Here is a 72,089-nt window from a genome sequence, read left to right as displayed (position 1 = left end):
AAACTATTCACTGTTTTCTCATAAAAATTGTTCACTGTTTTCTCCATAAACTATTTTTAGCATTCTGTATAAAATTATTTTCTGTTCAGCATTATTTAAAAAATTGTTCACTGTTTTTTCTGCATAAATTATTCACTGTTCAAAATCTTTGAACAGTGAAGCCAAAGCCCAAAAAGCCATATAAAAAGCCTTAACCAAAATAAATAGAAACAAATTCACATGCTTAGCTTTTTTTTTTTTTTTTTGAATAAATTGTTTACATGTTGATGGATTTTGCCTATGCTTAAGTACTCATGCATTTTCCACGTCTGGACTATTTGTACATCTTGTGTACGCCTTCACGATTTGGTATGTTAATTGATTTTCCATCAATTTTTTCCGAATTTGTACATTCAACGAATTCGAACTTTTTTACAAATCTGAATGATTTGTACATTTAATGTAGACAATTTTATCATTGAATTTTCAAGATTTTGTACTTTCAACGAAACCAAATTTCTCAACAAGTTCGAACTATTTGTACATCAAATGTACAAAATTTTCCATTGAATTTTCATGATTTGGTACGTTCTTCGATTTTCCATCAAATTTTCATGAATTTGTATTCAATGAATTCGAATTTTTAAACAAATTCGAACGATTGGAACATCTAATGTATATAATTTTCCATTGAATTTTCACGATTTTACACATTCAACGAATTTGAATTTTTCAACAAATTTTGAATATCTGTACATCTAATGTACACAATTTTCCCTTGAATTTTACAATCTGTACATCTAATGTAACATGATCTATATGTCCATTGAATTTTTACAATTTTGTACATTCAATGAATTCAAATTTTTAAACAAATTCATACAATCTGTACATCTAATGTACATAATTTTCCATTTAGTTTTCATGATTTTGTGCTTTCAATGAAATCAAATTTCTCAACAAGCCTAGACTATCCGTGCATATGTACACCTTCATGATTTGGTCCGTTCATTGATTTCCATCAATTTTTCCTGAATTTTCACATTCAACTAATTCGAACTTTTTTACAAATCTGAATGATCTGTACATTTAATGTACACAATTTTCCATTGAATTTTCATGATTTTGTACTTTCAACGAATACAAATTTCTTAACAAATTCGGACTATTTGTACATATAATGTACACAATTTTCTATAGAATTTTCATGATTTGGTACGTTTTTCGATTTTCCACCGAATTTTGACGTCTTCATACATTCAACGAATTCAAATTTGCTTACTAATCCAAACGATCTATATATCTAAGGTACTAAATTTTCCATTGAATTTTCACAATTTTGTACATTCAACAAATTCGAAGTTTTGAACAAATTCATACGATCTGTACATCTAATGTGTACAATTTTGCATGGAATTTTCATGATTTGGTATGTTCTTCAATTTTCCATCAAATTTTCATAAATTTGTATGTTCAAAGAATTCGAATTTTTTTACAGATCTGAACAATCTCTACGTCTAATGTTCAAAATTTTTCATTGAATTTTCACGATTTTGTACATTGAAGGAATTCTTACAGAGTGAACAATTTTTTAAATAATGCTGAACAGAAAATAATTTTATGCAAAATCCTAGAAATAGTTTATGCAGAAAATAGTGAACAAATTTTTATGAGAAAACAATGAACAATTTTAATTAATGCAGAAAATAGATTTTATGAATGCAGTAAGTAGATTTGAATATACAGTAAACATGATGTGCAGAGAGCAAATTTTATTAAAGTAGAAACATATTTTATCAATGCAGAAAAATAAATTCGATTATTGTGAAATTCAAACATGAAAAAGCATTCAAATTTGGATTTTAAATTTAGAAAACATGATTTCACTAGGTGTTTTATGAGAAAAAAGTGAACAATTTATGCAGTGAACAGAGAATAATTTATGTAGAAAAGAGAGTGAACAATTTTTTAAATAATGTTGAACATAAAATAATTTTATGTAAAATCCTAGAAATAGTTTATGCAGAAAACAATGAACAATTTTTATAAGAAAACAATGAACAATTTTAATTAATGTAGACAACAAAATTTATGAATGCAGTAAGCAGATTTGAATATACATTAAACATGATGTGCAGAGAGCAAATTTTATTAATGTAAAAACAGATTTTATCAATGCAGAAAAACAGATTCGATTATTGTGAAATCTAAACATGAAAAAGCATACAGATTTGGCTTTTAAATTTAGATAACACAATTTCAGGAGGTGTTTTATGAGAAAACAGTGAACAATATCTAAACATGGGGTGCTACAACTCACCAAGAAAAAAAGTTGCCAAAGCGACTTTCACATCATCAGCCAAACATTTATATATACATAAAAAAATGTTTCACATTCCTCTTAGAAACATTGCAAGTCAAGAACTTACATATCCAGATGTGGTAAAGCTTAAGTTCTTCTTTATATTCTAGTGGGCCACTCTTTCTGCAATACTTATCAATCATTTGACCATACGGTAAATCAGAACATGATTGATAAAGTAACAATATGTAGCTTAGACTTCTTTCAGTGTGCCAATGGCTAAAAATGGAGTAAGATTTTTTTTTTACATGTTGTTCTAATTTCTCATTGTAACCCCAATATTTAACCAATTTGACCATAACGCTTCCGAGAAGTAAGAAATTGATAAGTGTGTTAAAAATGAATGAACAAGGGGTATAAATGGCCTAAAATTTCATATTTTGAAATTAAAATCTCTATATTTTACAATGATTCTATTTAAATAAATAAATACATAAAAAACTACTTATTTTTATGTTTATGTTTATTTATCGATTAGCCAAAAAAAAAAGTTATAAAGAACTCGAGCTTACCAAACTCGAGTTCCATATTACAAGGAACTCGAGCTTGGTAAGCTCAAGTACCGTAGGAAAAAAATAATTAGCATTTTATTTACAAAGAACTTGAGCCTGGTATGCTTGAGTATTGTGTTGCATGGAACTCGAGTTTAGCAAGCTCGAGTACCATATTATTTTTTTTAATTGCACAAATTCCAGGTCAGTAGTGTCACATTGGCGACTCCCTAGGAACTTGAGTTCACTTAACTTGAGTACTATTTAGAACTCGATTTTGTGAAACTCGAGTACTAAAAAAGTGGTACATTACTAAATATTTCCGAAATAGTGCTAGTTTGTTACAAATTTTGCAAAATAGTGTTATTTGGCCATTTTCACCCATATTTCGCATAATATTTCCTTATTGTTGCCATTTTTATATTATTAGGGAGTAGAGCAATATCAGATAGATCAATAATCAATTCTTTATTTCATGGTTTTAATTTAAACAAAGAAGCAACATTAGCATGCGTTGTATATGTTAACATGAAGTGTGCCATGCATGTGGAACAATAAAACGATTTTGTTTTAGGTTTAGCCCAATGCGTCAAAGAGTATTCAATATTTTATTTGAGTAATAAATAAATAAAAATTATTAGCATATTGTGGAGGGTTTGCAACAGCTTATGTGTATTTTGGTAAGAGAAAAATGAGTGAAGATGGCAGGAATTTCTCTTGGATCAATATGACATTTTTGCTTTGAACCATTGTCTTCTATAAGACAAACCTCCACCTTTTTCTCCTTACGAGGATCAATGCATGTTTAGAATTTGTGATTACAAAAGACGAACATAAAATAGATAACTTGGAGGCATTATATCATTTTCTTTAGACAATATTTGCCCCCCGCACTATAGTTGCTAAAGGGTTATCGCAAATTTACATTCAGGATACAACCAAGATGTTAGATTCTACAGATAACAATTCTAGAGAATGACCACATGATTTCTTGTGTTTCTCTCAAACTTACTATTTTTTCAAGTGAACATAAATTTCTATTTATACCTATAGGGTTATTTTTCTTCAAAAGGCACGTATAGAGAGTTAAAATGTTTCATAAAACCGTTAACAAGGCTTGAAACCTCTTCAACTTTTCTGAACAATCATTAGAAAATTCTGCAGAAAATGTTGTTTCACAATTTTCGATCAGTCGAACAGGAATCGAATAGCGATCAAGACATCTAGAAACTCTAGGATTTTTTCTTTACCATTTTCGATCGATCGAGCCAAAGCTTCAATCGATCGAAAATACTAATTTTCAAATTTTCACTTAGAAAATTCCAGAACTTGAATTTTCACTTTATGAAACCATATTCTCCAAACTCAAACATCATTATTACAACCTATCCTTGTATATACCTATATATACAACAAGTGTTATGATTTTTAACGAGAAATTTTCTAAGGCTTAGTCTATGGTATCGACCCAAGCTAGATTAATATTTGCCATTGTGTGAGATATAAATGCTATTATTTTAGATTAGAATTTGTGATGTGTGGTTGGCCTTTCTGCAATTCTAGGCTGGACTGTTTCCTGCCATGTTACGGCCCAATAGTTCTGGGGTAGGAGAGTCGGGACTGGCTTGACTGCAACTCACTCCAAGCCAGCTTGTGCACAAGCTAGGACCCCTTTGTTGGGACCTTGGTCACGTGCCTATGGCAGAAGATGTTGTCACAAAAATGTTATAGTAGGAGAGTATAATATGATAAAATAAGAAGAGTATGGCTATTGTCAGCCAAAGACAATAACTAAACCATTTTCTTAGTAAAGGGGAAATAACACAGTGATATGAGTATGGTAGAAATAGGTTAATAACAACAATAAAAGAAAAGAAATTGATATTAATGCTTAATTAAAAAAGAAAGAAAGAATGGTTAGTTTGCTGTGCTTGGTTTCTTAATGGATTTAAGTTCAGAAAGGGAACCACTCCCCAATGTGGGCAATCTCATGGGGGAAATTCTACCACGGAACTTTGAAAGAATGGGTCTAGATGGCTTATCCTCGAATTCTTACTAGAGAATAGGCTATTGAGAAGGAGAGAAAGGAGTAGTCTATTAGTGCATGCCCATACCATACTTCTTGCTTTCTCACTTTCTGTTTTTCTTCTTACTTTCCATTTTCTTTCTAATTTCTATGTTACCTCTTTTCTTTCTTATCTTTCGCTTCTTTTCCTTTTCGCTCTTTCTTACTTGCTTTTTTCAGTTCCCCCCTTACTGTGCGTAGCCAAGGCCTTTTTATACTGCTTGTCGTGATGGGTTTTACTGTTTTATCCCTTAACTACTTTTGTCCTGGTATGGGTGTCTTTTCCAAACCACTCACTAGTCTGTCAGCTGCTCAACCATCACCACTTACTTGTGCTGGCCACGCCACGTCCCATTCCCAGACAAAAGAGTTTTGTTTTATTTTCTTGCTCTTCGTGGCATTCCCATTTTGATAAGGGTTGGGGTATTCTCCCTTACAACTCCTATGGCATGCATCTAGTGATTCCAGCTCATTTTTCCCTTTTTTGGGTATTATGTCATCCTAGCAGGACATTTCCCCAGAATAGACTTCCCCCTTCTTCCCACCGCCAGACCATACCTTCTTTTATATCTGACCCATGGCCCACCACTCCTGTATTGGCTGAGTATAGGTAGGTGGTGCCTGAGCGTTATGCGTGCTCCACTTCCATGTGAGTCCATGGCTTGTCTATTGTTCATGTGTTTGCCATGGCCTTGAGGGCTCTTCTAGTCTTTGCTGCACATTCTGCTACTCATTCTTGACCTCTTGTGGTGTGGATGAGTCACTAGGTCTTCGTTCTTTGTATCTTTCCTTCTCCCTGGGCTGGGTTTTGCTTGGGCATGAGCCTTTTCTTCTTCAACCTAGCCCTTGCCTTCTTTGTGGGTCGGCTGACACTTCTGCCATGCCACCCTATTGCCTCTGTCGTGTTGCATCTTGGCTTGTGCTCACTAGGCCTCCTTTGGGCCTGCCGCTCACTTTTCCTTTACTCAGTTCATGTAGCCTAGTAACACTGTCGGACTTGTTCTCATGCTATTTTGGGGCTTCTTTGGCCTATTTTATTCCTTTGGGCATTTCGACCCATTCTAATCCTTCATTCCCATGGGTTTTTGCTAAATCTTTCGGGCTTCTTTGGTCCAATTGCCATATCTTTTACTTTTAGGGTTTATTAACCTTTCTAGGAACCTCATTTACTAATTCTTTCCTTTGGGTTCTTTTGGCCCATTTTTGTTTGCTTTCTATTTTTCATAATTCTCATGAGTTTACTACTTCTTTCTTTGAGCTCCCTTGGACCCGTTTTCTTTCTTTGGGGCCTTTTAACTATCTTACAGGCCCATGGACCATTATTCTTGCCATTCAGACTTAATGGTTTTCTTTTCACTTTGCTAATTCTTCTTCCTTATTCTCTCTCATATTGTTGGGCTTTTTCTTGTTATTGGGCCTTCTTGCTAAAGTGGGCATCAACATTATGTTATTTTAGAGGGAAAATATATTATTGCTGCGTTCTGTATAAAATCACTGCAATTCTATGGACGTAGAAAAATGATGAACTACGCAATTTCTTGTGCTCTGTGATTGTCCTTGTGCGTGTATTTTTTTCTTTTGTTTTTGTTTTATCTAACAGATCTGAAAATTCGTGAATATTCCCAACATAAAAGCCATTATTATTATTGTTATTATTATATATTTATTTATTTATTTTTTGCTTCATTGAATGCCATGATTCTTCAAATCTTCAATGATTCTTCAAACATATTTTTTTTTGAGAAACTTCTTCAAACATATTTTAGTGGTGAAGTGTTATGTTAAGTATAATTTTGTTTCTATGAGAATTAATATAAACTTTTGTTCAAAGATTTTATATTCCATCGATCTGCTCTCACCTAGAAACTCTTTATACAATCAGCACTAGTCTAATGGTGATGCAATAACTAGCATAAAAAACAACCAACTCTATTAATTTTTAAAAAATTTATTTTTATTTACAAGTTTCCCCATCTTTTTTTTTTTCTTGATTTAATTGCTTCCTCTTCGTTCACACTTGCTTATGTTTTGGGCAGTCCTAAATGGCAAGTCAGGCCTTCTCCAGCGTATTGTTTACCCTGATAGTCTCCTAGCGTGATAATAAACGGCAGTGTGCGGCTGACATTCGTGTCAGTTTAAAAATTACTTATTTTTTAGTAAATTATTTGCATAGTATTTATCAAAAATTATAATTTTGATAAATTTTATATTAAATGTGTTACAAAAGCCTAAAAACTAGTTTATTTAAAAAAACTAAAAGTTTAATTATTTGCTAAAAAGCTGAGAAAGGGGTGAGAAAACAACAAATTTTTTTTTTCAAGAATTCCCATATGCTCACCCAAACATGGCGTGTCTATTTGGCACAATTTTTTTAATTATTTTTTAAAATTTTTATAAATTAAAAAAAATTAAAAAAATTGTGCCAAAATTTGATTTTTAATTTTTTTTAAAGATAAAACTATACTTTAAAATAACTTTTAACAAATTGGCAAACAAATTTTTAGTAAAAAGTTATATCCAAACACACTAATGTGTACCTGAAAGGACTGAGATTAGAAAACTTACTGTTAGATTAATCAGCATGTGCTCGTCAATAGAATCATTTTCATGCCACTTGTAGAAAACATATGCTTACTCAAATGCATCGACTATTATATATGTCTCCTTCTCCTTCTACCAAACCTCGTAAAAGGATTTCGGTTTTTGAGCACAAGCACATTACATATGCCTTCATATTACAAAATTGGATCCGGTTAGAGCACACATTAAGCTTTCAAAATTTTTTCAATTCCCAATCAATTTTTTTTCCAAAAATGTTATATTATTATGGTACACGTTAGTAAAATCCTACAAAATATTACTAACACAAATTTTTTCACAACAGATTTTTAATTCTTGAATTAGTTGATAATGAGTGGTGGAAAAAAAGTAGTAAATCTGTGAATATAAATTATATATGTTCACCAGTCACAATTAACCATTTCAACAATTATGAAATTTGTTATACTCTGTTCATATAATAACCATTTCATCTTATATGCAGTTGCATTTGTTAAGGAAACGAGGCATCCAAGCACCTATTTGAAAAGAATATATATATTTTGACCCAGTCAAAAAATAATAATAATTTGTTTTAGGAGCTTTGAAAATGGGTAATGGTCATGAGCGGTCAAACCAAGGGTATTAAAATTCTGTCAATTTGAAATATGTCCATTACATGATTTAAATAAAAAAAAAAAAAAATTTAAAGATGTATATAATATAATGTAATGTCTATGTGTTCAAGTTTAAGAAATAAAATCCTAACTGTGAAGTTGTGAATGATGAACAAAAGACCCTAATATAAAATGGTCCCATTGAAATTAATTTCTTGACAAAAGCAAAATCTATGCCTTTCAAATTGGTTGGCACAGTTGGCTCATTTAAAGTTTCAAACTTTGGTAAAGAGTCTTAAGATGGAGTTGTCATTTCTCTTTTATTTTATACATGGTACAGTAATAGAGTATAGCTTCTTGTCTGGCCCGTAATAAGTGCGTTGTCTTTTATTACCATGGTACCCAGGACTCCAACCAGGTTGGAAAAATGTGGGTTACTTGGAGGAGCCGTAACTTAGGGCCTGATTTTCATAAAAAGCAAGTACTTTTCTCTAGAGAAAGTGTTTTAAGTTGTTGTAGTTCAATCCCTGTCAAAGCAACACTATCAATTCGACTACTGTGGAAAAATAATGTATTTGATAAAACATAAGATTTCTTCCTTTCAATCCGGCGGTAGATGAGATGTCCCCATTTTCTTTTTATGGGTTTGGCTGTTTCTACCCACTCAAGATTTTCATTTCTACCATTTTTTGCCACATTGCTTACTAATTTTCTGTTTTTTTTTTTTGCTAATTATATCAGCTTATTAAAATTGGTCTATCACAGTGAGTGAATCACGCACACAAAATAACTTTGCTTCATTTGAATTTCTTTTTCTTTTTTCTGTTTTAGTAAAAGAAATTTGAATTTATAAGTTGTTTTCCAAATCAATTTCTGAATAACTTGCGTTTTATTTAGGAAAAAAAAAATTGATTAAAGGTTGTTTAATATTATTTGATTCATTCCAAATTTTTGTAGGAGTTTTACCATATTGAATTACTGTGTACTGGTAGAATTCATTTTTCCTTTTTTTTATTTCTTGGTAAAAATGATATCTTTATTTTATTTTATTTATTTATTTTTTGATAGGATGATATCTTTATTTTTTTTGGTATGAAAAATATTAAGACGGCAATATGTAAGTGGATACTAATAAATTATTATTTATCATTTCAACCATAATAATTAATATATATCTATATATGCCTATTATATTACTTTTAATTTCCAATATTACACTACTTTAACCACAGAATTAACTGAAAAGAGGGTAATTTGAAAAATCCAGAAAAACATATACATATTTCTCAACAAAAAAAAAAAAAAAAGAAGAAGAAAAACATATATATATATATTTTATACATATAATTCAGCTGGACAAATATTTAATTTATTGAACAAGGGTATCATTTTAGTCACAAGCCAGTTGGGAGACTTGAGAGTGGCCAAATCTGAATTGAAAAATATATATACAGTGGGCCCCTTCGACCTAATTAATTGTTCAAATAAACAAATAGAAGGTTTATAAGTTTATTTATTTATTTATGGGAAAGATTGTAATAAGTTGTTACCTGTTGAAGCAGTTGAACTAAAACTTTAAAGACTAATACCAACCCTCCAAACCCAACAGCCTTATCGTCCCCATTTCTCTTAACACACAAAAAAGAGCTGTTTAAAGATTAACCAAATTCATGTCTACAGAAGATTTCAGCTTCCCCACAACTGGGGACAGATTCTCATGCGGCATCGATTCACCACCTTTGTGGAACCTATCTCCAATAGCTTCACCAAATTCCAGACACGAAGAACCACCTAAAGGGTCTGCCAAAGAAGAAGGAAACGACTTAAAGGATGAGAAAGATTATTGCTTTTGGTCAAAACCAATCGAGTACATAAGCCAAAGAAAGAGCTTTTCACACGTAGAGACTGGTGGAAAATTGGGGATTAAAGATGGAAAAGAAGATGGTGATCATGAAGAGCAAAAGATGGACAGGTTGTGGGAAAACTTCAATGAAGAATTATCAAAGAATTCTAGTTCAAGATCCAATACGTCTTCTAGAATGCAATTTGGCTGTGTTAAGGCATTGAAAACGTCCCAAAGCAATAGTGCAACGCTCACAACTAAGAAGCCCGGCATGGTTGTGATTTTGAAGGTCTTAAAGAAGCTTTTCTTGATCCAAAACTCCAATGATCGGAAGCTACAACGGCCCCCACATAGTCATCAATGAGACAAAGTTAGCTACACATTGAATTCTTGTCTTGGTTCTATGTTTGTTGATATTTTTTTTTCCCCGGATTATTGAGGCCTACACTCCACTCGGCACTGACCAATCACAATGCACCAGGTCATGGTATGGACAGCTGCTTTTGTCTTTTTAATGTATATGTATACGAAACAAATATTTTTCCTCTGATGTATATACAAAGTAAATTGGTAAATTTTGAGTTGAAATTATGCTTAGTTTGTTTTAGCATTAATATTTTATAGAAAATTGGTCATTTTCTAGAAAGTATTTTAAGGAAAACTATTATCTTTTCTGGAGTTTGGTAACAACCTTAAAAATGAGATTGAGAGTGTTTTCTAGTGTTTGATATGCACAAATTTTTTAAAAATAATATTTCTTGTATAATTTAAAATAGGTATAACATGTCTATTGTGTAAATCCAACTAATCAGTGGCGACGCCACTCAGTAGCCAGGGTGTTCCTAGGAACACCCTGGCTTGAATTTTTTTTTTAATATATAATAATTTAAGTTTTTTTATTTATTTACCCTTAAAAAAAAGAAAAAAGAACACCCTCAAGCAATATTAGGAACACCCTCAAAATTTTTATGCCAAACAAATTTTAAACTAAAAGGCATGCAGAGGTAGGGGTGTGTACACACATGAGGTGTGTGTTTACGCACAGTGGAGTGTGTGCTAAACTCCTAATAGTTAGTAAAAAAAATGAATGAAGCAACTAAACACCAATAATTAATAATTTAATTAACTAATACATTATAAAAGACAAACAAATTAAATGATGTTAAGCTAAACAAAAATTAATAATTTTATAATTAATGAAACAACAATACAACAAATTATAGTTTATAAAAGACAAACAAATTTATGAAACAACTAAACAACAATAATTAATAATTTGATTAATATTTCAAATGAACTTATAGTTTATTGTACCGGTACCTTTGTTCATTAATTTCTTTTTTTTCTTTTGAGGTTTTTCGGTGTGCCAAATGCAAATTTGTTTTGGTTTTAAGAATTTTTTTTTAAGTACAAACTTCATGCTTACCAAATTTTGAATTGCGGCCAGTATTTACCGAAATGTCCCGAAACACCCGAAATAGACCAAAATGACTCAAAATTTTTTCAAAGTGGAATAGGAACACCCTAAACAAAATTCCTGGAGTCGCCACTGTAACTAATGTAATCAATATAAATAAAAAACCAACTATAAATTTGGTTTTCAAACTAAAATTTTGACAACGGATACAATCAAAATTGATTTTTCAATTTTTATGATTTCTATTACTCATCTTGCTTATATATTATGGATTGCACATATATTATAGATGGTAACATAAACACACACACACACATATATCAATCATACTTCTCATAATTCAAAATAACCATAAGCGCCGTTTCAAATAGTTCATAATGCCACTAGGCTAAATAGTTCAACTTGCAAAGTCATCTAGTGCAAATTGTTTGATAAATACCAAAATGCCAAATTGTCCAAACACTTATACATGCTTTAAGTTTTAAGAAGACGAACACTGGATTTAATGTTTTCATATTTTTGGTCAAGAAGCATTCTATTGCAAGGTTTAGATTTTAATTTTTTTTTCATCTATCTTCTCAGCAAATGGTTAATTGATTACTTTATTTATGTGGCAAATCAATAAGAATGGACCCTCATGAGATTGCAAGGGCCACCCTTTACTAAAACCAACCAATAGTTCCAATCCATGGTTGTCTGTTCCAGCAAGCTATCACAACAGTTGGAGGGAAATTTGCAAAGCCTCAAATATTGGCTTCAACTATTGATGCATGATTCATAAGGCAGCTAGGTTTCTCGCCATTGAAAAATGTTCCCGTCTTACTTGATGAGGTTTGACAAGTTTGCCAATCTATTGTCATTTCTCTTATTCAGATAAATCTAATGCTAGTCCCTTTCTTATTGCTTTTCAAAGAAAAAGTTTACAAAGGGAAAGAGAAGAAAAGAGAGAAAGAAGAGAGACAAACAGAGAGCAAACTCGATGGGAAGAGGAGAGAAGAGACTAGAGAGAGAAATACTGTTTCCCGCAACCAAAAGTAGATAGTAATATTTATAGGAGTTGTGTAGCACACAAGAGGGAGATTGTTTTTCAATTTTTTTTTTTTTTGGAATATAACTTATAGAAAATAAGCTTTATTTTTGTTAGAGTTTTCTATTAACCATTTTTTTATGCAACCAAACAGAGCTAATTCTTTTGTTTTTTTAAATACATTTGTAATGAGGGGAATTCAAATTCTAAATATCTTGATTAAAAGCATATGAATTTGTCAAACTATAAGTGATAACGCCACTTTAGAATTCAGGTTTGTTTGGTTATCATTTTATGTCCTACAAATTAGTGAAAACATGTTTTGAGAATTTTTATTTATTTATTAAAATTGACCAAAATACATGCTAAACCTAAAAATTGATTGAAATACTCTCGAAACCTAAAAATGACCAAAATACCCCCTAAAATCTAAAAAATGACTAAAATACCCCCGAAAGCTAAAAACTGATCAAAATACTCTTGAAACCTAAAAATGACCAAAATACCCCTAAACTTAAAAAATGACAGAAATACTCCTGAAACTTAACAAATGACCAAAATACCCTGAAGCCTAAAAATGACCAAAATACTCCCTAAAACTATAAAATGACCAAAATACCTCCTAAACCTAAAAATGACCAAAATACCCTCAAACCTATAAAATGACAAACCTATAAAATGACAAAAATACCCCTAAACCGTTAAAATGACCCAATTAAACCATTTTTTCTGCATTGAGAAAATGTAATGCTTATGAAAATGGCCCTCCAGCGTGGTACTTGTGGGATGAGGAGCTGGATATGGAGCATTTGTGTTTGGGGAGTGAGGATGAAGATGAGTTGAGAGGTGAGTTTGAGGAACCACTTTGGATTTCATGCGATATCTAATGGAGTTTTCATCTTGTTGAGCAATGTGTGTTGTGTGTGATTTTTTTTTTTACTTGGATTGTGAATAAAATTTCGATTCAGCACTAGGAAAAAAAAAAGTCCATATATATATGTAGATTGTTACGAATAATTGTTTGAAGAAATACAAAACGTGCAATTTGCTGAATACGAATGCTAGAATTAATCCTCTGATTATTAAAATCATTGAAAAAGAATACAGGACTGGACTATCATGAGCAAATCTACCATGTGCATTTGAATATATCCACACAAAGTTCGATCCGAACAGTTTTGGCTTTTTTCTATCCAATCAGAAAGAAGTATTCTCTGCATTAAATAGAATTTATCAAATTTTCCCAATTCGTTGTTGGGTTTCATCTTTGCACCATGCAACAATCAGCCAATAGAGAGAGATTTTGTACGATCTTATAGTGGCAAGAAGTTAGTTCACCCCCTGCACATTGTATTTTTAAACCAAGAATATTATAGTTATAGACACACAGTGTCCACTCATTTGGTAAAGCACATGCATCAAAATGTGCATGATATTACATAATAAATAAAATCGAGTGATCAAAATGGTATGGGAGTGTATATAATGAGGTCTAATGAGAAACAGTTTGGTTGGAATTATCAAGAAATCATATTTGACATTTTCTCAGTGCAGGAAAAATGGTTATATTATAGGGTGAAATCATATTTTTATTGTCTTATATAAGGATGGCAATGGGGTGGGGCAAGTCCAAATGATGGAGTTTTCGCCTCTGTCTCGCATGGTTTTGTCTTATCCCATCCCTGCCCCGCCCCACATGACGAGAAAAATTTTCTTGCCTCATCCCTGCCCCTTGGGGTCTCGCGAATCCCTGCCCCACCTTGTAAAACTCTACTTCTTGTTAATTTGCCCACAACTATTGTAATTGTTTTCAATAAAACCTGTTTCGTCAATAAAAATATACTTGAAATTAAAAATAAATTTATCCCATCAAATCAAACTAGTTTTTAGCAAAAATTGAATAATATTATTAAAGTATTTAACAAGACAATATCACAAAAAAAAAATCATAATACAAAATCAATGATTCAATATTATATACATTTGTTTATAATAAGCACATACATTTGTTTATAATAAAGACAAAATAAAATGTTAAAATTGGTTCCTTATTTCCAACCTTGCTAAAGAAAAAAAAGGCAAAAATCCTTGTTGGGTAGAATAAAATAAGTTAATGATATGTTTGTTTAGATAGTAGGGTTTTAGGGTATGAAAAATTTACAATTTAACCCTTATTAATGCTGGGCGGGGTGGAGATGAGGTGGAGATAGGGCGGGTTGGGTCTAAAAAATCTAAAGTCATCCCCACCCCGCCCCATGACCGTTGCGGGGTGGGGAAAACTTGCGTGGGCAAAGCGGGGTGGGGCGAGGCAAAATTGTCATCCCTAGTCTTATAGGTTTAAGGGCCATTTTTTTCATTTTATAGGTTTCGGGGTATTTTGGTCATTTTTTAGGTTTCAGGGATATTTTGGTCATTTTTTAGGTTTAGGGGTTATTTTGGTCATATTTAGGTTCGGGGGTATTTCGGTCATTTTTTAGGTTTCGGGGGTATTTCAGTTAATTTTTATGTTTTGAGGGTCTTTCAATCATTTTTTAGGTTTAGGGGTATTTTGGTCAATTTTTAGGTTTAGGGGGTAATTTGGTCATTTTTAGGTTTAGGGGTATTTCGGTGTTTTTAAGGTTTAGGTGGTCTTTTGGTAATTTTTAGGTTTTAGGGGTATTTTGGTCAATTTTTAAGTTTAAGGGGTATTTTGGTTAATTTTTAGGTTTTGACGATATTTTGGTCATTTTTAGGTTTCGGGAGTATCTCATTTTTTTTTTAAAGGTTTAGGGGGACATTTTAGTCAATTTTAGTAGTTTTGGAGTATTTTAGAGTTGGGTGAATTGTAGAAATAATACTTTTTTATATTATGTGTAAATATCCTTGGGGATAAATGACACAATCTCTATTACTAATCCTTTGCGTAATTTGGCATTTCTAACCATCCACTCATTTTTGCTAACCCCCCGCTTTATGGTAACAAACACTAGTGAAAACGTAATACGGTTGATTCTTTGAACCCGCTTCAAGCTAGGATGACATGACTAATCAACCAATCTTGGGGTAAATGGGCTCTTCTTCTTCTATTTATTTACGCTCAACCTTTTTTTAATTCTTCTTATACATTGAAGATGAGACTCAAGAATTTTACTGCGAATATATAATATGTTATAATTATATAGCTGTTTTCTTTCACTCATATAACTATCTAATTTAATTCATTAATCCGAATAATGAATAAAAAGATGAGGATATCTATTCAATTCGTTCTAACCCTTTTTCTATAAAGACTAGAAAGAAATAAATAGGGAAAAATTTATCTTTCAACGAATCGCACGTAGAGATATTGCTAATACACATAGAGTTAATGGTATTTCATAACTAATCGATTGAGCAGCAGCTCGTAGACCACCTAAAAAGGAATATTTATTGTTTGAGCCATATCCTGAGATAAGAAGTCCAATGGGAGCAATACTTGAAACCGCAATCCACAAAAAAACCCCGATATTGAGATCGGCTAAAACAAGGTGATAGTCAAAAGGAATTACTGAATAACTTAATAGAATTGCTATAACTGCTATGGATGGTCCGATACTGAATAACCGAGTATCTCCTCTAGATGGAAGAAGATTTTCTTTGAAAAGTAATTTTGTCCCATCTGCTAGAGCTTGAAGAACTCCTAAGGGACCGGAATATTCGGGTCCAATACGTTGTTGTAGCCCTGCGGATATTTCTCTTTCTAACCATACAATTACTAGTACGCCTATTGTGATTCCTAATACAAGAGTCAATATAGGGACGAATCATAATTGAGTCTAGTTGTATACCTAGATAAAACCCAATAACATTAATGTTAATTGGGTTTAATTGGGTTAATACTCATTTAACCCATTTAATTTAAGTGGGTGGATTTGGGTGAGCAAATGCATTTGGGTGGATTTTGCCACTCCTACTATTTGGTCACAATTAATATTTCTTTTAAAAAATGGCCTTGTTTCTCATCATCCACACTTGGGCACATAGGAATAGGATAGCAGCAAATAGAGTGAAATCCACTATATTCTTACACATTATAGGCATATGTAATAGAGCAAGGATTTATTAAGAACTGAACCCAATGAGCAATAGAAGGGAAGTTCGTTGAGTTGAGAAGCAATGCCCACATTGAATTGGCCCAAACTTGCATTGTGAAAGGAAGGGCTGACTCACCTGGGCCTTTGCAGAAGGACAAAGTTTAGTTACAAAATTGGTTGTAGCTTAAGGCTATAAACTCACTTAATAAAATAAATATTACAACATATTTTAAAAATTTAACCGTTGAATTGCATGTTCTTTAAGCCCTTAATACACATGTTAAATTTTGTGTCAATTGAATATTATTCACTATATTATCTATAAACTTATATTTTGTGCATAATTTTACAAAAACTTGCAATTTAAAAATTTATTGATGACATAACTATTAATCTTTAATTTTCTTGAAATTTTGCAAGCATGGAGGATAAAAGAAGAAGATGTAATCCAATGGTAGATTTGTCAAAATATACCTCCAATAAAAAGATATTGAGTAAGTTTGTAGCCTAAAGCTACAATTAATTTTGTAGCTAAACTTTGTCCTTTGCAGAATGTACATTCATCCACAACTATTGTAATTATAGAGCTTAGCACATCCTTAGTGGGCAAAATGTCCGATGCCAACTTCCATAACAGCAGTTTGAGTCTTTCTTAGATTTTAGCTTTGCACAATATTTTCTATTCCTTCATTTTAAGTAGGTTATATACTGCAAATCTTCCTTGTTGATTAATGTAATAGGCTGTTTTTATCGAGAATCTTCTGCTTGAGTTTGGAGCCCATAGAAGCTTGTCCTCCGTAGGTTGTAATGGTATATGAATATTCAGGATATTAGAGATATCATCTTAGGAAAATAGTTGCCATAGCTTGTCCATGTTCCAACTGTGAAGTCGGTGGCTTGTTATCCTAATCCAAATTGTTTTGGAGTGGCGTATAAGACCTGATGTCCTATTTCAAGTGCAACTATAATTCCTAATTGGTTTAGGACTCTTAAATTGATACCTAACCGGTTTAGATATCCCATTCAATTTGGAATTGATTTAAAACTCACGTGCTCAATAGATGAGAATTAAAGTCCTACTTGAAGTAGTGTCTTTACTTGGAGTAGCACGTGAATATATGGGAATGCAATTCTATTCCTTGAAGGACTCATCTTTGCCGACTTGATATCCTATCTAAGGAGAAGGTGCTTCGGCAATTGAGAGAGAAGAAAATAGAGTGGAAATAGAGAGTGTGTGGATGTGAGAAAAAGAGGCTCTCCTTGGTTTTAGTTATTGATATTTGTGGGTTACAATATGGAATAGTGAGAGAGGTTTGTTGCTGCTTGGTTCTGCAGTTTGGTGGTCTACTCTCTCTTGGTACGTTGCAACCTTTGGATTTGCTTTGTGGCTCTCTCTTTGGTTTGTGCGTAATTCACATTTGGTATTTGGTATTCGTATTTGGTATTTGTGAACCTTTGGTTCTTTGTTTTGTATTTGTGAGAGAGAGAGTTATTTGGGTGTATTTGGGATTTGGGTTTGGGAGAGTGCCTCTACACCAATTTGTATTATCCCAAATTTGTTATAGTGAAATTTGTTCGTTGTCACCCGTGGATGTAGGCTATTGCCGAATCACGTAAATCTTGGTATTTCGTGTCTATTTTCTTTTGGAGTAATTTCCTTCGTTCTTATTGTTAGTTTGAAGATCTTTCACAAGCCTAAAATATTTTCACAACCAATCTTGGTAATTTGAGCTTCCGCTATATTACAACACCAACTTCTTGCCTCTTGGACAATAAGGTTAAATTCCAACTTCTGTTCTGTTCCCCTAGCCTTTGGTTTGAAGGAATGGTTGTTAGGGATCCAAGGATCATTTCAATCATCTATATAGATCCCATTTCCAACCTTTAAGCAAGCTCCCGGTGTTAAAAGATCCCCATACAAAACTCAGAGGTTCTAGCTGGTTTAGGGGCTGACAAAAATGAGTGACCCCGAAGGTATTTTTTCTTGAAAACATTAGTACAAAGACTCTCTTTATTTTGAGCTAACTTCCATGAAAATTTTGGAAAAAGTGCTCTGTTGAAGTCTTCCATATGCCTTAGTCCCAATCCTCCATTACACTTTGGTGCATATAGCATCCCACGCTTTAAGGCACATTCCTTTTTTTTTTGGACTCTTGGTGTCCCCACCAAAAAGTTCAAAAGAGGGCATTCATCTTGTTGGATGTTTTTCTTAGTGATTAGAAAGGAGGACATTTTGTATGAGGGTCTATTGCTTAGCTTAGTTTGTTTGGTCATGGTATTAAGTGCATAGAGATATGGATTTGACTTGTGAAGTTGTAATATTTAATATCTTGTAAGGGTATTTGTGAGAGACCGCACTTCTTTGAGGGTGCTCTCAAAAAGAGATTTGGATGCTTAGGGCATCTTTTTTTTGGGTAATTATGTAGAGTCATCACTTATTTTTTTTAATGAAAAAAATAAGAATAAATAAATAAATAATTTGCATGCAATGCTTCAAACTTCATTAAATATGTAAATACAATCTTGATCAAATAATCATTACAAGGCTTTGATCCTAAATACAATCTATAATCTTGGTAGAATAACATTACAAGGCTTTGGTCCTAGTACAATCTATGTAAAAATCACAAAGCTTTGATTCTAGTTACAATCTACCAAAACTAAAAATAAAATACTAGCCTATTATCCAAAAACCTAAGTTAAGGGGCTAAGTTACGGAATGAGAATGTATTAGGCACCCATTCTGCCTATATGGAGTTTGGTCTTCTAGACTTTAAATGACCATTAAATACCCTTTCAAAAGATGCATGATATTACAATGACATAATAACAAAAAACCCTAACTTAAATATTAATTCATTCTTTGAAAATCTAAAATCTGTAATTTTTATTTAAGAAGAAATCCATTTTTTATTATAAAAAATTTCAGATCTGTATTTAATGAAAATACATATCAGTTTTTTATTTAGAAAAATTTTCAGATCTGTATTTAATGAAAATACAAATCTGTTTTTGTTTTAGAAAAATTTTAAGATTTGTATTTAATGAAAATAAAAATTAGTTTTTGATTTAGAAAAATTTTAAGATTTGTATTTAATGAAAATACAGATCAGTTTTTGTTTCAGAAACATTTTTAGATCTGCATTAATGAAAATACAGATCAGTTTCTGTTTCAGAAAAATTTTTAGATTTGTATTTAATGAAATACAGATAAGTTTTTGCTTTTAAAAAAAAATTTGTGGATTAATTTTTGAAATTAAAGAAGAATTAATACATGTTAATCAACTAAAGAACATTCTAACAAAGCATATGAACATGGCATATATGAATTGTGAACAAGATCCTAATGAAATTAAACACATTAATAAAAACCATGCAATGAACAACACGAGTATATCAAATAAGAGAAAGCAAAAAATAAAATAAAAAATAAATACAAGAACAAAATTAAATACCTACTTGCATGAATATTCCCTTTAATGGAAGAATACTTTAAAACCCCCAAAAAAAAAAATTCACCTCTTTGAGATCTAAAATATTTTACTTACAAAAAAGAAGTTCTTAAAGCCAAGGCTTCGAGAACGTCTTTAACGTAAAGGGAGTAAAGAAGTTAGAAAAACAAGGGCCCTAAATTCTGATTTTTTCCCCCTCTATTTATGGAGGTTGAGATGCTTCAAAAATAAGCTGAATAAGATCAGATACAAATTGGAATGCATCCTTATCTCCAAAAATTCAAAAAGGATAGGTTTTTCTCTTATATTTTTTTAATTAGAAGGTTCTTGGGTCGGGCCACGAATTTGAGCCAATTGGCACTTGGGAAGTGCCGATTGGCACTTGCGATGTGCCGATTGGAACTCCAAGAGTGCTGATTGGCCCTCTTGGATGCTAAGCCCCTCTTCCAATTTTGGTTCAATTTGGACTCTTTTGTGGGGATTTTTGAGTCAGGAATTACACCTAGACGCGTTTTTAATTCATATTCTAAAAATTAATTCATTTTTCTTGATAATCATGTCTTTTAGTGTAATAATTATCTGATAGATAAATATTCTAAAAAGACTTAATTATCAACAATTTCTTTGTTATCTGATTATCCACTTTATTCCCATGCAAGAAGACTTATTTTTTACAAAAACCAACAACCAATCGCAAAATTATTTAAATAATTTTAATTATTTAATAAATCAGAATTAATTTAAATTAATCACATGTAATCGGTTCCACCCAAACAAAATGTATGCAGACCATGAAAACTTGATGATGTGATATCTTTTAATCCGACGGTCCGCTTTAGGAATTGGGCATATCGTTGTGACCGTTAAAATCTCAAGATCATTTTTATGATGTACAATGAATAAATTAATGCATGTAATGCAACTATGATTTTTTCAGGTATATGAATGGTCATTTTAGCCATCTTCCAATATTAAATTATGAGCGCAAAATCGAGTGTTTATAGTATTGTTTTACATTTTAAATACAACCACTGATGAAGCCAAAAATGGTCATTAGTTGATAGCCTCGTCAGAAATTATAACGAGGTAAAGTTCCTTGCAAAGATAAAGGAGAAAGACACCAGAGTGGCGTTAGCCAACGGTTCTTTGATGATGAAGTCAGTAGAATTCTCAATATCTCTTAAAGATTAAGAATGTAATTTTGTAGGTTTAAATTTGTGTACCTTTCTCTTGGGCTTGGTGGCTTATTTATAGCCTTAGTACAGCTGTTGGGAGGCTCATTATGAGTGTAACTAATGGCAGTCTCTTAATGGCTTTCTTGGCTGTCTTTTGTAATGTATGTATGAGTTTAAATGAGGCTTAACTGGCTCATGGTTAGCCATTCTGATTGTCAGAGCTCATTGGTTATGAAACTATGAATAACTGCACCTAAATATTGTATGGTTGTCATCTCATTGATGACCTTGCGGATTGTATGATTGTCATCTGTATGGACAAGCCTGTAGAGTGAATGCCCATCAGCTTGTATGATGAGCATGAGAGGACGACCTTGTGGATTGTATGCTTGTCATTTGTGTGGACTAGTCTGTTATTTGAATACTCATAAGTTGTATGACGAGCCTATGATTTTAGTACTTGTCAGTTACCCCCTTATTCCTGCATCGACCCTTTGGACGGCTGTTGGAACATTGACGGTGTACACTTGTTTTGACGAGGATTCCTATCTTTAGATACCATTTATAGCACATGCTTCTTGCAAATCTCGATAATTAGGTAGAACTTTTGTTTTGTTGATCTTGCCTGCTTCTCTAAGAATTTCACCAAAGTAGTTATGCCCTTTAGTTTTTATAGTTGTGACTTTAATCATACAACTTTATTATCGATTTTAAGAATTTGATCAACATTATGATTGTGCTCATCGGTTTTTTACCTTGTGAAATTTAATCATATGACTTACTCTTGCTTTGAGAATTTGATCGTCATTATGATTGTACTCTTTGGTTTTTAACTATGCAAATTTAATCATATGACTTACTCTCGCTTTGAGAATTTGATCGTCATTATGATTGTACTCATTGGTTTTTAACCATGTGAATTTAATTATATGACTTACTCTCACTTTGAGAATTTGATTCATCATTATGATTGTACTTGTCTGAATTGAACCTTAGATGATGATTTTATTCTTATCAAGATTTTTATCGTCCACTTGGTTTTACTCATTGGACTTCAATGGTAGGCTCTCTTCTTGAATTTTTCTTTTTCTTTTGTATGGTAAATAATACTTTTAGATTTTTCAAGAGAACGACATTTATTCATGTGGGGAAAAATGCCCCCTTTATTCATTTCTGCTTACAAAACAGTTTGATGAAAGAAAATTGAAAATATCATCTAACTAGCAATAATACCTCTTGAAGTGCTCTACATCCCATGGTTGAGGTAACCGTTTGCCCTTGAGTAATTCAAGGTAATAAGTTCATCTTCAAGAATGCTTGACGATCTTGTATGAGCTTGCGTACTTTCTTTGTCATTCTTTCGTTTGGGGGAACGATCCTTCTTCCCCTTCTTTTAATGTTAGAGCTCGTCAATATCTTCCATCTTTCACTTGCCATCTATTCCCTTTGCCATTAATGCACCCTCTCCGTTCATGTACTTTTGGGCTTTGAATAGGAGGTCTATCATTGTAGTTGGCGAGGTCTTGGCTAACGAAAAGATGAAGTCCTTGGTTGTTAAGCTAGCTTCAAAGCCCCTTAGTTGAACTTGGTTGTCAGCTTCATCTACCTCCAAAATTGCTCAATTGAAACGCTTCCCATAAGCCCTCAAAGTTTCCTCTTCTTGTTGTTTTATCGTTAGTAGATGCGAAGTTGGCCTTTTGTGTCTCTAGCCACTGATAAAATGTTGTACAAAGGAGTCACTAAATTGTTTGAAATTTGCGATCGAAGATGATGCTAACTTGCTAAGCCAAACTCGAGCAGCTCCTTTAAGAGTTGTTAGGAGGAGTCTACACATCACTTCATCAGGTGTCTACTGAAGGTTCAACAATGTCTTAAAAGACTCTATGTGGTCTAGCGGATCTGTGTGCTCGTCATAAGATTCCAATTGAGGGAGCCGAAACTTAGGTGGGAGTGGGCATTCTAGGACTTCACTAGTAAATGGTGAATCCATTCTCTTGATCATCCCATCTAAGTTTTTGGTCGTCTTCCCTTTCAAAGCATTTTTATTCTCGTCCATTTCCTCCCTCATGTTTTTCAAGAGCTCGTCATTGTTACAGTTGGGTTGTTTTGTTCGCTAGAACTAGATTGCCCTGTTCGTCTGGATTTGGACCACTCTATTTGTTTGGAGCCTTCTTCTCTGGTTGGGGGACTATGAACCTCCTCCTCATCATCACTTCAATTACACAGGTAAGGATGGGGCATGTTGCTATTCTCATGGGAGATGTGCTGCCTTAACTCCATGTTATGCTTGGTTAATTCTTCAACACTTGTTGCTAGTGTTTGAATCTGTTAGGTCATCTGCATTGGATCAAGTGGGCCCATTGAACTTGGATCCATTGCGTTGTTTGAATGGTAGAGCTATGAAAATCTGTATGATTCAAATCCACATTTTCCACAGACGGCGCTAAACTAATGAAGCCAAAAATGGTCGTTAGTTGACAACCTTGTCAAAACTTATGACGAGGTAAAGTTCCTTACAAAGATAAAAGAGAAAGACACCGGAGTGGAGTTAGCCAACAGTTTTCCGGTTATGAAGTCAATAGAGTTCTTAATATCTCTTAGAAAATAAGAATGTAATTCTGTAGGTTTGAATTTGTGTACCTTTCTTTTGGTGCTCGGTGGTTTATTATAGCTTTAGTACACTTGTTGAGAGGCTCATTGTGAGTGTAACTGATGGCAGCCTCTTAATGGCTTTCTTGGCTGTCTTTTGTATATATGTCTGAGCTTAAATGAGGCTTAACTGGCTCATGGTTGGCCATTCGGACCGTTGGAGCTTGTCAGTTACGAAACCATTAATGACTCTGCCATAAATATTGTATGGTCATTATCTCATTGACAACCCTGTGGATTGTATGCTCGTCATCCGTATGGACAAGCCTGTAGAGTGAATGCTCATTAGCTTGTATGACGAGTATGGGAGGGCGACCCTATGGATTGTATGCTTGTCATCTATATGGACGAGCTTGTTATTTGAATACTCTTCAGTTGTATGACGAGCCTGTGATTTTAGTACTCGTCAACAACCATTATATTTCCTAAAATTATCATTGGCATTTTCTATTTTACTATTACAGTGAACTGGTATTAAGTTTGCATGTAGATTGATGGGCTTTTAATTTGCTTTTGTTAGAGAATACAAATCCTCTGTACCATTTTTTGTGTTTAACTTTATGTTCTACCAATAGCAACTTGCAATGTATTTATTTAACTTTCCTTATAAAATAACCAAAGTTTAAAATGAAAAAAAAAAAAAACACATGACAAATTGTAATCGGTGGAACATAAAATGGAACACAAAATGTGGTACTGAGGATTTGTATTCCTTGTTAGGTTCTAGTTATTGTTCGTTTGGTAAGAATTCACGAGATAAGTGGAATTGTTAATTTGGGTCTTTTTATGGGCCAAAAAAAAATCTATAAAAGTTTCCTGGGCTTTAGGTCAATTGCAAATAATCTCTTAGGCTTTCACGATTTGCTCGGGAAAAAGAAAAAGAGGTTCCAACAACGAGAAGACTCCTAGGAAGGAGTCGGTAACCTTCGTCATTGTCAGCATTTTATACTCTCTCAATAGCTTCAATAGTTCATTGAAAGCCGCTCGGAGACACCCAGTGCTGACCACATTAAGAGACAGGAAAGCGTTGTAATATATTCTATTTCTTTATAATCATTCAATTCCATTCCTTTATGAACTCCCAAAAGAAGGCTTAAGGTTTCTATATTTGTTAAATTGACACTTGTAACAACATCTATAAACATTTCTTAAGATTTGGATCAATCGCAAATTAATCTCTTAGGCATTCAATTTTTTCTTGTAATTCCTTAAAGCTTCTAATTGACACTTGTGACTAGCTTTTGTTTAATTACTTTCAATGACAAAAAAGAATTACGTTATCATCAAGGATGAAAAGTAGAACATTTTAAACCTTCATGAATAGAAATAGAAAATATTTTTGTTTTGTTTTTGTTATATATACATTGTTTTTGTTATAGATAATTTGAAAATTGTCCATTCCATAATTATTGCTCATATCAATAGATTAAGACATCAATAAGATTTTTTTTGGTGTAATTAAGATTTGAATCCAAGTCACTTATTTGACTATAAGTTGTTTTACCAAATGAATTAACATTCATAAAAAAAAAAAATTAACTAGTTTTTAGGAATGAAAAATGAGTAATGTTGTAGAGGTCTCCATGGGTCGAGTTATGTCCAATCCAGACTTGATTGAACCACTTTGGGTAGGGAAAATCAAAACCCATCATCGACCCAGAAGGAGCATTGAATCCGTCAGATTGGGTTTCATTAGGTTTTGAGTGAGTGTCGGTTGGAGTCAAGTTTATGATGAGGGCCAAGATTTTGTCGGATTTGGCTGGATTTGTCAAGGTTTGGTTGAGATCCCCTTATATTGGTGGGGAAATAGTTCATGCTTATCAGATTTTCAATTGAAATTCATGATTTGTGATTGGAAGAGAATTAGTCGTCAAGCGAGTTGAGTTCACCATTTTCTTAGACGGCCAAACCACAACTTGAACCGAAAGGATCGGTTCTTGGCATTGGTGATCCGTAGTTGACCAAACCACCACTCAGTTCAGGCAATTTTTGGGTTGGATGGCATCGAGTGGGGGTGGTTTGTTAGGTTCGGCTGGGTGGTGGACAACTCTAATGCATACACAAAAAAGTTTGTCAAATTTTTTCATACTAGTTGAGTTGTCAAGTTTTTACTATTACCTAGGCCCACTATTGACATAATTTTTTTTATCTACTACTAATAATATGCCATATCAACAATTGAAAAATTCAATCTTAGAGAACACAAGAGAAGAGAGGGTTCATGTGTAAAGTTTTTAGCTTGTGGGTTTGATTGGAAAATGGTTTTTTGAGTGCGAGGCTAAATAAGAGCAATTTGTTGGATAAATTTGGTGAATTTGAGAGAGTCAATGTAGCTCTTCCAAAAAATTTCTTTCAAATGGAGAGATTGTTAGAGCTTGATTATAAGGCTTTAATCTTTAAAATAGAGAGAAATTTGGCTTTATTGAGCCGAGTGGAAATGCTCTAGCCACAAATAGTTTTGGTATCAAGGAATGTTTAGTGGTGCCCCATGTCTTAGTTCGAACTCACCTATTATTTTTTTTTCCTTCCAAAGTAATTTTTTTAAGAGTGGGTTCAGGTGATAATTCATTGTTAAGAGAAATCATGTGGCAAACACTTAGCCATGACTTGATGGAATGCGCAACTATGAATAGTAGAAAAAAGTAGTGTGTTTATGTGCTATTAATAGTTCATTAATTAACCACTGCGTACCCTTAGTATGATGGTTACTCTACAAATATATGTGCTTGTGAAGTGTGGGGACAATGACTAGAGTTTAAGTTTCTAGGAGGGAGCTTCACACATATATACTTAGATTAGTGTAGAGTAGAATTTCTATCTTGTATATAAAAAAATTAGTTCATCAATTACAATTGCATATATTGTCAATTTGTGATAACATGGTACTAAATATACTTAGATTATGGTAGAAAAGAATTTTTATCTTATATAAAAAACATGGTTCATCAATTACAACTGCACATATTGTAGATTTGTGATAAAAGTGGTACTAAAATCATGGTTTTAAAAACCATATCGAACACAAAATTGAAAAAGGTACTGGTTCTTGGTTTTTTTGTTCAACCAAAGTTGAACGGATAGTCAAATTGTGACATCATAAATAAATAATTATTACTTATAAATAAAAAATAAACTAAATTTATAAATAAGGAATTACAAGCTTATAACTAGAAATAAATAAAATACTATTTTATCAAGTTTAGTTCTACTAGGTGTCAATGGTATTAATTAATTTCACACAATTATTTCCATTTCACTAATATAAATAATCAATAGATGCATCAGGGCCTGTTTGGTAATATTATTTTAGTAACGTTGTTTAAGTGTTGTAGAAATAAATGTAGGTGAAAAAGTATTGTAGAAATATGTGTTATGTTATTTAAACAACAAAAACTATTGTCTAAACAAAACAACCAAACATCCCCTAGAATATTTATTATCTTTTAAATAAATTCTTATAACACCAAGTGTTTGTTTGGGATCTGTTTATTTTGTTGAAACTGAAATCTTTTTGCTAAAAGTACTGTAGATAAAGTAAAAATTAATTGAAATCATACAGTAGAATTTATGAATAGTGCCTAAAGTGGAGTAGAGCCTACAAATAATAACAAAAATAAGCTGAATAATAAATAAATTGGCTTTTAAATTTTGAGCAAAACGCACACCAATCAAACTACTAATTCAAAAAAATCCTACCAAACCTGGGAACTCTCAACTGTGACCAAAACGTGACAACTTCCTATGAGAGCATGTAGTTTAAGGATTTGTTTGGGATCTACTTATTTTGTTGAAACTGAAATTTTTTTTGCTGAAAGTACTATAAATAAAGATAAAAGTTACGCTCCGTTTGTTACAATGGAAAACCTTGTGTAAAGATAGTTTTTCTTATTTTCCAATGTTTGGTAGCATAAAAAAAATATGAGTCAAAGGAAAACTATCTTTGGTCAATACAAAAAATATGGCTTATTTTTAGAGATTGTTTTCTATTAAATTTTTTTGGAAAACAACTCTATCTCACAGCAAGCTAAATAAGGGAAGTTAAGAGGTTGTTTTTCAACTTATTTAAAATTGCTACCAAACATTAGAAAATGAGATAGTTTTATAGAAAATGCTTTTTAGAAAATGACTCATTTTCTAGAAAACATCATTATTGAAACAAACAGAGCGTTAGTTGAAATAGTATAGTGAGATCTATATATAATACCAAATAAGTGCAGTGGGATCCATAAATAATAGTAAAAATAAGCTAAATAGTAAAATAAGTTGGCAAAAATAATCTTGCCAAACAAACATTAAGGGTTTGTTTGAATACCGCTTATTTTGCTAAAACTAAAAAATTATTGTTAAAGTAGTAAAAGTTAGCTAAAATAGTATAATGAGATTCATAAATAATACAAAAAAGTACAGTAAAACTCATAAATATTAGCAGAAATAAGTTAAATAGTAAAATAATTTTCATTTTTGGTTAGGATGCGGAGGCTAAGCTTGGTTTGGATACAGCTTATAGAGTCCACGTCTTGAGTTTTCTGCGTTTTCTATTTTTTTTTCTTCTTCAGCTGCTGCATGAGTCAGGGGGACAAAGGCTACTGTTCATGTTACTGTGCATGAGCAGTAGCTGCATTTTGCTGACTTTTCAGCACATCTGTGAGTCCGTATACTGTTCACGAGACCCACAAACTTCACTTTACAGAATTTTTTAATTAAAAATGGGTCCCACGGTACTATTTACATATTTAAAAATTATTTTTCTACCGTGTTTTCAGTTTTCAGTTTTTAGTTTTTAGTTTTCAGCTTTATCTAAATGGACCCTAAGAGCATCCACACCAGCTCAGTTAAAAATTTGTAAAATAAAAGAAAGTACAATTTTTACACATTTTATGCAAAAAAACACCCACATCAGTGGGTGTATAAATAGCCAAAAATGTGGAAATCCATACACGAGCTACAGTATCGTGTAAATATACACGGGTACTGTAGCTCGTGTATGAATTATTTTATTCCAGGAATAGTTCGCTCCATTTTTCCTCTCTCTTCTCCGTTCTCAACGAACTCAACAAACTCAGTATCATCCACAGAGAAATTAACACAGATACTCAGTAACAAACTCAGACATACACTTGCTCCAAAAAAAAAAAACACACACACACAGATACACAAACACACCCACGATGCTTTGGTCGGCGGAGCTGCGGATCGAAGCTGGGATCGGTGGTGCTGGGGATCGGAGATCGGAGCTGGGATCGGTGGTGCGTGGATCGGAGATCGCGGCTGGGCTCGGCGGTGCGTGGATCGGAGATCGCGGCTGGGCTCGGTGGTGCGTGGATCGGAGATCGTGGCTGGGATCGGAGATCGGTGCTGTAGATCGGAGATCGGAGCTGAAAAATGGGTAGAGAGATGGGTAGAGAGAGAGAGAGAGCGAAAGAGAAATGAAGAGAAGGAGAGAGAGAGAGAGAGACATGAATCAGAAATGAAGAGAAGAAATGAAGAGAAGGAGAGAGAGAGAGAGAGAGAGAGAGAGAAATTACCAAAAAATGAAGAGAAGGCGCGCGGAAGTTGGAGAGAAATAATAAAAAAAGTGAGGAAATTATTATTTAATTAATAGAGGTGGTAGGATAGATGAACTGATGTAGGTGATTTGTAAAAATGAATATGTAAAATTTTAAAAGGAGGTTTTTTGTGTAAAATAGACGAAATTTTTACATGAGCTGATGTGGTTGCTCTAAGATGTATCATATTTCAACTATTCAACTCCCAACTCAAGGGAGCTGTCATCAACTGAACCAAACAAGAAGATAAAAATGAAAAACCCATCTTCTCGTTATGAAATGAAAAAGGAAAACAGCGAAGGCCAAGTCGTCCATGGCCTCTTCAACTGCTTCCTTGCTTCCTCCGTGGCCTACTGTTGTGCCCAACCACCACCACACAAGCACTAGAGGCCATTATGGTTTGGAACAATTTTTATTTGATTTTTTTTTCTTCTTCTTTTTCTTTGTTGAAACTTGAAACGACTGTGTTTTTCACATTTGATCAAACCGTTTTAAAACTAGTTGAACCATCCCTATTTCGGTTTTCACGGTTAAACTTGTGGTTTTCGTTTTTTTTTTTTTTTAGCAATTTTCGATTTTGTTGGCAAATCAGATCAAATTGAGGTCGGTTTTCCTAGTAGTGAACTAACTGGCCGATCTGATTTTTAAAAGATCTGCTTATTTTGTTAAGGTTGCTTATTTTGTTAAAGATGAATTTTTTTTTGGTTGAAATAGTATAGGCGAATTCATGAATAATATCAAAAAGTAAAATAGGCTTATAAATAATAACAAAAATAAGCTGAATAGTAAAATAAGTTAATAAAAAATAAGCTATCCAAAGGACACTAAGGGTGTGTTTGGATACTGTTTATTTTGCTGAAACTGAAAATTTATTGCTAAAAGTACTATAAATAAAATGAAAAGTTAATTGAAATAGTATAATGGGCAAATAAATAGTACTAAAAATTACAATAAGTTCATAAATAATATAAAAAATAAGCTAAATCCAAATAATTTAAATTTTTTATTCTCATCCAAAGATTCCGAACGCACAGAATTAAATACTTGTTGTTTTTTTATTATTTAATTTATACACCAAGATTTAAATTTTAAATAGTCTACTTTTGAGACTCGGACGACAGAATGAGAAAATAATGCCAACTTTAAGTTCAGTTTATTTACTTATTTTACTGAATTTTAAACAGCTGTTGGCCGCCCTCAAAAAAAGAGAAAAGAGTTGTTGGCCGCAGATTCCCAGTTATATTCCCATTTCACCGAACCACACTTTTCTCTCTTGAGACTAAAAATTGCTCTGCTCTTTGGGGTTTGGGTATCACACTCACTTCCTCTTTGCTCAAAACAAACCATTTCTCTGTATGCCAATATTAAAACCCATTCTTATTTATTTGATTTTTTTATTTTTCTATCTTTTGTAATTGTTTTGTTTGTTTTTCAAATATGCAGGTATTCATGGGCGTCATTGATATTTACAACGCCTCCTCTCTGTGCTTGACCAAAACCAACACTGGTTTTCAACATTTTGTGGTGCCTCAGTCTCAATCGCACAGACCCAGTTGCTTGATTCAAGGAAACGGCAGGAGGGTCGTCGCTATGGCTTCCACTGTTCCTTCTTCGATAGAACATGTCAATGAGGTTCAACAGGGCTTGACTGGTGACTCCTTTATTCGACCCCATTTGAGGAAATTGTCTCCCTATCAACCCATTTTGCCTTTCGAGGTATTTTTCTCAGTAACCCTTTAATGTTTTTCTGTCTGCTTTTGCTCATTTAGTTGATTTTGTGACAAAGATTAAGTCTTCTGAGATTGTGGATGATTTTTGGCTGTGGCGGTAGTTTGTTATGTATTTTTATATGCACAATCTTATTTAGGAGAGTAATAACAAAACAAAACCAAGTTCCTCATCAAGGAGACCAGACAATGCCATTGAGCTACAATGCTCTTGGCAATAACAAAACCAAGTTAATTAGTACCCGGCTGTGTTGGCGACCCAGGGGGGGGGGGAGATTGATGTTTGAGGATTTCGATCTTCTTGTACCTATACTATGCTAATGATGTAACTAAAGTGGGTCAAGTAACAAACTCATAAAAGTGATGTTAGGGACTACCCCTAAAGCCATTGGCCAAAAGAAACCAATTTCAGGGTCATCTGTATTGTGTCACACAACATAAAGACTATGATAAGGTGCTTTTCTTAAGCATAATGAACCCTTAGTGATGGTTGACCACTGGATACTCCAACCTCATCAGGTATTCTCACTTGCCTAGTTTCAGCAAGTAATGAAATTTGACAGTGGCAGTCCACCTTAATCAAAAAGCCCTTGCACTATGACCCAATATGGCTATATATTTGTTCAAAATCACTATCGGCTTGAAACATTATTGTGAAAAGGGTTTAGCACAAGATGTGCACTGCATTTTCTTTAAGAAAAATGGCAGCTATGTAATCAATTTAATAGACAGGTGGTGTTTGTATACTTATCAAAAAGTTAAAAACAAGGAAATAAAATTTCATAGAGAATGACGTTTGTTTCTCTCTGTGATTGGGTTGATTTTTTAAGTTCAATGAGATGTTTTTCACTTTTAGTTTTATATGGTTACGGCCCCCAGTTACAATGTCACTTGAGTGGAAATCCATGTTCATTCATAATCTGATATCCAGATTAATGAATGGTGTTTTTTGGTATAGGTTTTATCAGCCCGTCTTGGAAGGAAGCCTGAAGATATCATCAAATTAGATGCAAATGAAAACCCTTATGGTCCTCCACCAGAGGCAAGTTGTATGTGACATTATACTTTTGGTGTGGTATAACAAAAAGCAAAATCTTTTGTTTCATGACTTTGGTTTTGTTGAAGATCTTAAAGAAATATTTATTCAGTGTTTAAAAGATCTGAAGACAAAGAAGAGTCTGCCATTGTCTTTATTGCAAGCACCATTCTGAGTGTCAATACCCCTTTCTTCCTAAGTAGAAATTCAGATTGTTTGTAGGTTTTTGAAGCTTTGGGCTCAATGAAGTTCCCATATGTCTATCCAGACCCTGAAAGCCGTCGCTTGCGTGCTGCCCTTGCAAAAGATTCAGGACTTGAATCTGATTATATTCTTGCAGGATGTGGTGCAGATGAGCTCATTGATTTAATTATGCGGTTAGAAATTGAAATTTTGTATTTATATAATTTTTCAAATTATAATGCCCTTAAGTATCAAATTATCTGCCTAAATTCAACAGTCAGCAGTTCCTAATCTTGTGTGGAGTTTGTTGTTGATGAATATATGCTGCAGTTGTGTGCTCGAACCTGGTGATAAGATTGTGGACTGCCCTCCGACCTTTACAATGTATGAGTTTGATGCTGCAGTTAATGGGGCACTTGTTATAAAAGGTATAGATAAGATATTTTAGTCTCTTTCACTGTGTTGGAGTTTCTAATTTTTTATTTATTTTTTTCATAAATAAAAATTCTTTATATTTGGTCCCTAAACATCCTTCATTTCTCTGCATGCTTTTCTTTTCATTTGACTGTTGCATCATATGTGCATAACTAGCATAACCTCCTGCAATTTCATGATTTTCTACAGTCCCCAGGAAGGCAGACTTTAGCTTGGATGTTGAACAAATAGCAGATGTTATTGAACGAGAAAAACCCAAATGCATATTTTTAACATCTCCTAACAATCCAGATGGGAGGTAATTCTCAATTGTTTCTTTTCTTCATGTATATTTGGCATAATTAGTTTACTTGATTGACTTGAGGTCTCCGGCATGTCCTTACCTTACTGCCCAGTAACGAACATTCTAGCACATTTGAGAGAAAGATATACTCTGGAAGGGTACATTTATGAAAAGTTAAAGTATCTACACAGAGCTTTCTTCTATAGTAGACTTACAAAACTATTTAGTCTGAATTTAGGCTTTGATCCATTTAAGAGATGTTCATAGTATGGTTTGGGATATTCAATCTATTCATGTGTTAATATTGGTGCATGATGCAGATGTGTCCATTTTTAGACAGAATAAAAGATTTTCTTATATCTCTCAAAGGTTATTTACTGAATATGCTCAGATTGTATTGGTGCTAGACTAGAATTTAAGAAGTGTTCTATTAATTACCTGTAGAATGAAATGCTAAGGAGATCTGATTGTAGAATACATAAGGGCCTGGATGAGGAGAGAGGTTAATAGAGGTGTCCTCTGCTTGTGCAATCTGACTTTCAGGCGTTGAACTCGGTCTTTAGTTTAGTGTGGTTATGCTGTTTTGTTGTAATGAGTCTGTAGACTATATTTAAAAATAAAATGTTTGAACTTTATGCATAATTTCTAGTCATGTAATATTTTTGTGACATATTACGTTTCCATGCTACTTACTATATGCAGTGTAATTGATGATGAAGATCTCTTGAGAATCCTTAAGCTTCCCATATTAGTGGTGCTAGATGAAGCATACATTGAGTTTTCAGGGATAGAATCAAAAATGAAATGGGTGAAGAAACACGAGAATCTAATTGTTCTTCGGACATTTAGCAAAAGAGCTGGTATATATATATATATATATTTTAATGCTTTTTCTTTAAAGTCAATTATTTTGGAACTTGCTTGTCACCCTAAATTATTCTGTTGTGGGAGCATCAATCTTGTTATTGAATTGCTAATACAAGATTTATTATAATCTGTGTTGTGAGTTATTAGACTTTCTTAAATTGATTTGAATTATCTGTTATATGCTGTAGGTTTCAAAGAATAAAATAAGACTTCTGGACCCCATACACACGAAAAGGAGGGTTGGTGGGGGTTTAGAAAGATTACAACAATAAGTTGGGAGAGAATGAGAGGAGAAACTCAATGTCCCCCAATAGAAATAAAATAAAATTAAGAAGTCCCTAAAATTGTATTAAGTTCATTGACATGCTAGAGGTCTTGTTTTGCTGTCTCTCAGCATTAAGATCGAAACTTGTGTTCCTGCAGCGTGGGATTTTTACCTTTTCTTTGTTAGGGTAAATTACAAATTACACTTCTAAAGTTTGGGGGTGTTTGGATTTTACACCCTGAAGTTTCAGTATTTGAATTTTACCTCTTGAAGTTTGGGGGTGTTTGGATTTTAGATCCTAAGTTTCAAAATTTGGATTTTACTCACTAAATTTTAGAGTTGTTTGGATTTTTCTCCCTAAAGTTTGTAGATGTTTGGATTTTATACCCTAAAGTTTGAATCTGGGGTGTAAAATCCAGACACTCTCAAATTTTAGGGGGTAAAATCCAAATTCTAAATGTCAATGTGTAAAATCCAAACACTCGCAAACTTCAGAAGATAAAATCCAAATTTCAAAACTTCAGGGTGTAAAAATCCAAACACTTCCAAACTCTAGGGGTGTAATTTGCAATTTACCCTCTTTGTTATTAATAAGTTGTGCTTGGAATCTAATAACCCAAGGCAAAACCTAGAATGATGGATTTTTTATTTCTTAGAGAACGTACCCGTTGTTCTAACAGATACTTAAAATGGTCAGCTAATCACTATGGAAGAGTATATTTGCATATTTAAAAACATACAGTTTAAGACTATGCTCATGAATACCGTTGTACCATTTTCCTATCTCACTACAAAGGGTCATACATAGCGCACAAGACTCCTGCTTCTTTTGGGATCTGGGAGAGGTGGTTAGTAGGTAGCTTACCCCCAATTTGCCTACGTGCTGGTTTTGTTTAATCAAAGGATATATGTGTATTTTTTGCAAATGCATGAAGCCACCAAAACTAGCTGTGTTGACTACATGTGCAGACGCCAAAATTGACCTATTAAAGATAGTTAATTTTTTTGGACTTGGTTGATTGTGATTGTTGTTGATTCTCATATATTGATGCTATAAAAGAGATTGGCTTGCTATTTTAGATTTATTTTTCTGTTTTCATTACTTGGTGTTTATTCTAAGCAAATCCTATTTGCTGATTCCTAAGTTTATCCTTTCTTTTTCTATTATGTTAGTTTTCCCCAATCTCCCTTCCCTTTTTTTCTTCCCTTTTTATTTCCGAACACGTGTTCCCTACTTCATTGTCCTGTTTTGGTATTTGAATAAACCTCGATCTTGTTTTCTAACAAAATCATGGAAGCTGTCACAACTGCCACCCTCCCCAAAAAGGCTAGTCCTTATCAAGAATCCAATAATCACAACTTCCACCATCCAATCATTGTGAACACATGATCCACGATCACCCCTCCATCACCCGCCTATAGCCAAGCTCAAAATTAGTTGATTGACCCACCCCCAAAGAGCTCAAATTCCCTAAAACTTATGCTTTTCAACTGCTAAATATAATGCATCAACTTTGATTCGTCTCATACGAAAATCCTACCAACCATGCTTATCAAAAAAAAAAAAAATCCTAGCAACCACCATCACTGATGTTACCTTCTATCAAAATCCCTCCTAAAATTGAAACCCTCCCATCACAACAAAGACCAAGCCACTTGTGACAACCATCAAGAGCCTCAATACAAACCTCTGCTGCCCATGCATTGCTTATATCCCTGCAAATGAAACAAGGCCCAATCACCGCACAATCAAATGCAAGTATCCTTTTAGCCACTGACAACCTAGAATAGCCCCGTCATTGCTGTTGGGTCCCCTAGCACTTCCCCCAGTCTGTCGCAAGCTCCATGTCAACTGGCAAATCCAACAGCCTTATGATTGTGCTGCTGATCTCAACCACAATCCATATATTACAGCCTCCATTTTACCCAGTCTAGTACTACTGCCTGACCAATTAGTTCCAAGCCACCTATGGCTTCAAACATCGCTCATGAGCCCTCCATGCATTGGTGATTAAACTTTTGGGGTCCCAATGTGCTGCCACCGTCACTTCTGGTATCTATAATCTGGTCTCTTTATATAATGGAAAAGGAAAGGGTGTCTATTTTTTAAATTAATTTTTCCCTTTACAATATTGTGAGTGTTATCTGCAAGAATGTCCATTTGCTACTTTGGCCCCAGATGTCTGGATGTCCTAAACTCATTTATCTATGGACTAATAGACACCTTGTAATGTACCATATATGAAGTAGGTTTTGTCTTTGAAATATTAATTCCTATGCTTTTTTAGTTGATAATCAATTTAACTCCCTGTATTTACTGGTTTGTGTTCAATATGGGAGGTTACATTTTACAAACGTTTATTATACCATTGTGATTCTTCATATTTACTTATTTTTAATTTAATTTGTTATATTACTTTGTTAATGTTTTACCTTCTCTTCTTGATGTGAAATGTTCAGAATCTTAAATTGCAAACGAACAACTGGTGCAGGTTTAGCTGGACTTCGTGTGGGATATGGAGCATTTCCTTTGAGTATCATCGAGTATCTTTGGAGAGCAAAGCAACCTTATAATGTTTCAGTTGCTGCTGAAATTTCTGCTTGTGCAGCTTTGCAGAATCCCACATATCTTGAGGTTAACTCTTTTTTTCTTGATAGGTTGAGGTTAATTCTTGTCCTATTAGGATTGTCCATATTTATACTAATAATTTATGTTTAGTCTTGATAAATTAGTATTACTTCCATTCAATGCCATATCTGATATGAATCAACAATCTCTTAACAGAAAGTGAAAAATACGTTGGTACAAGAAAGAGATAGGCTATATAATCTTCTTAAGGAAGTGCCATTTCTCAATCCATATCCGAGCTATTCTAATTTCATTCTTTGTGAGGTTGCATCTGGAATGGATGCTAAGGTGTTAAAGGTATGCAATTTTCTCACTTACATCATGAATTTACACTGTTAGATGACTATTGGTTCTGCATCTAATATTTGCCTTGTATTGATAGAGACAGTCCGACACACATACGTCTCTGTGGCAAATTGTGTTTGTGTGTATAGTCTTTCTTCTCTATAGTTTTACATATGATTGTTTGGTATAGTTGTCAAGATGATGCTCTCTCGCTCTCTCTCTCTCTCTCTCTCTCTCTCTCTCTATATATATATATATATATATATTTAGGTTGCAATTAATTTAGGATGAAATTTAGCAAAAAAAAAATTTAGTTTAGGATGAAGTCACTTTAAGTGCCTGATGTTGCTAGTTAGGTTGCAAATTAATTTAGGATGAAGTGCTCTAATCAGAAATATGAGTTGACTTCATAGGAGCTGGGTAGGAAAATGGACTGAAATGTTGATTATGGAGTTCTGGGTTGTTTTGTTTTTATTTTTTTTGTTTTTAATTTATTAGATGCAATTTTGGTACACTTGTGTGCTAAGATGAAGCACTTCAGGGTCTTTAGTAGAATGCCTTGCTGCAGCCTTTAAACATCTTCATTGAACCATTGTCCTGTATTCTGTTCTGTTCTGGCCGGAATGGCCTGAAAATACTGTACCGGTTAGCAAACCCAAATGAGATACCTCGTTCCACCTTGGGAAAAATTTTGGGCCATTCTGGGTAGTTCTGGTTGATTTCGGCGAATACCAGATGGTATTCAAATTTCGGTCAGTATGGAATTGGTTCCTCTTCTTTGTCTTATTCAGTTTTTCTGGGTTTCTCAGCAGTGGCCCAACACTTTCCTCCCATTTTATACTCTGTTGTAGACAGCCATAGACCCTTATCAGCACTTTTCCGTCATTTTTTTTCTTGCATTGTTGACAACCACAGACCTTCTTCTTCGTCTTCTTCTTCTTCTTCTCTCTCTCTCTCTCTGCGTTTCTTTGTAACTTGGTCTGTCCATCCATGTCTTGTTGGTTGTTATGGTTTTATTTTAATAAAAAAGCATTTTCAATAAATGTTATTCAACCACCCCTAACCTTATTGCTTGCATGGTTGTTATGGTTTTATTTTAATAAAAAAGCATTTTCAATAAATGTTATCCAACCACCCTTAACCTTATAGCTTGCACCCAGTAACAAAAGGAAGTTTAAAGAAGCTTTTCTTGAACTCCCAAGCCACACGTGTACAATAAAGTCTATTACTTTTCAACTTTTAAATGTTTTTTCTTTAATAATGAATATAGATGGTCATAAGATATTATTGGGTTTGAGTTTAGATGGTTGGGACTTGGAGTAGGAACATTGATTAAGAGTTTTATACACATTACTGGTACTCTTGAAAATGGTACGCTGGTATGTTCCAGTATCGAAATATTCTGTTCCAGTGACTAAAATGAAATGGCTTCCAAAACAGAATTCATAAAGCATTGAATCAGCTATCTAGTCTTCTTTGTTTGTTCTTGTTCTTTCCTTTTAAAGCTTTTCTACAGGTTACTTACAGCTCATTTTGCTTTGGAACTGTTACAGTCACTAAAAATAGGAAAAAGAAGAAAGAATTATGCTGATAACCTTATTTTGGTACAGGAGGACCTTGCAAAAATGGGTGTAATGATCCGCCACTACAACAAAAAAGAATTGAGGGGTTACGTTCGTGTATCTGTTGGGAAGCCTGAACACACAGATGTCTTGATGGAGTGTCTTAGACGCCTGTCTTGATTCTTTGCCTGTGCAGGGGCATCAATATAGGAAGCAGAATTTGATTTGAGAGGTCAAATTTGAAATTGTATTTTTATTCTACTTTGAACTGTGTTATAAAATCGCAATATTTAGTTTATAAATTGTGGAGCACGAATGATATTTTGGTGTCAGTTTGATACCTTTTGTTGTGGAAAATGGGTTATACATTTTTGCTCCTCTAGATTGTACACTAGTTATGGTTAAACTTTCTTTGATAGAGAATGAGAGGGAGATGCTCAATTCTCTTTAGATTTGTTGTCCCTAGTGCTTGCTTACCCTTGCTGTGCAATTGGGTGGTATGTAAACGTTTTATAAAACAATGCTAGCATGCGCTGTTACTTTGTGGTACCCTGTTTACTGTGTGATCTTGAATTGTAAAAGCATGTGAATTTAAATCTTGTCCTACAGCAGGTGTGTATACCAAGTTAATAAGGATTGTATAAGGGAATACAAGAAGTTCTAATCATCCTCTCAGGGTTTCACATAGACAACCAACAATATGAACAAACTAAAGTGCACACGCATAAAAGAACAGTGAATAACCAATGTAAATATAGTGCTATTCGTTTCTGCCTTTAGGATCCTGACATTGTGAAAGCAAGAAAATAATAGTAAATGAGTTGGAGCAAATAAAGATAACTGCCACTTTCAACCAAAGAGCAAGGGCAACATAACAAAGGAATGTATAGTTCTTAGTGCACATTTGTTTATGGAATTCCGTAACTATCCAAAGAGTACTTGTACAACAAAACAGCTACAAGAGATGGAAGTGCACACTGCGCAGAGATAAAACACAATACCAGGAAATGCATAACCGCGAGAAAGCTAAGAAAGTGTTCTATTATTGATGAAGTTCCAAGACCGCCCAAGGAGTACACACAACAAACAACTTGAAAATTTAAAAATCCGGATCCCTTGCAAAAAGCCTCAAATTCTTTATTGGTTCTCATTTGCCCTTCAAGCTGCAACAACACGCCATTATCAAGCCCAGAGACATGCTGAGAAGCCATACTTGACTTTGGTGCTTCTGGCATGAGTAGCTCAATAATAACTACGTACCTTCCCATTTTTTTTGGTAGTGCTTTATAGCAATTCCTCAAAATTTTCTTGCATTTTTCATCACTCCAATTATGGAGTGTATTCTACAAGTTTAATGCAGACACATTGATGATATATATTGAATTTGACAAAAAGTTTCACTTCTTCCTTATTATCTGTTAGAGGTATATTAGATATATTAACCCAATGTAATAGGCCCAAGCCCATTCCTGCTTCTTGCTACGCCACGAGACAAGAGAAGAGAATTACCCAACATGAAACAAAAACCTGTGATAAAGCATCGATCGGTAGGATCACCTGCTCACTCTGCATCTGAATAAGCAAGAAGCTCGGGAGAAGACCGAGAGGTTTAGTGGAGACCATGATAAAGTGTGCACTTGACATATCGGAGAATTCGAAGAACGACAGCATAGTGGACAGAACGAGGGGCATCCATGAGTGCACCAAGCACATTAAGATTGACTGCCACATCACTCACCAGCATCTCAAGAAAGGCAATCTCAAGTTGTTCTCCATTTCCTTTGTTGACTAGCCTGCTAATATCTTCACCAAGACTCACTCACCTGGTTGTCTTTGAGATCTTATATCCAAACTCTAGTTGGCTTTCTCCTTGCCACCTCGAGTTTGAGGGGGGATGTTAGTGTATAGCTTAGACTAGATTAGCCCATTGGTCTTAGCCCAGTATATTGTACTTGTAGTTTACTCATATTACTTACTGCACACATTCCTAGCCTATATAAGACTCTCTATTGTACATTATTATTTACACATCAATATATAGACTATTAAGTCTTTCTCTCTCACTTTATATTGTTATCATGGTATCAGAATCTTTCCTCTGACTTTTTGATTCTTGTGGACATCTTTGGTGTTCTTCTGCTGCCCTCGCCTTCATCCAATAGTCACTATCAGAAGTGAGTCACCGCCTTCATGCCCTCAGCCCCTAGAACACTCAGATTTCGTCAGTTTTGTTGATCAAATTGCCAAAGTCAAGGCACAGATTGACAGATCTTTCGATCTCGAGCAAAACCTAACCAAGAACCTCCAGAAACCACCTCACATGCGCTCTCACGTGTTGGCTAAAGTTTTTACCTCATGAGCACGTGCTCCACGCGTCATCAGTCTCTCACATGCGCATCACGCGCTAGGAATAGAGCCGTCATACGCTTCCACGCGTCCCACGCGCTTGCTCCATTTCACATCCTGCCATGTCAGCCCTAGGGTGACGTCACACTGCCATGTTAGCACACGTCAGCACATGTCAGCATCCTGAGCTGTTGACCAAGCCGTTGACTTTGATTAGGCTGTTGATCGTTGACTTTGACCAAAGTCAAAATTTTTCAACAAGGCCTATTTTGCTCAGTTTTTCGCGTAGATTCCAATTTTGGACTCTGTTTCTTCATTTGAAACTCTGAAATTGGTCAATTGTCACATTTTTCATTGTGGTTTCTTCAACGGCATTCTTCAAGGCATCTCCAAGTGATCTTCTCATACTTATCCAACTTCAAACCTTTATTGAGCTTTCGCCTTGAGTTTGAGGGAGGGTGTAAGAGATAGATTAGACATATTAGCCCAATGTAATAGGCCCAATCCCACTCCTACTTGTACTAGTAGTTTAGGGTTTAATAGCCTATATATACTCATGTTAGGGTTCATTGTAACACAAGTTATTGTACTACACTCTTACATAATAAATATGTAGCCCTTAAGGGATTCATTCGTGGATGTAGGCCAACAAGGCTGAATCACGTAACCCTCATGTTATCCGTGTTCCTATTTTATATTTTCCCTTCCGCATTTACTCTAGTATATACAACGTGGTATAACACATTGCGTTACTAATATATTATTTAACATTATCTACTTTACACAAGTATCGAAATTCTACCTTAATCGTAATTGCATCCCCATTACGTACATTATGAAACATATCTCTTCCAACATACTCGATACTTATATTGAATGTGAGCAATCATTATATATGAATGATTAAGATTTCAAGACACTTGAGCTACGGAAGCAGTGAGTTTGGGTGAGGGGAGTTGGGCCTTCAGATTTCCAACAGCGTGAATTCCACAACTGCAGAGACCTAAAAGGAAAGGGGACACGGCCTGATACATTGTGCTGGTTACTGAGCACTACAATGAGAGAGGTACTGGTCTTCCCTGGTTTGGTGCTGCATCAGCCTCCTCATTAATGAAAGTAAAGATAACTTCTACAACCAACCAAAGCATAAGCACAACAAAACTAAGGAAAGTAGAGTTTATAGTGTATATTTATTTATGGAACTCCATAGTTATCCAAAGATTACACACGCAACAAACATCTACATGAGATGGAGTGGAAAGAGATACAATACAATACAAATAAAAGCATAAGCGCAACAAATTAAGCTAAAGAGTGCATAGTTATTTATGAAATTCCATTACTGCCCAAAGAGTACATGCACAACAAACAATCTGAAAGTTTGAAAATCCAGATCCCTTGCACAAAGACTCAAATTCTTTCTCAGTTCTCTCGTGCCCTTCAAGGTGCAACAACATGGCATTGTCAAGTCGAGACACATATTGAGAAGCCTTACTTGACCCTGGTGCTTCTGGCATGAGTAGTTCAATAATAACCACATTCCCATTATTTGGAAGTGCATCATAGCAATTCCTCAAAAGTTTCATGCAATTCTCATCACTCCAGTCGTGGAGTATATTCTACAAGAGAAATACAGATTCATCAATGATTTCTTTTAAAAAAAATTTGCCAAAAAGTTCCAATTATTCTCTATTGTATCCAAATTCTACCTTAATCATAATGGCATCCCCTTTAGGTACATCTTGAAACATATCTCCTCCGACATGCTCAACACCTGCATCAAACATGAGTTGTGCTCTTCATTTAGGAATCATCCATATGGATAGGCCACTTTGATACAATTTGAAGTCTAAGACAATAACTTCACGTGTATTTCTTTTCTTATATTTAAATATAAATTAAAGAATATATATTTAAAATTTAATAATTAAGTTTTTGCATTCATAATTTTCTAATATTTACATTTCAATTCATAACATGGTTAATTCACTTAATCTCTCTTGCAACATAATCAATATTAGCTTGGATTTTATTAATTTTAATTTTGAAAATTTTCTTTTTGTATAAACTACGGTAACAGGTGCTATCAATGAAACTCAGTCAGCAATACCTGAATTTCTAAAGGAATTAGTCAACTAATTTTATATAATTTAGTTCATGACTTGGAGTATTTTTATCCATTTGTAAAGGTTCTTTTAAATTTTATAATTTTGAAAATAAATCCAAATGATAAAAAATTTTCACCTAAAATTTATATTATATATTTTTTTTATTACTAATAACAAATTTCTCGGGAGTTCTTTTTGAGACTCAAGTAAATCTTCTATTCTTATTTTTTTAATGTCTTCTAATTTCCAAATTCATATTTTTCCTAGCATAATTTTATAATGAACAATATTTACAAATGAAATAAAAAAAAATTATAAATTGTAACATAAATAGATATAACAAAAATACAGCGTAAAAGAACAGAACATGGCTTATCAAATACACGATCATAGGTTTACTTATCAATAGAATCTCTTAATAATCTCAATACTCACAAGTGAAGTCATATTCATTTAAAATCAATTTTTCATAATTTTTCACAATAATTGTATATGTAGCATAATATATAAAAACAAAATAAACTTATATACCTTGATAAAATAAACTTGACACCATAAGTATAGTAAGTTTCTTAACCCTTCAATTCTTATTTTTTGTGTGTGCATTTTTATTTTTTTTAATAATTTGATGAGTTTTTTATTTTATTTTATTTTTTTTCATCTACTCCATTCTTCCTGATTCTTACTATATATCCCTCACTTGGTACCAGAAGCATAGTAAGTTTATAAACCTTCTACTTAATTTATGTTTTCATTCCTGCAATTTTTTTTTTGGGGTGAGATTTTTCATGTATTATCATTATGAATTTTGAGATTTTACTAGGTATGGTATTATTTATTGCAAAATAACATGCGTATGTGTTTGTATTTGGTGATATGTTTAATTTTTAATTTTTTGTTCTGTGGGTATAATAGTATGTATGCTTATTTGGGATAACTTGGAAATCTATTGGAGTCTTGTGTAAAATAATAGTAATATTCTATGATTAAATGAAGGTTCTTAAGGATGATGTATGGTTGTTGTTGCATCAAAAGAAACAAGAAGAAAGATACTGGTATTTGCTCATTGCTGTGTAAAGTAGGGAAATAACTCTACCACAATCATAGCCTTTCTTTTTTCTTTGTAATTTATATTAAAATAATTTCAAAGTCAATGTAGGATAGTTGCAATATTTACTTCTAGTTTAAAATATACCTGCTATGTCCCCCAACCCACTTCCACCCCTAGTCATTTTGTAAGAGCATTCACAATGAAAAATATCACCCTATCCTATTTTACCATTCTAAAAAGTTACTTTATCAATTATACTATACTATTTTACAACACAACCAACATCTCAATTTTTATTTTCCTATTCTACTCATTAAAATAATATATATTACCCACTAAAATAATATAATATAATAATTTCAATACGACTCTCTCTCTTTCTTCTCCCCATCTCTTTTCCACTTTATCAATTAAAATATATTATAATTTTTACTAAAGTGTTACAGTGCCATCCTACGCTTAGGATGGCACTGTAGCACAATAGCAAAAAAAATTGCAATTGTAAGATTTTACAAGTCCAGCTATTAGGCTCTTTTTGTGCCTTTATGCTAAATTTTTCCTACGAATACCATTTACAATTGCCAATAGGAATGCTCTAATGAGAACTTTATCCCATCCATTATTCTAACCCAACCCACATGTTAAAAGGCCTTAGTACCTCTCAATAACAAACACATCACTTGCATAATAATTAGTTTAATATCCTCCAATTACAAACACCGAAACACATCACATGCATGTGATGTGCTTGTTATTGAAGGATTATAATAAAGTCATTTGTGGGTTTGAAAAGCTTGAAAATAGAATTCCGTTAATTTGATGTAAAATAATAACAAATGAGGTAAGTGTTCATTATAAAAAGATAAGCAAGAAAATTGTTCTATTTAAAAATAAAAAAGGAAATTGTAACTAGCCTATACTTAGGCGCTAGGAAAACTGCAATTTACCCTACTTTCAAATTTAGTAATATAATAGGATTTGACCTTAATTAGTTGCTAATCCTTAACAATTAATACTTCCTACCAAACCAAGATACTTGGGACATCCCCTTGCACAAAATACTTATGAGTCTAGGGAAAAATGGTTCAAGCTGTTGGATTAGCAAAATATTGTAACTATTTCAATAAAAAAAATTGACTAAACTGACATGAATAAGTTTACTAATTAAGTACGTTTTTAGTGAATTTCAAACACATTTCAAAGTAATATTATTTGAATTAATCCTACTAAAGAAATTAGATATAATACCGGGATAAGATGGTGCACTTTGAGTCACATGAGGCAAATCAAAGTTAATGCCTTTAATGGAAGCGTTCTTGGAAGTGATCATACTCATGCATTTCCCAGTTCCACCACCAACATCAACCAATGATGTTAGCCCCTCGAATCCTTGATATACCTCAAGAATTTTTTTCATGATTATTGTGGAGAGATCAGCCATTCCCTTATTGAATACCTCGTTGAAAGTTGGATCCATGTCCATATACTGGAATATGGGCATTCCATGCACTTTCTTAAATAGATCTCCACCTTCAAGAATGGCATCCTTCGTATGCACGCTAGAACGTAGTAACAAAATATTTAACAGAAGTTGAAACAAAAATAGAATACCAATTTTTTTTTTTTTGACAATCATAAGCAATATTATTTTGATTTATATATATGTATCTAAATATGGCAATCTATAATTCCCCCAAACATAATATTTATCAATGATTAATGATTTTTTTTTTTCCCATTTGAGATTGGGTATTTATGTAAAATACTTTGACTTTCTTTTATAATTTTATCGATCACAACAAATGATATTAACAGTTGTAAAAAGAAATTACTAAAAAAAAAAAAAATGATGCACGAACAAGAAGACTCATGCATACCAGACCTCCCTCAAGGCTTGGTGGGAAGTGAGAGCTGAAAAGGAAACCAAAGAACATCCATCCTCTTTTCTCAAAAAGAAGTGACATGCCGGTGTGAGTCCATAGAGTCTCTCAACCTTACCATCTTCAAGGGTGACAATAGAGCATGTCAAGAGGGAGTGACTAGCAAGGAGGCGCAACATGCGATCCAGCCTAAACGGCGCATCGGAGTCATGTGTTGGAAGCTGAGAAGCAATTTCAGAAGGTGTCATGCAAGCAGCCGGGCCTGCTTCAGCAATGATCCCAAACAGGTTAAGCTCAATGGCTGCATTTAGGACCCAAGGAAATAGTTGTGTGCTGGAGAATAGCATGGCCTGGAGGCATGCCTCATCCTCTTCACTAAGTGTTGGTGTAAGTGTAATTACCTGGTTTTCTTTGGAACCCATGTTTGCTTCTTTTGTCACTTTCGTTTTTCCCTCTCCTTAAATAGGTCTTGCCTGATATTTGTTTTGTGGAATTTTTTTTTTCCAAATAACCTTAAATATCAAACAATTTTGTTAGTTGTCACGTTTCAAAATAATGTGAAAAATTAGCATCTCGAGTTCCAAGATAAAACTCGAGTTTCTAAATCTCGATTTGTAAGTGGTGGCATCTGATGTGGAAAAATATCCACGTGGAGCTCGAGTTCTTAAGACTCGAGTTTCACCTTTTATTTTTTCCTCTTTCTTCTGCGCGTTCTTCTTCCTCACATTTTATTTTTTCCTTCTTCTTCTTCATTCTTCACCCACCCAGCGTTCAATCATCCAATCAACCAGATCGGCTCACCCAGCGTTCAATAGTCCAATCGACCAGATCGTCTCTTCATTCTTCCTTTGTTCTTCAAAGCTCCAGATCGTGTCTCTTTAAATTTGTTCTTCCTCTATTCTTCGTTAGATCGTTCTTCCTTTGTTCTTCTTCAGGTCTGTTGTTCTTTAAGTACCAAAATCGAGTCTTAGAGACTCAATTTTGCTTTTTAGAACTCAAGTCTATAAGACTTGAGATCTATCTAGCATCATATTTCCAACTCACCAAGTGGAAATCGAGTCTTTAACCCTTGAGTTTTAAACTGAAATCGAGTTTATAAAACTCGAAGATGTTAGTTTGCAATTTTCTTTTAATCACATATTAATTTATGATATTCTTTCTCCACATTATGCTAATCTGCAAATTCTCCCTTGTTTTGTGGTGTGAGCTTAAAACCAAAAGGCACAAATTTTTCCACATCCATCAGGTCAAACTTCAAAGTTGCAGTGCACAAACGTAGCACAGATCACAAACGTGCTTTGAAATTTGGACATAATTACTTTTCTATTAGACACTCTTATCATACGCAACTTAATTTAGTAGTCGGCCAGTACTCTTGTGAGTACGTGCGGAGTAAGAAATTTTAGTTTGAGGGATAAGTTGCAATACTAATAATATATTAGTTAAGACAAATCTTCATAAACACACATATGTATAAATTAATTTATTAAGAGAATTTATCACCTCCTAATTTTTGATGAGTATATAAAAGTTGTGTATTTCTTATATTAGACATGTAGAATAATTTATCATTTTTTACATAGTTTAATTTGTTAAACCTCTTAAATTATATGATTTTTAAATATTATTTCTTTTTCTTTTAAGAGTACCATTGAAATGACTCAAATTAACATTTTTACATTTTAAACAACTTTACATACTTTTTCGCACACACAAATTTTAAAAAATTACAAAAATCTCATCTCAAACTACAATTTTTTTTTTTTAATATAAATAATATACATACTATCAAATAAATTTTTAAAATTTTGGGACGGCCTGGGCCCCCCACCCTTGTGTGTGGCTCTGCCACTGCTTATGCTGAACAAGACTGCAATAATAGAGGTCGAATGATAAGAAAGCCATGGACAATTGCAGTGCTGATTACTGACACGTTAAGACTGGCTTTGTTCTTGCAAAACATTCAATTTAATTGGATTCCCAGATCAGCTAACAATGCAGTCCACAGTTTAGCATCCTGGGCTCTTTTAAATAGGGTATCTAGTTCTTTTGTGATAAGCTCTGCCCCGTAAATGTTTACTAAAGTTATTTTAGCAGAGCAGTCCCTTTGATGTATTTCATCCCAGTTTGTACTTATCTCTGTTTTTTTTTTTTTTTAAATAAAATTCTTCATGTTGTTCATCAAAGAAAAAAAAAAGGTCAAATGATAAGGAATATTAACAATTTGCATGCCCCTCTTTTGACCCAGGAGGTCAAAAATCTGACAATTTGGATGCCCTTTTTTCTATGGAACTTTTATGTCATGTAAATTGCAATGTGGAACAAAACTCAGAAATGGGCATTATTAATTTTTTCAATATAAATACACTCAAATTTACACTTAATTTTACAATATATTAATATGCTAGACCGTGAGTGTTTGACTTGATAGGTCAATGTAAATAAGTCTCAACAAAAAGTGTCTACCACTCCTAATTAACCCTATCAACATATTGTGAAATTGATTATATCTCTTCTTATTATTATGGATTTTGTTAATGTGTGCCTAGGACACACAATAATAAATCACTTTTGGAAATATTTTTTTAGGAATTGAAAAAGTATTGACAGTTTTTTCAATTTTCAAGAAAATGCTTCTAAAAATGGAATGCTTAATGTGTGCCCTACGGGCACACATTAACCGGACCCTATTATTATTAATATCCCAGATGACAGGGACTGTTTCTAGAGGGGTACAGGCCGTACGGCAAAGACAAGTAATGTGTGGCTAATACACAAACAACAATGATGATGACTATTCATGAATGCATACTCGGAAAAAGAGCTTGGATTTCAGCAATTTACACAATTGACTATATATATATATATATATATATATATATATATATATTTGGACGTATTAGAAATTATCTTGTAACAGTCATTGTGTGGCATCGTTCATTCGTTACTATGCAGTCACTGTTCACGCAAAGATTTAGTCATTGTGCAATCACTATTCATGCAGAGAATCTGAAATTGTTATTGACAAAATGATAGTTATTATGCAGCACTGTTCACTATTGTACAAAACTCTTTACTTTCTGTACGGTCCACGGCTATCGGCCTACACTGAGCTCATGACATGTCTCTTAGATGGGTCCATCTCGTGCTGCTTACTAACCAAGCACCTAGCCCACTCCATGGATGGACTTGGCTTGAATTCTCGACCCTTGCCGAATTGCCTCCATGTTACCAAGATCAAGGAATAATGCCTTAGGAAGATCCGCCTGCTAAGCAATTATTTGCGCTTGGTGCAAGTTCCACAAGAGTCATATCAGTCATGAATAGTAGGTCCCACCCGGTCAAGAATATAGCTTAGAGGGGCCCATCGACATAGGAAACCACCCTCTCATCATGATGACCCCATTAAGGGAAGTCTATAAATAGAGAATGATGGGTAGAGGGTAGGGGTTGAAAAAATTGGGGGAGAGAGTCACAAGAGTGGTAAGGAAAAACAAACAGAATGAAAATCCTGCTCGCATTTCACTAGTAAAGGTCGCAGTCACTGAATCACTTTGATTAGAGCTGAGTAATAAGGAAAGTAGTCAAGGACCACTGGTATTTTGATTCTGAAACTATAACACCATCTTTGGGGCCTCCTATTGTTGGATATTCCTAACCCTTAACACAAATAAATTGGGCTACTCAACCCAAAGCCCTCCAAGCTTTTGGGCTGAGCATCCGCAATTGGCACATTCTGTAGGAATCTGCTACTCAGTTGAAGGCTTAAAGTTAGTGTAGCCGCTCAAGGGGCTCATCTTGGGCCCAAAGGAGAATAGAGAGGGAGGGGAAACGAGAGTAGGATCTTAGGCAAGATGGGCACGTGACTTGTCTGGACTCAGACGAGGCCTCCTCCCGAGGAGAAAGGACCATTTCGTATGTACTTAATCCTTCATACCAGAGTGACCGCGATCTTAAAATAGAGAGCTTGCGAAAGCAGAGTAAAGAATTAGAGCTCGAGAAGAGAGGCCGACACTGAAGAAGGGATTATGAGTAGTCATACCACGGTCACGGATTTACGAGCACCCACACAGGAGGGTCCTCTCACTAGAGCCACTCTCACTAGGGCCACTCTCTTTTTTCGAGGGATAGGTCAAACGAATCCAAAGAGGACTACTCAAGTACACTGAGAAAAAAAAGGTACGGGCGTCCCAAAGTCACCCTAGATGCCATGAGCCGAGCACTACGAAAGGTAGGTAGATCACCATTCTCTGAAGAGATAGAGCGTACTGAGATGCCCAGGCATTTTACTTGTCTACCGTTTACTTGTTATGATGGTAAGACCGACCCTATGGAGCATGTAAGTCATTATACTCAGCTCATGGCTCTCTACTCTCAGAATGATGGACTTATGTGTAAGGTATTCCCCTCAAGCCTCAGGTCCACGGTGATGAGATAGTTTAACTGTCTGAAGAAATGGTTTATCCACAACTTCGGTGAACTGATTCAGATGTTCGAGGTCCACTTTATTACATGCAGTCAGGCTCCCCAACCTATTGATGCCCTACTATTTATGAGAATGAGAAGTAGGGAGACTCTCCGATCGTATGTTGGCTGATACTGCGAATTGTATAATGAGATCAGGGGAAGGAATAAGCAGGTAGCAGCGAGCACGTTCAGAATGTTGCTGCCTTAAGAATCCGAGTTGAGGGATTCATTGACCATGAGACCCCTTAAAGGCATGCACCAGTTAATGAGGAGAATAGAATAACATAAGAGATTGGAAGATGATCGGTTTCAAAGCAAGGGGAAGGCTCTAGTCACTTAGCAATACCGAAAGCACTCCCATCTTAGGGGATTTCAACAAAGGCCTTGCTGTGAAGCAAGGGGGTAGAACATTGAGGCACGAACCGAAGGAGTCAATGTGGTGTTTAAGGAACCTATACACCTAATTTTGGAGAGGATAAAGCATGAGTCATACTTTTGCTGGCCTGGCGAAACGGGCGCGGACCGAACTAAGAGAAATCAGAGTTTATACTACACATACCACTGTGATAAAGGGCATACCACATAGCAATGCAGGTTTTTTAGAGATCACTTGGAACAACTGGTTAAAGCTGGACACTTGAGAGAGTATGTAGTTGGACAAAAGGGGGGATCCATAGGGCAAACATTAGTAAACCAAGCTAAAGCATAGCCACCGCCCTTTGGAATTATAGAGGTTATCCATGCAACGTCGATTGGCGTAGGTGCTAGTCATCGAAGAGGAATTATAAATATCACCACCCCAATAAAGCTAGTGATGTTGGATTGGCTGGGGAAGAAGCCCAAGCCAACTGGAGAGCAAATAAATTTTAATGACGACAACTTCAAGGGAACTTCCTAGCCACACAATGACGCTCTTGTTGTGACCTTCAGGATCGGAGGCTTCCTAATGAAGAGTGTTATGATCAACGAAGGGAGTGGGGCTGAGATAATGTACCCTAGGCTTGAAGTCTGAGGACCTTGGGAAGTACAATAGCCTGCTTGTGGGGTTCAAGGGAAAAATGGTGGTGCTAGAGAGGCAAATAAGACTCCCGATAGTAGTCGAAGGGAAAGAGGTGATGGTAAATTTCATAGAGGTGAACGTATTCTCCCCATAAATAGCGATCTTGGCGCGGCTATGGATACATGCCATGGGGGCCGTGCCATCCACTTTGCATGTGAAAGTTAAGTTTCCAACTGAGGAAAGGGTTGCAGTGATGAGGGGAGACCAAAAGGCAGCTCGTCAGTGTTTGGTGATTGTAATCAATCACGAGATTAAATAGAAAGAGCAAGTGGAGCCTTGCTATTAAACAGAAATAGCTTATGCACTTAGTTATGCAACACACACTTTCTATGTTTCTCCACAATATCAAGCATGTTCAAAATCAAGAGAGAGATATCATAATTCATGTAATCCTTTGAGAGACTGCGCCCTTGACCCCCTTTTTTTGGGTGTTGGACCAAACCCACATGAATGGGTGGAGTCGTGTTATTGCTTCTCAAAATGGAGGTTCGCTTGATTATATTTTCCCCTTTAACTTAAGGGATTTACAATGGAATTACCACTTATTTAATTATTTGAATAAATAAGAAAACCAAAATTGAAAAATTCCTCATTTTATTCATTTGCAAATAAATTCACATTGATCATAGGAAATTACATGGCTTTGGTCCTAAATACAATCTAAGATAAGTACATGGCTTTGTTTCCTAGTTACAATCTAGAAATTGAAAATTACATGAATAAGCATTTGATTTGCTAACCTATCTAAGCTCGGAGGCTATGTTACAAGGTAGGAAGGTGTTAGGCACCCACCTTGCCTTGTGAAACTGGTCTTCTAGACAATGGTGGCCAACATTCATATCATATCATCTAATATATCAATCAATTTGCATGTTGAATTTAATGTGTGTGCGTGTGATAAACCCTAATTCAATTTATTAAGCATTGCATTTGGATTAAAAAATAAATTCTAGTGAATGTGTGTGGATGGTGATATCCTAGATTCAAGGATTTGAAAGAATTATTAAACAAACATCTTTTTCATGTTTTTGATGTGGATTTAAGATCAAAACTAGTGTTATGCATGAACATGTGATGAAGAACCAAAAACATGTGAAGAACACATAGGAACATTTAAGAACATTCAAACATATTCAAGGGAATTTAAATAATTAGTATCGTGCTTTAATCTTAAATTCTCATCATGGCAACATAAAAAATAAGTTAGGAAAAAGGGATTATAACTTCATGGAAGATCTATACGGTGGATGAGGAGACTCTTGGTGGAGGTCCTAAGGGTGGAGGAGAAAAGAAGAACTAGGAGAGGGAGAGTAAGTCTCACTCAATACCTTGAGTCTTAGGAAGACCAAGATATGACAAAACTACTCTACTTCATTAGAACTTAAGAGAAGGGGTTTTGGTGTCTTGGAATGGAGGTGAGGTAGGGTTTATATAGTAATGGTGGAAAAAATATGAATGGAAAGTCATTTAATGAGGGTTGAAAAAGAATCATGAACCTAGACCTTATTTTAGCCTTTGAGGAAATTAGGTGCATTAAATGTAGAGATTGGTGAGAGTGAGGAGTAAGCAAAATTCGGTTTTCCCGTAGCTTTTGTAACAACTTGTAGAGCCAAATTCAAAAAATCATATCTTACTCAATTCTGATTAGAATTGTCTCGTTCTTATGTTCAAATTGAAGCCCCGGATGTTTAGTTTCTGGAAAAATTAACCTCATTCACAGATTCAAAATATTCTAAGAGATATCAATGAAATGGTGAGCAGATGTCATTTGTTAGAAAACAAATTCAGCACAATTAACATTAATAGGTCCCAAATTAGTTTCCAATTAACATTAATAGGCTTCAATCACTCCCATTTCAGACTTAATTAGTTCCAAATTTACCCTAATTAAAAGATAATTGCACAAATTACTCATTGAATGATTAATGTTTAACTATCTAATTAATTAGGCGTGTGCAATCTTACCATAGAATGTAGTCCTAGTCAATCAAATTATGACACGTCATTAATCTCAAATTGATTATAATTATAATAAATTGGAATCAATTGTTCATAATCACATATAGTCGAACTCAATTTGTGATAGTGTATCTTGGCCATTAAAATTTGATTTGATGATAACTCTCAATTTGATGGTCCGATTAGGGTTTATGACTAGTCAATTTGATCGTTATAACATCAAGATCATTTTGGTGAAATGAGATTAAGGATCTAATGATTAGAATCAAAATGCATATTTTGAAGGCAAAATTACCCTTTTACCCTCCATGTGAGGTTAAACGTGGGTTGCAAAATGAGGTGTCAACAAATCCTCAAGAAAAAAAAAATTAGACATAAAATAAAATATTGTTGTCTTTTTTGAAAGTTTTCAATATTTTTGGTTTTTTTTTTTAATAATCAAAACAGACTAAGAAAATAAAACAACCAAAAACTAAAAGAAAATAAGTCCACAAATAATTGAAAAAATTAAATTAAGGACAAGTAAACAACACTCACCTTAGTGAATCTTTTCCCACCCATACAGTGCACTTCTTTGGCTTTGTGGGTGAAAATCCATGAAAACTAGAGTGTATTTGAGGGATTACAAACTTCTTCTGAGAGAGACTAAAATCCTGTAATTTCCTTTCACAAACCAACAAGCTTAAATTTTTCAATAGCATATGAAACAATTTATCAGGACCTATGGCAGGAGAAATATCATCACATATCCTAGATAGAAATGCAGAATGCTTAAATTTCAATTTATGATAGTTAGGACGAATATGACCAATAATACCACAAAAGTGACAAACATGATCAAATTTAGGAACATCAATATTCCTAACAACAGATCTAGTCTCATATTTTGGTTTTTGTCTCAACAGAGAACAATTTGATCTAATATGACCAACAATACCACAAAGGTGACAGGTAGGCACAAATTTTTAATTTATTTTGTACTCTAGCAGTAGGTTTAGACGGAAGTTTAGAAACTTCAACGTCTACATCAGAACTTTTACATTTGTCTAACCTAGCAACATAAGCCTTTTTCTTTATGATTCCTTTTGAATGGAGGAATATAAACATTGTTAGCTTTAGGCTTAAGAGAAACAGAAATAGATATGTCATCAACAACAAGGTTGGTAAAAGAAATTTTTTTCAATTCAACTAACTCTTATTCCAAACTTTTCATCTTGAGAGGAAAATTGATTTCTCAAAAATTTATTTTTTATATATATTATATTCATTTAATCTCACAATCAATTCATCTTTTTCAAGATTAGCCAATTTTACCCCTTCCTTGAATTTCTTAGCAATTTTCAAAGATTTAAATAAATCCTTACAGAGAGTTTCATATGCATCAATAAGATCAGCAAAAACATTAGTGTTTTTTTATTTATTCAAAGCATCACAGCTAAAAGCAGTTAGACACTTATAATTATCCATGACTGCAGGGATCAAGGATCTCACTCAGGACGTTAATCCAATCAGAGCGAACCCGCTTTGATACCACTTGTTTGTTTGTTTAAACCCCTTGAAAACATATTGTTTAACCTAATGAATTAGCTAAGTAATTACTGACGTTAATTATGAGATCTAGGTTAAACAACAAAATATCATATCATGCAGTGTGGAAAAATAAATGAGACAACGATATGATTACTCAGGAAAACCAATAAAACCAACCGTTTCAAGATAAAAAATTAGGGAGGATTTGACCTAGGCTCATAGCTATCCTCAAGGTAAACAAATCCACTAGAAAGAATTGAAGTTTACAAAAGATTTAACTCTAAACTTGATGCTACCTTCAGTAGAATTTACTAACACGACCACGTGTAGCTTCGACTCTCTGGACTCTTCTCTCTTAAATTTGTAGCACACAAACTCCCACGCTTATGACTTTGAGATCCTTCTCAAAGGTTTAGCAATACAAACTCTCCAGTTTGTGACTCCAAGACCACCCTTGAAGGTTTAAATCATTAGCTACGCATGATCTTGTAGCAGCAACTTCAGATCTACCTGTTCTAATGGTATGAGAATCATTTTCGGTAATGACTTTGAAAGAGGAAGGCATAGTACCTTTTAGACTCACAAGAGCACCTCCAAAGTCTCCATAAAACGTGCTTTAGGGTTTCCTTTAAATACTATGTGAAATAGATATGAACCCAAAATCACCTAATGGGCTTATGGATTGTTGGGGCGAAATTAAATCTACAGAATTTGTGTTTCGATCGGTTGAGCCTGTCTTTCAATCTATCGAACTTGGTATGTTTCAAATTCTTCTTTCTGGAACTTGTATGTTCTTGTGTTCTGACTTGTAACACATTGAGCATTGTCTAATAAATTCTATAGACTCTAAGATATATATCTAGACAAGTTTATGCTCACGGTTTGCCAATTGTTCTAAATTTCTAGAATCTAGCAATTTTGTATCTAAAAAAGCTAGAAGAATAAATATTAAGTAAAAAAAAATAATTATTTAAATATAATCTATACTTTAGGCCCCAAAATGCATAGAGCTAACCCTAAATATGGAAATCTATAATTCCCCCCAAATATATCAATTATCAAGGATTACCAAACAATGATTTATTTCATTTGACACTGTAATAATATATAAAAACTAATGCTAGAGAAAACAAATTTTCACAACTATTAATAACATTTGTTCTATTTCAGCAAAAACGCTTTCACTTGGGTACTAACACTATCTTTTTTTATACATTAATTACAATAAATCATGTCAGTAGTTGGAAAAAATATTGTGTCCGTAAACTTATTATTGATTTTGGAATTCTTAACTACAAGAATGACAAATAACAACCAAAACTATCCAATTATGATGAAATGCTGCTGCACATTTTGCAATATTCAAAAACATGGAGACTCGGGAATACGTAACCTCCCATATGGCTGATGAGAATTGTAAGCCAGAAAAGGAGCCAAGGACCCTTCATCCTTTTTTTCAAAAAAGAAGTGAGAGGCCGGTGCGAGTTCATCGAGTCTCTCAAACCTACCATCTTCAAGTTTACGAATAGAGCATGTCAATAGGGAATGACAAGCAAGAAGGCGAAGCATGCGATCCAACCGAGAAGGCGCATTTGAGTCCTGTGTTGGAAGCTGAGAAGCAATTTCAAATGGTGTCATACAAGCAGCAGGGCCTACTCTAGCAATGATCTCAAATAGGTCAAACTCAATGGTTGCATTTAGGACACTAGAAAACAGTCTTGTGCTGGATAACAGCATGGCCTGTAGGCATGCCTCATCCTCTTCACTAAGGATGGAATCAGGATTCAAACTTAAAAGGGACCGAAGTTCTTTGTTCAAAGATTTTGAAAAATTGAAATATCAATTCTAGAGGTTGACAACATTGCATTATTAGCATTAATTTATTAATTATTATTTGTATATTTTCTTTTGAAGAAAATCAATAATAGGATTTTATAATCAAGAGTTTTGTAAGTCAGTTGGCACATTCTAATATTTTCGAGGTCTAACTGATGTGTGGATGGAGCGATCAATATGTAGTATAGGAGTTATCTCTATAGTGGAGTCATTTGAGAGAGGTATAGACTATAGAGCTCTCAAGTGAGATGGAGAAATTGGGTTTTTGTGATTTTTTTGCTAGAATTTGTAATTGATTTGTTGTTATTGTTTTTACTTAGACTGGATTTATGATTTATCCAAAAAAATTTCTTATTATTCGAATATGTGCATTTTATTTTTTATTTTATAGATTTGTCTTGTTATCTATTTGTTGGATTTCTTGGATCAATTTGTAAATTTTTTGGGAAGGGGGGCCAAGTATTAAAATTTCAGAGCCAAAATTAAAATTCTTTTTGTTAATATACATACTAGTATATTTTTTTTCAAAGGTTGGGGGGCTATGGCCTTCTCAGCCCTTGAGTTGTACTGCCACTGCTCTTCACTGACGGTTGGTGCAAGTGTAACCTGGTTTTCTATGGAAGCCATGTTTGCTTCTTTTTCCTCTTTCTTTTTCCCTCTTCTTAAATAGGTATCGAAAGGCACCAAATGTTCCACATCCACCGGTTCAAAATTACACTTCCATGCCCCAAGTCCGCAATGGTACTTAGAATTTTTAATTAGGCACTTGAAACCTTTTTATCAGCCTTTACCTAACTTTTTCCAGGCCAATGCAAAAGTCAAAACAAAGCAAAGCCACAATCCACGTATTCATCACATTCACAAATTGAAATGGCATCCTGCAGGAGGTACATTCTGTGATAGATAATGCTAACTACCGAATAATTTTTACAACAATTGAATTCACAGGTTTCTATTGGTTTTCACATTAACCTCTAACATCACTTTATTATCTTCTAAAATTACGTATATAGTCCTCACACATAAGGATGAATTTCACATATTCAAAGCCTATATACATTTCAAAGGAGTATTATACAAACTAGTAATACCACATCTAATGAAACCACTCAGAAGGTTGACATTTCGGTGGACGGTGGACAGTTTCTACTTTCTAGACATGTCCGGATAGCAAACGGTCACACATGATGATGGCTGATCGATGGCGAAGCCACATCGGGCCATTGGGGTATGATTTTTTTTTTTTAAATTGAAATAATTACACTCATAAATGAAATCTCATAAATGAAATCTCCCAAAATTTTAAGAGTTTTCTCAATGCCCCCATCGTCCATTTGTTCTTTGAAGAACTCCTTTGGTTTAAACTTTATATATAGAATTATCTTTCTATGTATAGAATTATAGTTTTAAATATTTAATTCTACACCACCACGCATCCTTAGTGCGGTATAGCGGTGACCACTCCACAAGTATAAGTACTTGTGTGATATGGGGTGTAGGGGGCAAGAGCCGAGGTTCAAGTCTCTAAGAAGGAGCTTCATGCGCATATACACTTAGATTAGGCTAGAGTAGAATTTCTATCTTGTATCAAAAAAATATATATAATTTTACAAAAATTCTAAAATTAAATTTAACATTTATTCAAATGAGTTACAATCTTTCATAAATAAATAATTAAAAATGTGTTAGAATTTAAATAAATTAAAAAACAACAACAACGACGATCATGACGTTCTCTCTAGCTTACGAGTAGATTTGTAGTCTGCGTTTCCTTTGTTCCATTTGCCTTTTTTATTATTCCCTTCTTTGCCTTAAGTAGTTTTTTTTTTTTTTTTTTTTAAATGGGAAAAACACACTTCATTCAAACAGAAGAAATCCGGATTACATCATGGGCACACGCGTGCTCAATAAAGCTAGGGCATTCCTCTAGCCATGTGAAATAGTCCACCACATGCACAACATGTTAGGTGAGTAAATGGGCAGGGGCATTCCCCTGCCTTTTAACATGTGACACTTTTGCAGCTCTAAAAGATTGAAGTTCCTGTGTAATGCCGCAGACAATGTTTTGGATCGAGGAAGGAACATCACCAACACTTTGGATCGCTCCACTCACAATTAGAGAGTCACCTTCGAAAGTTGCTTCCCTTATTGCCACATCCTTCGCGAATTGGACAGCCACTTCCATTGCCTTTGCCTCCGCTTCCACCGCTTCGATAAGACCAATCCCTTTCTTACTCAATGCAGCAATGACCAAACCAACACAGTCACGGATGATTACGCCAAAACCCACCTCCTTGCTCCTAGTGAAGACCGCCGCATCGCAGTTCACCTTATATTGGCCTTGCTTCGGGGTTGTCCATCATACCACCTCCCGAGTCTGTGCTTCCTGCCTGCTCCGGACCTCTTCGCCGTTTGGAACTCCTCAAGTAGGTAGCGCGAGCACTTAATCACAGCCTCACCAGTTTTTCGTTTCTCACCATGCTTCACTTCGAATCTGTTCCTCCAAATCCCCCAGCATATCATTATGGCCCTTTTCATAATATCCGGGTAAGCATCCCTCCACTTCAACAACTGACCCACGACATCAATAAACTCCCATGACTGTGAGATGTTGAAAGGTAGGACAAGCTTATTGTGAGACCACACAGCCTGCGCTTGTTTGCAAAACCAGAAGATATGGGACACCGATTCAATCTTATCACCACACTCCTCGCACAGTCCATCTTGAGTGACCTTCCTTCTCCATAAATTTTCCTTTGTAGCCAGGATGTTCCTACATGCCTTCCATGTGAAGTGCTTCACCTTGTTATGGACCTTCATGCTCCAAATACCTCTCCAAATTTTTTGAGCCACAGACTGATCTGAGCTTGACGCTTGGTCACCTCCTTTCTGCGCTGTTTGAGCTAGGCAGTAAGCACTACGTACTGAGAACTTACCATTTCTTGAACCTGTCCAGATGAGCCTATCTCGTGCTCCATGTGCACTCAGAGGAATGCTAAGATTGGCTTCCACATCTTGGGGTATAAACCACTGTTTAATGAGGTCCACTTTCCACTCTTTGGTCGCACTATTAATTAGAGCAGACACTCTCGGCCCACATGGAAGAACACACTTTGGGGAGATGGCCATGTATGTGCACGGACTGGGGAGACACTTGTCTCGCCAGATATTTATTTTCTCTCCATCTCCCACCTACCACCTCACTCCCCTTTTTATCAAGTTCTATGCAGCCATTATGCTTCTCCACCCGTAAGATGGATGTTTGCCCATTTTTGCATCAATAAAGTCACACCCCGGAAAATACTTTGCCTTATAGACCCTGTAGAAAAGAGAGGAAGAATTGATCTGTAGTCATCAACCTTGCTTCGCTAACAAAGCTAGGTTAAATTTCTTAAGGTCCTTAAATCCCATACCAACTTGGTCTTTCGAGAGGCACATCTTCTCCCAAGTCATCCACGCCATTCTCTGTTCATCTTTCTTTTGACCCCACCAAAATTTCCTCACCATCCCTATAAGCGCCTGACACAAAGCCTTAGGTAGCAGAAAGCAACTCATAGTATACGACGGTACTGCTTGCGCTACTACTTTAATTAAAATCTCCTTCTCGGCATTAGAGAGCAACTTTTCCTTCCACCCAGCTAGCTTGTTTGCAACCTGTTCCTTCAGCTGAGCAAAGGAGTTCGTTTTTTATCTACCCACTAAGGAAGGAAGACCCAAATAAAACTCGTGTGGCTTAATGAGTTGGGCTCCAAACATGGTTTTGATTGACTCTTTTGTGGCATTATCACTGTTCCGGCTAAAGAAGAGGGAGGTTTTACTCCAGTTTAATTGCTGACTTGAAGAGGCTTCATAAACTTGAAAAGATTCTTTGGATTTGCTGACATTCCTTGGTGGTGGCCCGACTAAAATTCAAACTGTCGTCAACGAAGACCAAGTGTGACACTTTCGGACCCCTTGCTGATGCCGCCAGCCCTTTCAAGGTTTTGTTTTGGATTACCCAATGGATTAAAGCTGACAATCCCTTTGCCACCAGGATGAAAAGATAAGATGACAATGGGTTGCCTTGATGTAGCCCCCTAGTTGGCGTAATTGCACCACATGGGACCCCATTAACTCTAATAGCATAGGTGATCGATGACACACACCTCATGACTAGCTAAATCCACCGCTCATGAAAGCCAAGTTTCTGCATGATTAGTTGGAGGCATTCCTATTCCACTCGGACATATGCTTTGCTCATGTCCAGCTTCAAAGCCATCTCTCTATACTTTTCTTTCCTTTTCCTATATGGATATGATTCATTATATCATGGGCCACTAAAACATTGTCAGTGATAATCCTTTCCAAGACAAAAGCACTTTGGTTTTTCGCAACTACCTCTCTGAGCACCCCTTTTAGTCGGTTGGCAATTTTTTTTGAAGCAAGCTTATAAGCAACATTGTATAAGCTAATTGTTCTATAATCCATAACTATCTCAGGGTTCTTCGTTTTCAGAATTAACACTATATGAGTTTCATGGAATTTTGGCGAAGCTACTCCATTGTTAAGAAATTTTAAGACAGTTTGAATAACAACAGGACTAACTTAACGCCAGAAATGTTGATAAAACAGAGGAGGCATACCGTCTGGTCTCGGAGCTTTCAATGGGTGCATTTGTTTCAGAGTTCTCTCCACCTCTAGTGCTCGAAATTCCTGTAGCAGTATAGCATTCATTCTGGCTGTCACCTTGGTGTGGATAGCGTCAAGCAACTCCCTACTCACTACAGGATAGCTTCAACAAAAGTTCTGCCAATGAGTTCCTCATCCTTCTGCCAAACACCCTCCATAGACATAACTTTCTGGATTGTGTTGCGTTGGTGCCTATTAGAAGCCTTTGTGTGAAAAAAGGAAGTATTCTTGTCACCCACCTTCAGCCAGCAGTTCCTGAACCGTTGGTTCCACATATCCTCCTCTATCAACAGCATTTTGTTAAGCTCCAACTTCGTCTCATGAACTTCCTCCATGTCTACCCCAAGCCCACCATTATTCTCTAAGACTTGTAGCTTTTTCCTCAGAGTGGAGATCTTCCTCCCAACATGGCCAAAAGTTGTTTTATTCTAGTGAGTGAGTGCATCCCTACACTCATCCAGGCATGTATTAAGGGGGTACAACCCCCCCATGCACTCTCCTTGTTCCCATGCCTCGATGACCAGATCATCACATTGGTTATCCCTCAACCAAATAGATTCAAACCTGAATAACTTTGGTTTGCGTTTCCTCCTCCAGCTGGTCTGAGTACATTTATGTAGAAGCATGCAGTGGTCTAATGTAGAGGCTGCAACATGGTGTAGCCTTTGTTGGGGAAAGACTGAAGCCGAGCTGGTTGAGACAAAAGCTCTGTCAAGACGCTCTCTAATCCAACCTCGTGACCCCCATCTCCTACTCCATGTAAAGTCAGAGCCAATATAACCAAGGTCACGAAGGTGGCACCTGATCAGCACCTCACAAAATTGGTGCATCTGCCACTTTGGTCTCGGGTTACCCCCTAACTTTTCTCCAACGAACATAATCTCATTAAAATCTCTCATTACCACCCATGGCAAATTTAGACGGCCACTCAAGTGTTCCAATAACATCCATGATTCCCCTCCCTTTCTTGTCACCGGTTCCCCATAAAACCTGGTGAATCTCCATTGCAATGAACCCTCGGCCTCAGTGATAACAGCATCAATGTGATTGGGAGAGTAAGTCTGTATATCTACCTTCAGGGACGATTTCCATAGCAGGGCCAGTCCACCCCCCGATTGACACACGGAACAACCAAGCCTTGTTGCCTTTCTAACTTTCTTTTTATACGAGCCATTTCATCCACGTCAAACTTAGTTTCTATTAAGAATACTAAGCTGGGATCTTCCTCCAGCACAACTTTCTAGAGTTGGGTAACTACACAGGGGTTTCCAAGTCCCCGACAGTTCCAGGCTAAGGCACTCATTGCTCCCTACGGGACTGCCAAGCAGTCACCGCCGATCCCAAGTGTTGCTTCATTACCCTCCCCAGTGCCATTGCCTCTACTTCATGCTTTACTTTTTTATTTTCCTCTGCAACCATATTTATCTCCCCCCAACGGACTACGCTCCTTTCGTTTCTCTCCAACTTCCATAGAATCCACGACCACCTCTATATGATCCTCATCCTTTGCTGAGCATGCCCCTTCAGTTTCCATGCAACCCACGTTCTCCTTGTTGCATGGCCTACGTACTTGTTTTGTTTTCTTAACCTGACTTACTCGGGCTTTTGAGCTAACCCCTCTACCCTTTAGTTTTGGAGAGAGAGGCCCAATGGAAAATAAATTATTTTCCATATTGTTCGTGAGGTCCAGGCCCAACACTTTATTTTCGTTAAAGCAAGGCCCACTTATAAAGCTTTCCACATTTGGCCCACTATTATTCTTCTTCTCTTGTTGACTAGCATCTCCCAGCAATTTAAGATTGTCTCCCTTGGATTCCTCAAGTAAATCTGCCTTTAGATTTGAGGAACCCAACTTTTTAGGAGTTAGTATCACGGTAGCTTTTCCCCTACAGCCAATTCCCGATCAATTTCCTATAATCTTTCCTCAAAATCTGCCAGTTGCGTGCTCCGAGGAATCAACCCTGCATTTTCAGTCACTGCCATATTTGACAGCCCCACATGCTTTACTGCCTCTGTCATCTCAGCCGCCTTTGATGTCTCCTTGTGATTTGCCACATCAAAAATCGTGCCGGTGATCACTGGTATCGATGTGCAAACAGCCAATTGATCTCTAGTTTTTGGTGTCGCCAGCCTCTCCCTTTTGATCTCTGCCGCCGGCAAACCTTCTCTTCTATTCTCCATCACTACCACGAGTTGTGACTTTTGGGAGCGGTCTGGGCCTGTGCGGAGCCAAGGCCCGTATTGCTTCTCGCTCTGTCTTAGTGTCTCATTGCTTCGTGCTCCTTCGATGTAGTCCTTTTCATCGTGGTTCATTCGACCACACCAGTAACAGAAGATGGGCATCCTTTCATACTTAAAGGTTACCCAAAGTTTTGATGAGACCCCCACATATACCAGTCATCCACGGCATAAAGGTTTAAGTGCATCAATGGAGACTCAGACACGCATGTATTCTCCCAAACAAAAGCCTCTCTCATCCATTTCGACTTTCTCAACGATTCCCAGTAAGCTCTTGATTCGTTTACCGGTGTCCATAGTTTGGCTTAGTATGGGGAGGCCATGTATTTGTACCCAGAAAGACACCTTGTCAAAGCTCAATTTTTTCACCGACTTGCCGACCTCCACCTTGTGCAAGAGCAGTAGGTATTTGTCAAATGACCATGGGCCAAGCAACACAATTTTCTCCAGTCCACCCCCCCGATTGACACACGGAACAACCAAGCCTTGTTGCCTTTCTAACTTTCTTTTTATACGAGCCATTCCATCCACGTCAAACTTAGTTTCTATTAAGAATACTAAGCTGGGATCTTCCTCCAACACAACTTTTTGGAGTTGGGTAACTGTACAGGGGTTCCCAAGTCCCCAACAGTTCCAGGCTAAGACACTCATTGCTCCCTGCGGGACTGCCAAGCAGTTACCGCCGATCCCAAGTGTTGCTTCATTACCCTCCCCAGTGCCATTGCCTCTACTTCATGCTTTACTTTTTTATTTTCCTCTGTAACCATATTTATCTCCCCCAACGGACTACCCTCCTTTCATTTCTCTCCAACATCCACAGAATCCACGACCACTTCCATGTGATCCTCATCCTTTGCTGAGCATGCTCCTTCAGTTTCCATGCAACCCACGTTCTCCTTGTTGCATGGCCTACGTACCTGTTTTGTTTTCTTAACCTGACTTACTTGGGCTTTTGAGCTAACCCCTCTACCATTTAGTTTTGGAGAGAGAGGCCCAATGGAAAATAAATTATTTTCCATATTGTTAGTGAGGTCCAGGCCCAACACTTTATTTTCCTTAAAGCAAGGCCCACTTATAAAGCTTTCCACATTTGGCCCACTATTATTCTTCTTCTCTTGTTGACTAGCATCTTCCAGCAATTTAAGATTGTCTCCCTTGGATTCCTTAAGTAAATCTGCCTTTAGATTTGAGGAACCCAACTTTTTAGGGGTTAGTATCACAGTAGCTTTTCCCCTACAGCCAATTCCCGATCAATTTCCAATAATCTTTCCTCAAAATCTACCAGTTACGTGCTTCGAGGAATCAACCCCGCGTTTTCAGTCACTGCCATATATGACAGCCCCACATGCTTTACTGCCTCTGTCATGTCAGCCACCTTTGATGTTTCCCTGTGATTTTCCACGTCAAAAATCGTGCCGGTGATCGCTGGTATCAATGTGCAAACAGCCAATTGATCTCTAGTTTTTGGTGTCGCTAGCCTTTCCTTTTTGATCTCTACTGCCGGCAAACCTTCTCTTCTATTCTCCATCGCTACCACGAGTTGTGGCTTTTGGGAGCGGTCTGGGCCTGTGGGAGCCAAGACCCGTATTGCTTCTTGCTCTGCCTTGTGTCTCATTGCTTTGTGCTCCTTCGATGCAGTCCTTTTCATCGTGGTTCATTCGACCACACCAGTAACAGAAGATGGGCATCCTTTCATACTTAAAGGTTACCCAAAGTTTTGATGAGACCCCCACATATACCAGTCATCCACGGCATAAAGGTTTAAGTGCATCAATGGAGACTCAGACACGCATGTATTCTCCCAAACAAAAGCCTCTCTCATCCATTTCGACTTTCTCAACGATTCCCAGTAAGCTCTTGATTCGTTTACCGGTGTCCATAGTTTGGCTTAGTATGGGGAGGCCATGTATTTGTACCCAGAAAGACACCTTGTCAAAGCTCAATTTTTTCACCGACTTGCCGACCTCCACCTTGTGCAAGAGCAGTAGGTATTTGTCAAATGACCATGGGCCAAGCAACACAATTTTCTCCAAGTCGTCTCTCTTTTCAAACTGGAATAAGGCCCTGTTTTCACCCAAATCGCATACCTCAAAGTTTCGTTCTGTTTTCTAGATTGTTTTAAGGACTCGTGCCACTGATTCCATATTTATCCTCCTTTTTCGGGTAGAATTTCCCGACCAAAATAAACCCAGCGTTTTGTATCGGTGGCGCAATGTCAATCTCACTAGACTCTTTATCCGACAGCTTCAGTCCAGCACACATGTTCGAAATCTCCTCCATAGTGTTATCCAGTCAGTCAAACACAGAGGTAACTTTCTACCTTTTAGGCGGAGAGAGGTGTTTGCCCTGTGGCAAGAAGGTTTTCACCACTAGCGTTCACGAGGGAACCCAGTGAGAAGACTTAGTCCAAAGAGGATACTTGATTTTTACCCTACGTAGTTTGATACTTTGATTACTGCTATTAAGAGAATAACCACACCATGTGTACGGTTAAAAAACCAACTGTGAGGGTCCTTTTTTGGATAGTACCTAGGCCCAAGTAGAAACAAGGATCCTAGGCCCTTTACTTGTTGTTTGGTGGACTGGGCTTGGTTCACCGAAGCTAATTGGGGGCTGATTACAAACCAAGTTGTACGCAAGTCAGATAAATCTCCTTAAGGCAAAAATGCAATTCCTCTTAAGCAATAAAATACCATTATAAGTGTTTTAGTGTCATAAAATGACTCTTTACTCTTACTACTCTTACAAAATAAGTAAAATAAGTATTCATAGTATTCACAATGAGAAAGAGATTGAAATAGAGTATTTGAGGCTTATCTTTTGCTGTGTGAACATTTAAAAGAATTCCTTCACTTGGTATCCCGAGCGTAATATCGTGGTACCCTGAACGTAATATCGTGGTACCCCGGATGTGATGTCGTGGTTCCTAGGGGTACTAGGCCTATAAGAACCCAGAATGTTGATTCTCTAAACTATACAATATTTCTCCATGCTTATTAGGCAATAGAGTTTTGTCATTCAATTACCTCTATAGGTCCTGCATAAGAACACACTATACAATATACATATCTTCAAATAATTGTTTGTTTATTAGATTATGATATACATTTTAATACATATACATATATGTAAATGAATTTCATGAGAATGATTCAATTACAAGGATCCTGGCCCCAATTCTCACAGACTTAGTGCTTTTACACAAGACTTGTGGGATTTGGAACTCAAGTCCAAGTGGCTTTGCTTGGGCATTGCCTTCCAAGATAGTTAGGTGAGGAGGATTTTTGTGGGAGAGAGTGATATCTGATGTGTGCATGTTTTTGGCATATATTTCTTTGGAGGATAAGTGATATTTTGAATGATCTCAAGGATATGGGACAAATTCCTCCACCTTGGCTCTCTTATTTTGTTTCTTTCTTTCTCTTCCTTGCTAGGCTATTAAAGCTCTAAGAATGTGTTTTGAACCTCTGAACTCTTCCCCTGAATCCCAATTTTTCTCCCATCTGAATCCCCCTTTTTCTACTATGTCTTGTGTTTATTTTATAGCAAACCTGGTCTAGTACCTCGGGCGAGGAGATCCCAGGGCTGTTGGGCAAAACTATGTCCTCTGTGACCTAAAAAGGTGCATTGGACAGAGGTTTAGCTTATTTAGGCAATTATAACTCAAAATGAGCATTTTGCTTTAGCTATAAAGGAAAAATTCCTTCTTGGAAAGTCAAATGAGTGGGTGGGCTGCTCAATGTACTGGATGGCATCTTTGGTTGAAAGTGACAATTGAGAGGAAATTGTGGGGAGGAATCATGCACATAGAAGAACTGAGTTTTCCATTGGTTCATGCATTCCAAGCAAATATATGAACCAAGGGAAAGTTTCGGGATCCTCCTTTCACTAGAAATCACTCCCCTACCAACCAAACCATTCCTCCCTTACTATCCACTCGAGATCCCACCGGATTGAATCATGGGTTACAAAGATAATACCTTTTTTTAGTTGTATTTTTAATAGGTTCTTTTTCTTTTTTTTGTTGGAAATCTGAACACACATAGGGCCTTAATGTTGATTCTTTTTGTTGCATATCATCTAGCCTGACCGAGATCCTTGCTGCATGTCCTCTGGCTGAGATCCTTGTCCGAGATCCTATTCTTTTTTTCTTTTTTATTATTATTATTTCTTTCTTTTTTCTTCTTTTTGGAATTTTGGGCCTTCATAGTCCTTCTTAACTTCATGAATAGGGTCTTTTTTTGTTAAGGCCCATGGTCTTTTCTTACTTTTTATGGAATGGGCTTTCTTTTAAAATTTTGATTCTCAACACCAACATATAGTATATACAAAGAAAAAAGCATTTTGAATGTAGGATATACAAAGAAAAAAAAAAGGTTAGTCATCTATTTTTTCATCCAAGCCTCCCAATGACAAATTCATGGCTTCACTACTTTGGTAGACGCTAAAAGTCGAAAAGTGAATCGCCAAATGGAACCATTGTGTGATCACTAGTTGCTAAAAATACGCACCACATGTTAGATGAGGTTGACAAGGCAGCTCATGTGACACCTATATTAATTGATTGACATGGCAAGATCTTGTGTCACTAGCATGGCATTAATGACAAAGCCGGCATCTGGTTGGAATTACAAAGCTACTTTGACAGATAGGATCTTGTATAAATGGTATAGAATGACGTGATTGGAGTCACATAGCCACTGACGTGAAAAGCTATATGGCTAAGGCTAACATAGCAGCACCTTGTGATATCACATGTATAATGGTTCATTTTAATTTCACTTGAACCCACGTCTTCCCCTACTCTTCAAGCTCGCAGTATGACGGGTATCACGTAAATGTCTCATGAGAGTTTCTTTTTATCTCCTCTATTAGTTATCTTATTTTTATTTGAGTAATCCTAATTATTTAGTTATTTTATTTCTACTTAAATATTTAAATAGTTATTTAGTAATTATATTATCTAGTTATTCTAAGAAATTATAACTCTTTAAATATGCTATTGTACTCTGGTTTGTCTTCCACCCAAAAGATGTAGGGTGTGGCTTGTGTCTAGTGGAAGTTTCCACTGGACATGTTGGATGATGGACACGTGTCCACTCTTAGACACGTGTTCGAATCCGGACGTATCTAATGAAAATTTTCACTGGACAGAAGTCTTACCCAAAGATGCATTTTATCAATTTTCATCTTTGTCCTTATCATAGTACTTGGGGAGGTACATTCATCAAAGTACTTGGAGAGATAACAACTCACCCACATGCTATCTTCAAAAAAAAAAAAAAAACTCGCCCACATGCTGCGGTTGTCATATCCTTTGATCTATATGACTTGAGTTGCCTCTAGCCTGCCTCTACATCGTCTGCCTTCGATCGATAGATCGTCTGCCTTGAGGTTGACGCCACTCAATATTACAATATTACGTAAACATTATGTTGGTGCAAACACAATGATAATGGAAATAACACGAAGAGAAACTGAATAATACTTCTGAATTTTTTATTAACTTAAAGAAAGAAATTACACAACACTATTTGGACTGAGGCGCGACACTCGCTCTCTTTAAGGAGATTCAAGCCCTTGGTTGGCTAAACTTTGTAACCGGTGCAAACCGTCTCGGACTTGTCTCCCCCAAGATACAACAGCCTAACAAGTGTCGTATGGCTAGAACAACCTCTACACAAAGTGTTCAAGCCCAAAACTCCACCAGAAAGAATACCCTTCCTTGCCAAGAATCTCTCTATTTTTTTTAGTGTATCTTGCAGTAACTTGGATTGTGTCTGAATGGGTCTATTTATAGGCTCAATGGGCCTCACGAAATTACTACCCAAATTAATCTGATTAATTAGGTCCATTATTCTGATATAGTGGGTGTTACAAGATTAATTGTTGGATATTATTCTGATGGGCTAGAGTTACACAATTAATAGTAAGATAAAGAGTTTTCTGAATAATGAAAAGGCTTAAACGGATAATCCATTAAGTGGGTTAATGGCTCATTATTTTCCATAATAAAAATGGAATGTTAATTTGGGTCAATTACTCACTAACGGATATGGTAATTACTCTGAATGGGCTGTCAAGTAGGAGGATCCAAGGTGCTGATTCATATCCAAATTTGACACCTCCACCCTTCACCTCCCCCTTGCGCATGTATTTGGCCCAATATTTGAGACAATTCATGTTATCCCATTAATCACCACAATTAAAAAGAATAAAATAGTCTCTCTCATTTTCAATGTGGGATTAAACATTTTCACTAACTCCTCATCTTCCACATTCACTCCTACATCTTTACATTTATGTTATAAAATTTATTCATTTTAATTATTTAATATTAAAATGTTCCAACAATCCCCTACTCATTTTAATATTAAATTTTTAGTTAAAGAGAGATTACCAGGCAAAGATGGGTCACTATGCATCATAAAGGTGTGCTCTGCATTGAACCTTCACTTAGTAAAACAGCAATCTCAACACCAGAGTCGTAGTGGTCTCCGACTTGAACTATGACTGCTTTAAGGAAATTAAGCGTCACTGCTTACACATAACAACCTAGGTGTTGACATGAGCTTTTATAGCTAGCACTTTACGGCCATGTGCTGATCCCGGTTTCATGAGTGTATTTGAGATTAAGTCCAAATCTCATAGGGAGCGGCCCCACCCCCACACTCATATAGGTGAAATTTTGTCAAGGGTGCTCCTGTAATTCTGACACCCCACTCATACGAGCTGCAAATTTCATTAAGAGTTTTTTACTCAACCTCTCCACATTACAGGATAAATGCATTTACATCATAGGGATGAACAATTAAAAAATTATTTACAAAATATATAATAAAAAATAAATTGTGCATTTCTTATGACCATCGTATGATTCGTTTTTCCCATTGAACCCGATTCTCAGGATCTCTGGTCCTTGGGTTGGGTATCCTCATACATGGCTCATGATTCTATGGACTTTAGTCCCATCCCTCTCGATGTATTCCAAATTCTATCTTTTCCCAAGGCCTTTGTAAATGGATCTGCAAGATTATCATTAGATTTAATATAATCCACAGTTATGATGTCACTACTCAAATAAAATCGCAAGGTACTGTGCTTTCTTCTTATAGGTCTGGATTTACCATTGTAATAACGGTTTTTAACTCTACCGATTGCAACAGTGCTATCACAATGAATTAATATAGGTGGAATTGGTTTTTCCCAAAGTGAAATTTCATATAACAAATCTCTAAGCCAATTTGCCTCTTCACTATTTGAACCTAATGCTATTAATTCAGCTTCCATTGTTGAATTAGCAATTATTGTTTGCTTTTTAGATTTCCAACAAATGGCACCACTACCTAAGGTAAAAATATAACTAGTGGTAGAGAGAGAATCACCTGACAAAGTATTCCAATCGGCATCACTAAAATCTTCAATCACAGCAGGGTATTTTTTATAAAACAAGTCATAATTTTTGGTACCGATTAAATATCTCATGACTCGCTCAATAACTAACCAATGATCTTTACTAGGCTTGCTAGTAAACCTGCTTAGCACTCCAACTGCATATGCAATGTCAGGTCTAGTACAATCAATAGCATGACGTAAACTACCAATGATGCTAGTATAATTCTTTTGATTAAAAATCTCATCATCACTATTCAGAGGAAATAAATGAACACTAGACTCAAAAGGAGTAGCTACACTTTTGTGATCATGAAAATTATATTTTCTCAATATTTTATCAACATAATGTGATTGATCAAGATATATTCCAACACATGTTTTTATAATTTTCATACCCAAAATAAAATTAGCCTCACCAAGATCTTTCATATCAAAATGGCTTTTAAGCATATTTTTTGTCTCATTTATAACATGCATATTTGAGCCAAAAATCAACATATCATCCACATAGAGGCTAATAATAACATGTAAATTATTCCATGATTTAGAATAAATACATTTATCACATTCATTGATTTATAACCATTCTCAATTATGCAGGAATCAAACTTTTTAAGCCACTGTTTAGGTGCTTGTTTTAAGCCATATAGAGATTTAGTTAGCTTACATACCTTGCTTTCTTGTCCAGGCTTTACAAAGCCTTCAGGTTCATCCATATAAATCTCTTCCTCTAGGTCCCCATTTAGAAAAGCAGTTTTTACATCCATTTGATGAATTTTCAAATAAAAAATTGCAGCAATAGCAATTAACAATCTAATAGATGTAATTCTTGTTACCGAAGAAAAAGTATCAAAGAAATCAAGATCAGCTTTTTGTTTAAAACCTTTTGCAACAAGTCTAGTTTTAAACTTATCTATTGATCCATCCAGTTTCAACTTTTTTCTAAGGACCCATCTACAACCTATGGTCTTACAACCCGGTGGAAGATCTACTAATTTCCAAGTTTTATTAGAAATTAGATATTCCATCTCATCATTTATAGCCTCATTCCAAAATATAGCATCAG

General features: G+C 35.3%; 3 protein-coding genes across 3 annotated transcripts; 2 read left to right on the top strand and 1 right to left on the bottom strand.

The window, feature by feature from the left end:
• The first annotated feature begins 9,722 nt into the window (after positions 1–9,722).
• On the top strand, positions 9,723–10,259 carry LOC142625378 (uncharacterized). The gene has a single exon (XM_075799051.1). The coding sequence runs from the start codon at positions 9,723–9,725 to the stop codon at positions 10,257–10,259; it is 537 nt and encodes a 178-aa protein (XP_075655166.1).
• A 20,149-nt stretch (positions 10,260–30,408) lies between these two features.
• Positions 30,409–39,037, top strand: LOC142622424 (histidinol-phosphate aminotransferase, chloroplastic-like). The gene is made up of 10 exons (XM_075795887.1): positions 30,409–30,566; positions 30,657–30,929; positions 31,899–31,982; positions 32,199–32,353; positions 32,490–32,587; positions 32,784–32,892; positions 33,580–33,737; positions 36,502–36,644; positions 36,795–36,935; positions 38,534–39,037. Exons 2-10 carry the CDS (start codon positions 30,663–30,665, stop codon positions 38,663–38,665), a joined length of 1,287 nt encoding a protein of 428 aa, XP_075652002.1. The 5' UTR covers positions 30,409–30,566; positions 30,657–30,662; the 3' UTR covers positions 38,666–39,037.
• A 3,116-nt stretch (positions 39,038–42,153) lies between these two features.
• LOC142614680 (caffeic acid 3-O-methyltransferase-like) lies at positions 42,154–46,292 on the bottom strand. The gene is made up of 4 exons (XM_075787263.1): positions 45,868–46,292; positions 45,239–45,549; positions 42,541–42,605; positions 42,154–42,450 (listed from the first exon to the last, which is right to left on the bottom strand). Exons 1-4 carry the CDS (start codon positions 46,290–46,292, stop codon positions 42,154–42,156), a joined length of 1,098 nt encoding a protein of 365 aa, XP_075643378.1.
• Between the last annotated feature and the right edge of the window lie 25,797 nt (positions 46,293–72,089).

This window comes from Castanea sativa, chromosome 1, assembly GCF_040712315.1.
Source record: "Castanea sativa cultivar Marrone di Chiusa Pesio chromosome 1, ASM4071231v1".
NCBI lineage: Eukaryota > Viridiplantae > Streptophyta > Magnoliopsida > Fagales > Fagaceae > Castanea > Castanea sativa.
This window is presented reverse-complemented; position numbering and strand designations above follow the sequence as displayed.

Coding starts and splice junctions, on each gene's coding strand:
- LOC142622424 (XM_075795887.1), top strand. CDS start 30,663: ATGGGCGTCATTGATATTTACAACGCCTCCTCTCTGTGCTTGACCAAA. Junction 32,354..32,489: donor CTCATTGATTTAATTATGCG/GTTAGAAATTGA, acceptor TATATGCTGCAG/TTGTGTGCTCGAACCTGGTG. Junction 33,738..36,501: donor GACATTTAGCAAAAGAGCTG/GTATATATATAT, acceptor CAACTGGTGCAG/GTTTAGCTGGACTTCGTGTG.
- LOC142625378 (XM_075799051.1), top strand. CDS start 9,723: ATGTCTACAGAAGATTTCAGCTTCCCCACAACTGGGGACAGATTCTCA.
- LOC142614680 (XM_075787263.1), bottom strand. CDS start 46,292: ATGGGTTCCAAAGAAAACCAGGTAATTACACTTACACCAACACTTAGT. Junction 45,550..45,867: donor CAAGCCTTGAGGGAGGTCTG/GTATGCATGAGT, acceptor ACTACGTTCTAG/CGTGCATACGAAGGATGCCA. Junction 42,606..45,238: donor AAGTGCACCATCTTATCCCG/GTATTATATCTA, acceptor TGTTTGATGCAG/GTGTTGAGCATGTCGGAGGA.